The following is a 61,596-nucleotide window of genomic DNA, read 5'->3' on the forward strand; positions in this document are numbered from 1 at the left end:
GGGTGAATGCCATCTGGTCCCGGTGACTTGTTAATGTTGAGTTTATCAATTAATTCCAAAACCTCCTCTAGTGACACTTCAATCTGTGACAGTTCCTCAGATTTGTCACCTACAAAAGCCAGCTCAGGTTTGGGAATCTCCCTAACATCCTCAGCTGTGAAGACTGAAGCAAAGAATCCATTTAGTTTCTCCGCAATGACTTTATCGTCTTTAAGCACTCCTTTTGTATTTTGATCATCAAGGGGCCCCACTGGTTGTTTAGCAGGCTTCCTGCTTCTGATGTACTTAAAAAACATTTTGTTATTACCTTTTGGGCTTGGCTACACTTACAAGTTGCAGCGCTGGTGGAGGCTTTCCAACGCTGCAACAACACCCCGTCCACACTTGCAGGGCACAACCAGCGCTGCAACTCCCTGGTTGCAGCGCTGGCTGAAAACCCATCCCGGCAGGGGTATAAGGAGTGCAGCGCTGGTGATCCAGCGCTGCTCAGCAGGTGTGGACACTCACCAGCGCTTTACCTGTCCTCCAGGGAATAAGGAGTTATCCCAGAATTCCTGTTCAGCCACTCTGCACATCAGTTTGCACTCTACTGCTCTTGCCTCAGGTGACCCGCCCTTTAAATGCCCCGGGAAATTTAAAAATCTCCTTCCTGTTTGCTGCAGCCAGGTGTGGAGTGCAATCAGTTTTAATCAGTTACAGGTGACCATGCCTCCACGCGGCAAACGAGCCCCAGCATGGAGCACTGGTGAATTGCAGGACCTCATCAGTGTTTGGGGTGAGGCATCTGTTCAGGCACAGCTGCGCTCCGGCCGTAGGAATTACGATATCTTTGAGCAGATATCAAGGGCCATGCTGGATCGGGGCCATGATCGGGACGCAGTACAATGCAGGGTGAAAGTTAAAGAGCTGCGGAGTGCCTATTACAAAGCCCGAGAGGGTAATCGACGATCCGGAGCTGCTCCCACGACCTGCCGTTTTTACAGGGAGATGGATGAGATACTTGGGGGTGACCCCACTGCCAATCCCAGGATAACGATGGACACTTCTGAGCAGGCTGGGGGACAGGAGGAGGAGGCGGAGGAGGCGGCGGGGGTGGGAGAGGAAACCGCGAGTGAAGCTCCTGGGATGGGGGAAGAAACCGCAGATTCCCTGGAGGCATGCAGCCAGGAGCTCTTCTCAAGCCAGGAGGAAAGTACCCAATTGCAGCAGCCAGCAGTTGCAGAAGGACAAGCAGAGGAGCGTGTTACCGGTAAGCGGCTTTTATTTTCTGGGTGAAATGTTTCTGGAGAGGAGGGGGGGTTATGGATGCATGCATGCCAGCCTCTAGATGTGGAATAGCCCGTTGATGTGGTCTATCACGTCGCGGTAATCTGCTTCAGTTATCTCAGCAAAAGCTTCATCCAGAGCGTGGGCAATAAGCCTGCGCAGGTTTATAGGCAGAGCCACTGTGTCCCTTGTCCCAGTGACGGTGACGCGTCCGCGCCACTCTTCTGCCAGTGGTGGGGGGACCATTTCTGAACACAGGCACGCCGCATAGGGTCCCGGGCGGAATCCACATTGCTCTAAAAGAGCCCCCCACTGTTCCCTAGTGACTCGCAGTAGGGAAACATCTTCCAGGATTAAGTCCTGTGAAAAATGTTGGGAGACTCTTTAGTGAAGAGATAGGGAGATAAGATCACCCCTGCATCTGCATCCTCACTCAACCCCTCTAGCACTCCAGATTACCCGAAGCAACCAGCTCCCCTCTATCACCCAAGCCCCACTTCTCCCCATATAAGTAAGCACTCCTCACTCACCATTTCGTGGCTTCTGTTGTGTTATGCGTGTGGGGAAAAGAATGCTTAAATGAGAACTCACTCCCTCAGTGTAACAATTCATGTCTGGAGATAGTGGATACAATGCTGCCCGTGTTAAATGTTGTCATTTCTGTTTCTACAGTGACCTTGACTACTGGACTGCCCAGATGTTCAACATCACAGAGGCTTCAAAATTTGAGAAAAAATCCCCGAAAGAGCAAGGAGGACATGCTGAAAACTGTTCTTAATCACTCTGCTCGAGAGAGTAAACAATTGAAGGAGTGGCGAGAGACAGAAAGCAAGTTCCGCCACAGGGAAAGCAGGAACCGGCAGAGAAATGCAGTGGCCAAGAGGAAAAGCACGGAACGGCTGCTAAGCATCCTGGAGCGCCAAGCGGAGTCTATAGAGTCACTCGTTGCCATGCAAGCAGAGCACTACCGTGCTACTCCCCCACCCGCCCCGTCCTTTGTGCCTTGTGCCCCAATGTCAGCTCAAACCACCTTTCCCCAGCATCCAGGTTCTTACCACCACCAGCTGCCTCCAACACCTGTACGTTCCCCAACCAGCCCTGATACCTACCACCACCCTTACCCTCTGCATTCAACCCCCATCACCATGCAGTATATGAACCCTGAAGTGCAGGATTCATTAAACAGCAATCCAGACAGGGCATATGCAAACTTGTGACTGTACAGTTCACCAACCCACACCCCTGCCCTCTTGTGTTCATGAAATGTTGTGTGTCTGTCTGTCTGTCAAGGAAGTTTTTTTCTTTTCAATAAAACAATTCTTGGCTTTGAAAACAGTCTTTATTATAGCAGATAGTGAAAGATACCTTAGCCCAGTAAAGAAAGAGGCACTACAAATCATATTATTATTATGGATAATAGAATAACAGTGTAAGCAGTGCAATTCACTCCCATGCAAGGCAGCAAACATTACTGTTGGCTTTCAGCCTCAAATTCTTCCCTCAAGGCATCCCTAATCCTTGTAGCCCTGTGCTGGGCCTCTCTATTAGCCCTGCTCTCTGGCTGTGCATATTCAGCCTCCAGGACTTGAACCTCGGTGGTCCATGCCTCACTGAATGTTTCACCCTTCCCTTCACAAATATTATGGAGGGTACAGCAAGCGCTTATAACCGCGGGGATGCTGCTTTCCCCCAAGTCTAGCTTCCCATACAAACATCTCCAGCGAGCTTTTAAACGCCCAAAAGCACACTCCACAGTCATTCTGCACCGGCTCAGCCTGTAGTTGAACCGGTCCTTGCTCCTGTCAAGCTTCCCTGTATAGGGTTTCATGAGCCAAGGCAGTAACGGGTACGCGGGGTCTCCAAGGATCACAGTGGGCATTTCGACATCCCCTACTGTGATCTTCCTGTCTGGGAAAAAAGTCCCTGCCTGCATCTTCCTGAACAGGCCACTGTTCCGAAAGATGCGTGCATCATGCACCTTTCCAGGCCAGCCTGTGTAAATGTCAATGAAACGCCCGCGGTGATCCACAAGCGCCTGGAGAACCATGGAGAAATACCCCTTACGATTAACGTACTCTGATGCCAGGTGGGGGGGGGGCCAGAATAGGAATATGCGTCCCATCTATCGCCCCTCCACAGTTAGGGAAACCCATTTGTGCAAAGCCATCCACAATGTCCTGCACGCTCCCCAGAGTCACAGTCTTTCTTAGCAGGATGCGATTAATTGCCTTGCAAACTTGCATCAAAACGATTCCCACGGTCGACTTTCCCACACCAAACTGGTTCCCGACCGACCGGTAGCTGTCTGGAGTTGCCAGCTTCCAGATTGCAATAGCCACCCGCTTTTCCACCGTCAGGGCAGCTCTCAATCTTGTGTCCTTGCGCCGCAGAGTGGGGGCGAGCTCAGCACACAGTCCCATGAAAGTGGCTTTTCTCATACGAAAGTTCTGCAGCCACTGCTCGTCATCCCAGACTTCCATGACGATGTGATCCCACCACTCAGTGCTTGTTTCCGAGCCCAAAAGCGGCGTTCAACGGTGCTGAGCATTTCCGTGAATGCCACGAGCACTGTAGTGTCACACGGGCAGGCAAATCCATATTGATATCATCGTCGGACTCCTCACTGTCACTTTGGAGCTGAAGGAATAGCTCGACTGCCAAACGTGTTGTGCTGGTGACACTCATCAGCAGAGTCCTCAGCAGATCGGGCTCCATTTGCCACAGAAATCGCGATTCACACAGAGAGTAACAGAAAGACACTCACAATGGCGCCAAACGCTGCCGGAAAGAGTGAATGCTGGGATGTGAAGCGATGCACCACGGGGCGCTGGCAAACAGGAAGCGGAATGACCCGCACACTTCCTTCCCCTTCCCACAATACTCAGCGCCAAAACGGCGCCAAAACGGGACGAGGTGCTCTGTGGGATAGCTGCTCACAATGCACCTCTCAATACAGCGCTGGAAAGTGCTGCAAGTGTGGCCACACTGCAGCGCTGGTAGCTGTCAGTGTGGCCACACTCCAGCGCTGGCCCTACACAGCTGCATGACCAGCGCTGTAACTCCCAGCGCTGCAAATTGTAAGTGTAGCCAAGCCCTTAGAGTTTTTGGCTAGCCATTCTTCAAACTCCTCTTTGGCTTTTCTTATTACACTCTTGCACTTCAGTTGGCAGTGTTTGTGCTCCTTTCTATTTGCCTCACTAGGATTTGACTTCCACTTTTTAAAGGAAGTCTTTTTATCTCTCACTGCTTCTTTTACATGGTTGTTAAGCCACGGTGGCTCTTTTTTAGTTCTTTTACTGTTTTTCTTAATTTGGGGTATACATTGAAGTTGGGCCTCTATTATGGTGTCTTTAAAAAGGGCCCATGCAACTTGCAGGGATTTCACTTTAGTCACTGTACCTTTTAACTTTTGTCTAACTAACCCCCTCATTTTTGTATAGTTCCCCCTTTTGAAATTAAATGCCACAGTGTTGGGCAGTTGAGGTGTTCTTCCCACCACAGGGATGTTGAATGCTATTGTATTATGGTCACTATTTCCAAGCAGTCCTGCTATAGTTACCTCTTGGACCAGCTCCTGCGCTCCACTCAGGATTAAATCTAGAGTTGCCTCTCCCCTTGTGGGTTCCCGTACCAGCTGCTCCATGAAGCAGTCATTTAAAGTATCGAGAAATTTTATCTCTGCATTTCGTCCTGAAGTGAAATGTTCCCAGTCAATATGGGGATAATTGAAATCCCCCACTATTATTGGGTTCTTAATTTTGATACCCTCTCTAATTTCCCTTAGCATTTCATCATCACTATTACTGTCCTGGTCAGGTGGTCGATAATAGATCCCTAATGTTATATTTTTACTAGAGCATGAAATTTCTATCCATAGAGACTCTCTTAAGCGAATCCACATGTTCCATATTTTTACTTCATTTGAATCTACACTTTCTTTCACATATAGTGCCACTCCTCCCCTGCACGACCTGTTCTGTCCTTCCGATATATTTTGTACCCCGGAATGATTGTGTCCCATTGATTGGTCTCAGTCCACCAGGTTTCTGTGATGCCTATTATATCTATATCCTCCTTTATCACAAGGCACTCTAGTTCACCCATCTTATTATTTAGACTTCTGGCATTTGTGTACAAGCACTTTAAGAACTTGTCCCTGTTTATTAGCCTGCCTTTTTCTGATATGCCAGATTCTTTTTTATGTGACTGTTTATCATCTGATCCGGCCCTTACATTATACTTTTCAGTCCTCTGCTCCTGACTATAACCTGGAGATTCTCTCTCATCAGACTCTCCCCTAAGAAAAGTCTGTGTCCGATCCACATGCTCCTCTGCAGCAGTCAGCTTTCCCCCATCTCCTAGTTTAAAAAGTGCTCTACAACCTTTTTAATGTTTAGTGCCAGCAGTCTGGTTCCACTTTGGTTTAGGTGGAGCCCATCTCTCCTGTATAGGCTCCTCCCATCCCAGAAGTTTCCCCAGTTCCTAATGAACGTGAACCCCTCCTCTCTACACCATCGTCTCATCCACGCATTGAGACTCTGAAGCTCTGCCTGCCTACCCGGCCCTGCGCGTGGAACTGGGAGCATTTCTGAGAATGCCACCATAGAGGTCCTGGATTTCAGTCTCTTCCTCCCTAGCAGGCTAAATTTGGCTTCCAGGACATCTCTCCTACCCTTCCCTATGTCATTGGTACCTACATGTACCACGACCACCGGCTCCTCCCCAGCACTACACAAGTCTATCTAGATGCCTCGAGAGATCCGCAACCTTCGCACCAGGCAGGCAAGTCACCATATGGTTCTCCCGGTCATCACAAACCCAGCTATCTATGTTTCTAATGATCGAATCTCCCATTACTAACACCTGCCTTTTCCTAGAAACTGGAGTTCCCTCCCCTGGAGAGGCAACCTCAGTGCGAGAGGCAACCCCAGCACCATCTGGAAGGAGGATCCCGACTACGGGAAGGTTTCCCTCTGCCCCCATTGACTGCTCTACTTCCCTGGGCCCTTCTTCCTCCTCAACAGCACAGGAGCTGTCTGAGCGGAGGTGGGACAATTCTACAGTGTCCCGGAAAGCCTCATCAACATACCTCTCTGCCTCTATAGCTCCTCCAGTTCCGCCACCCTGGCCTCCAAAGCCCGTACATGGTCTCTGAGGGCCAGGAGCTCCTTGCACCGACTGCACACATACGCCACCCGCCCACAGGGCAGGTAATCATACATGCAACACTCAGCGCAATAAACTGGATAGCCCCCACTCTGCTGCTGGGCTTCTGCCTGCATTGTCTCCTAGTTAATGGAAGGGTGGTTTACAGAAGGGAGCCTTGAAAAGTGGTTCGGTTAATAGGTTTTAGGGGGACCACAGGGAAGGGGTTAGGGCTGGCGAGGGACTCCCGCTCCCTTCCCACTCTCCTTCTAAACTCCCTTGCGAAACTCCCTGTTAGCAGCCCCTGGTTGCTTGTGCGCGGCTTTATAAAGCCCTGGCCTGAGTGAATGCCCGGCCCACTGATTAAGGCTCAGACAATTACCAGAGGCTTCGAGCTTTCAAACCTGCCTCCAACTGCCAGCCAGAGCACACGGTCCCTCAAACAACCAAACAAACAAACAGACTGACAAACACAAGCTCAGCACATAGCAAGTAACCCCCAAACACAAACAAACACACACTAAAGACAGTCACTTACCCCACAGATGCTGTATTACCTCCTCCTTCACCTGGAGAACTCCCTTGCGAAACTCCCTGTTAGCAGCCCCTGTTCTAATGGAAGGGAGAGGGAGAGGGGACTCCATCAGCATTTTCCTGTCAGATCCCAGTTCCCCCTGGGCCAGGACTCTCTTTTTCCCCTCAGCCGCTTTGCGGGAGATGCTAGAGGATAGAAGCTAGAGCTAGATCCTTAATTTCCTCTGCTCCCAAGGGAGCCTGGAGAACAGGGATGTGGGCAGGGCCCTCCAGGAAGACTTGCTTCCCCAGCTGCTCCAGGATGACAGGAAGGAATGAACCTGGAGCATGAGCCCCTTAAAAGCCCAGTCACCACTTAACCAGGACAAGAAGAACTTGACTCAAGCCAAGCTCATTCCCTGCTCTGCCTCTGCCTCCCCAAGAGGAACACTCCTAACCCACAGCCCCTGCAGCAGCAGATCCTACAGCCAGTTGAAGCCAGCCCACCTATGCCTGGAGTCAGGAAGCTGGGGTCACAGGTCACTTAGGTCAAACTCAGGAAGGGTGATGGTGAATCTGAGCAGGGCCGTGCTGCTCCTAATGGCCCTGGCTCTCTCCTGTGACACCCTGGACACGATCCAGTAGTTAATTTGCTGTGGGGAAAGGAGGCAGCTCAGGATCAAAGGGCAGGTGTATGTATTGTGTTAATGAGACCCACCCCAAACCCAGGGGGCTGAGACATTGTGTGTGGGGTGGAATATCTGATTCATTGATTGCAGAGCTTTAGAAGGGGATTGTTGCTCCCAGGACGATGCTTCTATTCTGCAGATCACAACTTGTCATTGTCTCTCTAGATTGGGACAATACTCGGTGTTGGGGCTGGTCCCATCCTCCCTGAACTCCTGATTCCTGAACAGCTCACCAGGAAGGAGACAGACCCCTCCCCCTTCCTTGGCTCTCAAGTCCTTGGTTGGGTGAAGGGACTGAGTGTGAGCACAATCCCCCCAGGAATCTCAGGGTCTGTTGGAGAGAAGGGCTGATTCTCTGGGGTCCTTCTGTTTCTCTAGGAAGGAGCCTGTGGCTCTTCCCTGAGGACCATCTTCTGCATCTCACAGGAGGGGTTCAGACTCTCACTCCCCAAGCCAGCCAGGGTCCCTGTGGTTAGTGCTCAACAGAACCAGGCAAAGCTCTGGCTTGAAGTCCCAGCTCCTTCCTCTGACCTTCAAGGAGGAAGGGCCTGACACTGCATTGCACTCACTGCCCTGACCGAGGACAGGCCACTTGGGACCCAGCCAGGAGGATAGACTGGAAAATGGATCTAAGAGTTAAGGTAAAATTGCCCCTCGCCCCTCCTCATGGGGCTCACCTCCAAGATGCAGTGGAGCCTGTCGGAGTCTGGGGACTCCGCCAGCAGGTTCCCCAGCATGGTGTCCAGGAGGTCCGGCAAGATCCTATCCAGATCTCCAAAGCAAGGGAGAGCCATGGGTCAGAGTTAAGGAAAGTGGGGCTACACCTACCACTGGGTGGGAAGAGGGGTGTGGCGGGTTTTGTAGCTCATCAACCCCTTTGATTCAAGAGGGAGAAAGCGAGGTTAACCCCACCTCCCTACATCTACGTTGGTCTTACTACCTCCCCGGTAGTCAGGCTGTATGGCCCAATGGCCAGAGTCTCTCTACACCCTCTTCCCTCGGTCAGGTAGCACGGCCCAGCAGCCGGAGTTTCTATAGTGTGTTACTAAGGCAGTGTGGCCTAATGGCCAGAATCTCTCTAAATTCTTCTGCCCTTGGGGGATAGCGTGGCCCAGCGGCCAGAGTTCATCTACCTCCTTTGGGGTGAGAGAGGGGTGGGTGAACTACATCATCCCCCAAAAGGAGGGGGGTAGATACCCCCAGTAGGGGAGCCTGGGCCCACTCGCCTTCAAAGGGCTCCGACCCAGGACGCTGCCTTCATAATGGTGGGAGATACCATTCCTTTCCCTTCCCTGGGTCACTTCCTACCAGTCCTCCAAACGTAGCAGTTCTTGTGGCATCAGAGTCTTCAGGATCCTCAGCACCCGATGCTCCCTGGGATTCCCACAGCTGCCAGTCTCTGGGCCCGTTTCCTGGCTCCTCAGCTCCCTCCTTCCTTGCAACTGCTCCTGGGCTGGAGCTTCTGCAGGGCATCCTTCTTCCTGAGCTGCCAGCCCGAACTAAGCAGTTCTGCAGGCTTTTATGTTTGACTCCCGGTTGGAGCATGCCCAGCAGAGCCTCAGGGGCATGGCTTCCTCTGTCAGCAGGGAAGGGTTAACTCTCTCAGTCCCAGTGCGGGGCCAGTCCGCCCCGTCACAAGGGGTCTCTGGGAAGCACTGCTGAGACCTCCAAACACATATCCTGGCTTCTCTCATTCACATCCCACTGCAGGCAATTAAAAATGATTTGTGGCAGGTTGACAGCTGGCTCTTCAAACCATGACTTTAGCATGATCTACCTGGACTTGGGTGGTGTCCTTCTCCGTGCCCAGAGTGAAGATGGCATGCAGGGCAGCTCGAAGGAGGTGGGTCTCCAGTTCTGGCTCCAGGGCAGGTATCACGGTGCTGGCAAGGGAGAGGAGCCGTTATTAGACTGTGCAGTGCAGGGGTGGGACTGGCACCAATGCGGACGTGAAACTGCAGGGAGCTAGGCAGAGGCTGGCGAGAATGGAAACTGAGGCATCGAGCCAGAGAATGACAAGGCCGAGGTTTCCCAGACAGACAGTGGCAGGACAGGAATAGCGCCTGTTCCCTGGACCCTGCTGCCCTTCCTGTATCTGATCCTGGGAGTGAGCCTCTCCCCAAAGCCATTGCAATGTTACTGGAGTGAAAAGAACAGCACAGCAGGGAGAGAGGGAACCTTCCCATCACTTCTGCCAGAGGAGTCATCCTTGGGAAGTGACTTGGGAGCGGGAGGGACAGTGACTCCCAGCCCTGGGCCTGAGCAGCACCAGGGTTCGGGGAACCAGGCGGGAGGATCTTGGTACGTGAGGTTGCCCACAGAAATCAAGGAGTTAGCGAGGACGCCGCCGGGTGGAGAGTTATCAGGCAGCTCCTCAATGAGCTCCTGTGAAACCCAAAGGAAACAAAGGAGTCTGTAGATTCGGGCCTCACTGACTCCTCCCAGTGAGGAGATTACCCAGTCAGCACCCCACACAGCCAGCAGGAACCCCCCAGCTACCTCCCGCTTCTCCGATTCCTGCTCATTAGTGACGAATCTCAGAATTTATCTCGTTTCTTCTCCCCAATTTTCAGCTCCAGCAATCCCCACCCTCAGCTACCCATCCAGCACCAGCCATATCCCATCCACTGGCCTGGGGAGACCCCTGCCCATCCTATGTCTCTGTCCTCCCTCCAGCTGCCCATCACCGTGTCTCACTCACCACAATCCTCTCCATCACAGCCGCCTTGCAGCAGTGTGGGTCCAGCGTGTCCTGCCCTCTCTGTTGTGCAGCGAGACACGCGGGGTGGATGGTGTGCTGAAACATGAGATGCTGGGCCTCATCCTGCATCCACCAGGAGTGGGGTTAGGAGATGGAGAGCCAGTTAGCCAGGGAACTCCCTACCCCACCCACACCAGTTGCAGGACTCAGGCCTGAATGGGGATTAGTGGTGACCAACCCATTGTCCAAATCACTCACGACCCCCACACAAGCAGGGTCAGGAACTGGGACAGTGCCTGGGGGGAGGGGGAAAGAGACCCTGGCTGGTGTGTGACAAACACCCCCAGCTTGGGGGTCCCAGATCATGGAGGAGAAAGGTTCCCATTGGGGTGGAGGATCATTGGGGACAAGACCCTCTGCAGGGGGTCGTGATGCTGGGAAGGGGCAGGACAAACTCGGCTCCAGCACAGCTGGAGAACGTTTGTACCTTTTCTCAGCCCTGGAGCTACTCTCGGATGTTCTTGAGAGCAGCCTCCTTTGTGGCCATGTCCACCCATTCCTCCTCCTCCTCGTCCTCTGAGTCCCTGGCTGTCCCTGCACCAGGGAGAGAAAGGGACAGGGTGACGCCTGCTGCCACTCGGGGGAAGGACAGGGACATGGTGGGGCAATGTGCCCCCTTCCCACCCCTGGGACCTAGGGCAGATTGGGCCAAACACTCCCGCCACTCAATGATGCCTTCAGCCCCCGACTCCTTCAGAAGCCCATTGCAAAGACACCCCCTCACACACTGTCCTGGACTCCCTGGGAGGTGCCTGTCCCCCCAACCTGCAATTGGACCACCAAGGACCAAAGTGGAAGAACCTAGTGTCAGTGGGGTTCATGTGGCTCAGGCCAGTTCCTTGGGCTGTGGACTCGCTCCCATAGCACTGGTTGAGTGCCTGGGCCAGGGTGTTCACAGCCTCCTCCTCACCCCTCACCTGGAGCAAAGTAGCGGCGCCCATCGGCCTCGCTGCTGCCTGAGTCCCAGGCACTGCTGCTCTCCCATGAGGAGCAGGCCGAGCTGCTGGTGCTGGGATAGGGATCCTCCACCTCCTGCCCTGGGGAGGCTGGAAGGTCCTCAGTGACCGGGCAGGGCGATGCCTCCTGCTGGAATCAGGTCTGGGCTCCTGGGACCAGAGCTATGCACACAACAAGCCCCAGAGCCACCCTGTCCAGCTCCCCTCCTGGGCTGGGTCCTGCCTGCCCAGTTGCATCCTGGGCCAGCTCCATTTCGGCCTGGCTGGTTCCTCTCCCACCTCAGCCCCTGCGCCAGGAGCGGGTTTCCTCTTGCCAAAAGGCTGGGCACTTCCACCTCCTGGCCTGGCCGGGAGCTCCAGGGGAAGATGGCAGCTGCTTCCCTCAGGCTCTGGGGCCACCTTCAGAGCCTTCTTCCTGAACATCCTCAGGAGCCTGGACATCCTGGAACTGAGCAAGGAGCAGGCGTGAGTCTGGGATCAAGGCAGCCTCTCACTAACGGGCCTTTTTGTTCCCTCCCCATCCCTGCCCCAGCCAGAGCAGCTCCTCCTCCCCCCACAGGGGTGCAGGCAGTGCAAGCTACACACATGGGCAGGGGTTCATTGGATGATCTGCTCCCAACATTCCCCTTCATCATCCCTGGTGCTGCAATAACTGGGGAGTCTCATCCTTTTTGAGCACTGGGGTCAGTCACAAAGACCATTGGTCACTTTGGACAAGCAGCTCCCTCCTGCCATCCCAGGCCACACTCCCCGCTCCCAGGCTAGAGAAGGAACAGAACCCAGGAGTCTGGACTTCTCCTGGCAAACTATTCCCCACGTCAAAGTCCCTAGGCATAGCAAGCCCAGGGCCCCCTCGTTTCCCATTGACTTCCATGCTCGGCAGCTCACAGGGTCTGGCCCAGCTCAGAGACTCTCAGCCTGGCGAACAGTCTCTCACAAGGGAAGGGCTGGGATCCCCATTGTTGGGACATTTCTAAACACACCGGAGATGGCTCTGGAGAAGCCCCTCCCCGGTCTGAGAGTGAGGGGGTCCTGGGGACAGCTTTCAAATCGAATCTCCTTTGGAAGAGATTCTCTCCCCCTCTTTCTGCCTCTCCCCAGACAGACAGGGAAAGCCACTGAGGAACCCTAATGCCACTCACTTGCTCTAAGTGATGGAGCGATGGAGGGTGAATGTTCAGGGTTGCCAGCTGTCCCTTGCCCTCCTCCTCCCTCTCCAAGACTAAGGCAGGCTGGAGAGGGTGGTGACCTGAGGAATTACCCTGCCCAGCCAGTAGGCAGGGTGATGACACTGGGCGATCGACTGGCTGTGAAAGCAAGAGTCTGTCTTATTGCCAAGGGATGGGGAAACTGAGCCAGCAGCAGGGGGTGCAGAACACTGCCCTAGTGCGGGGGTGACAGTGCCTCCCAGCTCCTGACATCCCAGCACTTTGCACACCTCTTTGGAGCCTCCCAACCCCCTTGGGTAGTAGGGACTTGACCCCAACCATACTGATGAGAAACAGGCCTGGGGAGGGGAAACAACTGACTCAGTGCTGGGATAACTAAAAGTAAGAAATACAAAATGGAGTCTGTGACATGTGACTTCAGGATTCAATCCTTGTTTACCTTAGGGGCACTGACTCAGAACTAGCCCCAACTGGTTAGAACTGGATTTTCCCACCTTTGGACTCCAGACATTCCATCTGTTTTCCCGCCCAAATCCCTGAAGGGTCTATTACCTCAGATTTACCTCAGACTTGTTTGGCATTGCCATTTTGGAACAGTCCATTTTTTCCTGCCTTGACATCTAAAAGGACTGACTCCTGTGTGAATGAAGCTGCTTTCCATCTGAGCGGCAGCCTGTGCGCGGTACAGGTCTCATCGTGCATCCGACCATATCGACGAGAGTGACACCCATCCCGAAGACACCGGAGAAGACCTTCAACACCTACCTTATCCTGCTGCTCCATCTCCAGAGGGCTTCTCTTCCATGGAGATCACCATTCATCCATTGGACTCCTCAGAGTTCCTCCTTGACAGCTTTCCACTAGCCCGATAGTAGAGGTCCTGAGCATCGCCACCGCACACAACCCAGCACCTAGACGGAGTAGGAAGACATCTATTTTGTTATAGGGTATTTGTCCAAGGGAGGGATTTATCTGGGTCCGGGCTTCATGCCCCACTGAAGTCACTGTCACTATTGTTATTGTCATTGGTTCTAGTACAACCAGGCCCTCATGTCCGGTCCCCCTGCCTTTGAGAGGGAATGTGCATTTCCCTAGTTTGCTTGTGAGAATGTCCTATGGGACTGTGTCAAAAGCCTTATTAACACCAAGATAGATCACGTCTACTGTTTACCCACCTCCACTAGGCCCGTAACCCTTCAAAGGAGGAAATAGGATTGGTGTGGAAGGATTTGTTCTTGACAAATCCATGCTCACTAGTCCTAAGAACCAAATTATCCTGTAGGTGCTGACAAACTGATGGTTTAATAATGTGTTCCAGTATCTTTCCAGGTATGGAAGTGAGGCTAGCTAGTCTGTAAGTCCCAAGGTTCTCTTTGTTCCCCTTCTAAAGATAGGTCTTGTCTTTTAATGGATGGGAAGATGTTCTTTTTTGGGGATCTCAGACGAGAACTGGGGTTCAGCACCTGGTTTGTTAAGGCCATAAAAATGGAGGCAGGCACCTCTTCTCTCCTGCTGGCAAAGAACCCCAGGAACCTAAAAGAGTGGGACTCACATCCGTGAATGGACTTTTAAAAAGACAACCATTTCTTGTTTCCGCAGACTAGACATTTTAGCAAAGATTAGAATTTCCTGGTGCTAAACACTGTGAAACTCCTCTTTCTCCTTCACAAAGGGCTTTTATGCCCCTTATCTCACCCAGGCTCACAACTGCCCAGAGTTCGAGAATTGTTCCTGTTCCCGTTGGACAGATGGGGAGCCTGAGGTACAGAGAAGGGAAGTGACCTACCCAAGGGCCTACACGGCAAGGCGGTACCAGAGCCAGAAAGAGAAGCCACCATTCCTGACTTCTGTTCTAACAGACAACAAACCTCCCGGAGGCAGGAATCAAGATGGTAGGGAAATGTCATTGCAACCATTTCTGTCAGAAAATCCCATTCAGCCTAAACCACTTTGTTTCTTGAAATCATAACAAGTGGGATGAAAATTCTTTGCAAAAATATTTTGTTGCAAAACAAAAGCATCTCCTGTTTGTCACAGTGTGCTAAACTGTCTCATCGCACACAAAGAAGAGACACTTAGATCTCAAAAATTAGATAAGATGCTTCAGTCTGAGCTAAGTAGTTGCTGCTCTTAACCATTTCAAAATAATAAAATACAAATAAAATTGAATATTTCAGCTATTCTATTATGTCATAATCTGATCTGAATAAACATGATAGGACACCTCGTATTATGCACTGCTCCTAGTGACACTCTCCAATGGATCCCCATCCTCCACCCATGGGGAGGTAGGTAGGAGCGGATTGTTATCCCTACTTGAAAGAAGGAGCAGCTAACGCTGAGAAAGAATTGACTTGTCTTAGGTCATCACACAGCCAGTCAGTGGCAGAGTTGGGAATAGGACCCAAGAGTCCTGACTTTCAAACTAACCATCACGTCTTGAATTTCATCTATTGAATACAATTCTGCCACCTTAAACTAGTGTTTTCCATGCGTAGAATTCAGTTGGCACCAGATGCATTAGACTGAGCAGGTTCCAAACCTCTCGGAGGCTCTTACCTTCTAAACAGGGACGTCTGTTTTCTAGTAAAGTCAGTAAAAGGAAAGGAGAAAACTCGAAAGAGGTTCCTTCTCACGCTCATGTACGTGAACCCTAATACTCTCTAAGTCTTCAAAGAGAGACCTCGAGAAGGAGACTTGCTGAAGGAAATCCACAGGGGTCTCCAAGGTTTCCCTAGCCCTGTGCCCCTGTCCTGCCTGTCAGCATCTCTCTGTGAGGTGACCACCTCCCACCATCTTTGACCAATAGGCGGAGGTCCTGCAAAAGGCCTTTGTGATGTCACTGCCACATCCACTCCTCCCCTGAAGTGCTAATGTCCTGCCACTGGCCAGACACTTTCAAGGTTTGAGCTACTCCCTGTGGATCACCCCACTCAATCAGTGTTTACTCTAGGAAGCAAGCCAGCTACATAGTAAAACATCCCAATGCTACATTCAGTTTTTCCATAAGTAGTAGACTTTATGGCCAGAAGAAACCTTTAGAGCATCTATTCTAACCCCCTGCATATCACAGCCTTCCTGTATTGCACAATAGCTACTTTTGGGGCAAACACATTCCAGAAAGGCATCTAGTCTTCACTAAATAACATCAAGAGATGGAGAATCCAACACTTTCCCTTTTAGTGAGTGCAAGGGGGCTCCATTTCCCCTTCCACTAGCTCCCCATTTACAGTTTGCCAGAGCAGTACCTGCAGCAGGGAGCGTGCGGGAGTTCCTCGTGGCCTCAGAGGCACAGCCCCTGCTGTACCTTAGACACCCGGCAATGACATCCTTACACACCTTCCCGGAGCCTGCTGCACTTAACAATTTCAAAATAATAAAATACAAATAAAATAGAATACTTCAGCTATTCTATTATGTCATAATCTGATCTGAGTAAACAGGATAGGACACCTCATATTATGCACTGCTCCTAGTGACACTCTCCAATGGATTCCCATTCTCCACCCACCATGAGGTAGGTAGGAGAGGATTGTTATCCCTACTTGAAAGGGGGAGAAGCTAAGGCTGAGAAAGGAGAATTGACTTGTCTTAGGTCATCACACAGCTAGTCAGTGGCAGAGTTGGGAATAGGACCCAAGAGCCCTGACTTTCAAACTAACCATTGGCTCTTGAATTTCATACATTGAATTACCTGAACAAAGTGCTCTCAAATGAGCTCCAGACCAACAACAGTTCATGAACTGCTCAGAGACAATTAATGCAGAGAAGCAGCAAAATTCATCAACCATAGGAATGGTTATGACTTATTTACTTGGTCTTAAAAGAGAATAACAAGGACCTGAGTCTCCTTCCTATCAATAACCCCCTGCTCAGCCAATCAGGGTAGAGACTGAGGGGCAGAAGGCTGAGGGTTCTCATCGTGTGGATAAATGTAAAGTAATGCACATTGGAAAAAATAACCCCAACTATACATACAATATGATGGGGGCTAATTTAGCTACAATGAGTCAGGAAAAAGATCTTGGAGTCATCGTGGACAGTTCTCAGAAAATATCCACGCAGTGTGCAGAGGTGGTCAAAAAAGCAAACAGGATGTTAGGAATCATTGAAAAGGGGATAGAGAATAAGACTGAGAACATATTATTGCCCTTATATAAATCCACGGTACGCCCACATCTCGAATACTGTGTACAGATGTGGTCTCCTCATCTCAAAAAAGATATACTGGCACTAGAAAAGGTTCAGAAAAGGGCAACTAAAATGATTAGGGGTTTGGAGAGGGTCCCATATAAGGAAAGATTAAACAGGCTAGGACTCTTCAGCTTGGAAAAGAGGAGACTAAGGCGGGATATGATAGAGGTATGTAAAATCATGAGTGGTGTGGAGAAAGTGGATAAGGAAATGTTATTTACTTATTCCCATAATACAAGAACTAGGGGTCATCAAATGAAATTAATAGGCAGCAGGTTTAAAACAAATAAAAGGAAGTTCTTCTTCACGCAGCGCACAGTCAACTTGTGGAACTCCTTACCTGAGGAGGTCGTGAAGGCTAGGACTATAACAGTGTTTAAAAGAGAACTGGATAAATTCATGGTGGTTAAGTCCATAAATGGCTATTAGCCAGGATGGGTAAGGAATGGTGTCCCTAGCCTCTGTTTGTCAGAGGATGGAGATGGATGGCAGGAGAGAGATCACTTGATCATTGCCTGTTAGGTTCACTCCCGCTGGGGCACCTGGCATTGGCCACTGTCGGTACACAGATACTGGGCTAGATGGACCTTTTGTCTGACCCGGTATGGCCGTTCTTATGTTCTTATCAGAGAGCCCAAAGGATGGCCCGAGTCACCGGTGGGGATCACTGTCCGAGCACTATATCAGCCCCACATTTTTGGATGGACCTCCCACAATGGGAGATGCAGAGCACCCCCCGCAACACACACACACACCTCTCCGGGTGGTGGGAGGGGAACAGGGGAAAGGACAAAAGAAGTAAGAGATGAAGAGAAAGCTAGGAGGGATGGAGGAAAAGGTAAAACAAAAAGGACAAACCCTAATGGCCCCAATGATTCTATGGGATAAAATACCAGGTGGGGAATAAAATTCTGCCACCTTAAACGAGTTTTTTCCATGCATAGAATTCAGCTGGATCCAGATACATCAGACTGAGCAGGTTCCAAACCTCTCGGAGGCTCTTACCTTCTAAACGGAAACGTCTGTTTTCTAGTAAAGTCAGTAAAAGGAAAGGAGAAAACTCGAAAGAGGTTCCTCCTCACGCTCATGTACGTGAACCCTAATACTCTCTAAGTCTTCAAAGAGAGACCTCGAGAAGGAGACTTGCTGAAGGAAATCCACAGGGGTCTCCAAGGTTTCCCTAGCCCTGTGCCCCTGTCCTGCCTGTCAGCATCTCTCTGTGAGGTGACCACCTCCCCACCACCTTTGACCAATAGGCTGAGGTCCTGCAAAAGGCCTTTGTGATGTCATGGCCACACCCACCCCTCCCCTAAAGTGCTAATGTCCTGCCGCTGGCCAGACACTTTCAAGGTTTGAGCTACTCCCTGTGGATCACCCCACTCAATCAGTGTTCACTCCAGGAAGCAAGCCGTCTAGACAGTAAAACATCAGAGGCTGCTCCCAATGCTACACTCAGTTTTTCCAAAGTTCATAGACTTTATGGCCAGAAGAGACCTTTAGAGCATCTATTCTAATCCCCTGCATATCACAGGCTTCCTGTATAGCACAATAGCTACTTGTAATATGAATTGGTCTCTTTTCACCCTCCAGCCATTGGGTCTTGTTATGCCTTTCTCTGATAGATTAAAGGCCCCTTTGATACCCAATATTTTCTCTCCATTAAGGCACTTCAACACTTCAATGAAGTCACCTTTCAATCTTCTTTTGATACGCTAAACAGGTTGAGATCTTTCAATAGCTCACTAGAGGGCATTTTTCTCCAGCCCTTAGAACTTTTGGTGGCTCTACTGCCCCAGCTCCTGTTTCTCAACATCTTTTACAAATGTGGACACCCAAACCGGATGCCGTATTCCAATATCAGTCTCACTGATGCTGTGTTACCTCCCTATGCTACTCACGGCTCTGCTCGCACATCTAATGATGGCTTTAGCCCTGTTCATCGCAGCATCACACTGAGAGCTCATGTTGAGTGGCTTCTCCACTATGGTCCCTAAATCCTTTTCAGAGTCACTGCTTTCCTGGATACACTTCCCTATTCTGTAGGTGTGGCTGGCATGCCTTGTTGCTAGGTATAAGACCTTGCATTTGGCTCTGGTCAAACTTGTTTTCTTTGAATGGGTCCAACTTGCCGAATGAGCCAGATCGCTCTGTATCACTGCCCTCTCCTCATCAGTAATTACCACTCTGCCAGTATTTTGTCACCCACCAATCTTAGCAGCAGGGATTGTATGTTTTCTCCCAATCATCGATAAAAATTATTTTAAAAAATTAGTGCTTGAGAGTTTCTTCAGCCCCTTAGTACCCAGGACCTGCAGTGCTCCCCACAGCACAGTAAGAAAAGGCCATCCAGCCCTGCTGGTACATAGGGGAGAAGCACAGAACCAAGACACCTGTAGGAGCTGTGTTGTCCATAAGCTCTGAACAACATGTGGCGGTCAGCAGCTTACAAATGCACTACAGACCTGTAGTGTAGACAGGTCCCAGCTCTGTCAGTTTCCCACCCTGTAAAATGGGGAGAACAAAACCTTGATTAGCTCTATTTGATAGTTGGGGAAACCGAGGCACCCAGCAGTGAAGAGACTCGCTCATGGTCCCAAAGCCAGGAATAGAAAACAGCAGGTCTTCTGATAGCCCGTCTGGGACCTAGTCCCGATTATCTTGGCCTCGCTGCTCAAACTTTAATCACAGCATCCATATCTTTTCCTCCATGTCCCTTAACCCCACGTCACTGCAGAAAAAGATTTTCTGTTAGCCAACTGGCTCTAATGCCTGTGGATGTCATTCCGAAAGACGTGCTCTGGCTCAGTCCCATGTTATGGTTGGCTGAAGGAACCACTTGCTGACATTCTAGGGCCTGAGTCATACAGGAGGTGCGACTAGATGCACATAATGGTCCTTTCTGACCTTAACATCTAACAATCTCCACATTTTCTGCTGCTAGGAAGATAACTCTCTCATTCACTTTCAGTTGGAATAATTTAAACCTAGGCCAAAGGAGAGGGATAGCTCAGTGGTTTGAGCATTAACCTACTAAATGCAGGGTGTGAGTTTGATCCTTGAGGGGGCCATTTAGGGAACTGTGGGAAAAATCTGTCTGGGGATTGGTCCTGCTTTGAGCAGGGGGTTGGACTAGATGACCTTCTGAGGTCCCTTCCAACCCTAATCTTGTATGATTCTATGATTTCCTTTTCTGTTGTGTCTTCAGCACCTTTGAGAGCAAACAGTTACTGTTAGCCCACAGGTTTCCAGTTTCAGCCTGTCCCAGGGTGAGATGGCCAGGAAAGGGGTTGGAGCTCAACTGCGCCTAGCCCAGGTTATGCAGCTCCCTAGGGTGAAGGGAATAAGTGAGGGGGTCACGTGACAAGCAGCAGCATGTGACTGGGACCCAGGTCTGCTGAGAGATATAAGGGCAGCCTGTGCTCAGCCAGGAGAGGGACCCCCAGGGGAGCAGGCCCGGGAGGGGCTTGGATTGTCCTTTAAAGGTCAGGGACAAGCCGGGAAGGGGCCAGGCTGAGCACTTAGGACAAGGCTCTAGGAGGGAAAGACAGGGCAGTTGAGGTGATGGGGCAGATAGTCTAGTTGGTTTAGGCTCCCAGAGCCAGACCCCCAGAGGTGAAGGTGTTTGTCGGGGCTTATGTTGTTATACCAATATAATAAAAAACAGCAGGATCTTATTAAGAGAAATAAGGCAAAGATGCCACATTTATTGTAAATATAATAATAAAGCAAAAGATAAAAGCAAACAACGTTGTTTAACTACTTATTCCTATCACTACTTATTCCTTATATACACACACACACACACACACACATATATATATATATGTTCCGTATAGGGGTTATAGTTACCAGCCTAGAAGTTGCTCATGCCAAGTTACTGGCCAGGTATCTTGGTCATGAGGATGGAGCCAAGTCTGTGTCAGATGCACCTGATGCTCCTGGAGGTTGGCAGCAGAACCAGAGACTCAAAGTCCTCAGTTTTTAGAGTCCATTTTTATAGGAATTAATTCCTATGTTAGTCTATGGGAACCGTTTCATCCTGCTGTTGTTGGCTCACTCAGCAGATGGCACATTCCTGGTGGCTCCACACTGTCTAAAATGGCACATTCCTTCCAGGTGTTTGGGGTGGATCCCAGTTTACCCTCCGGGGGTTGTCTAGTGGTCCACTTGACACATTCTTCGGCCGATGGATCCTTTCTAAGCTGGCACCTCCCTAACCATTCACGTACATCAAACATTCATCAACATACATTCCATATATTAACCATATTTTAATTTACTGTCTCCACCACTTTTGGGGTGTGTGTTAATTCCTATGAGACTCCCGGCCCGGTAATCACAGAGGGCGGGGGTCTGTTTGTTTACATTGTATCAATTACAGCCTAAGGCTAGCATAGTGTTTACTTCAAGAACAAAGTTAATTAACTTGTTTGTAAGTTTTACATAGTAATAGAGTATCTTTCACAGGACAGATACAATCAGTGTTTTCTGCAGACAGGAGCTTACAAGTTTTAACATAAGAATTTAAAAGATTTTTGTACTTGGTGAACCTGGGAGGTCACTGTCACTTGGGGGAAATCACTGTTAGTACCTTCTTTAATATCTCTACAATGTCCTTCTTCCCCAGGGTAGATTTGATAGTGGAGAAGATTGATGCCATAATGGGGAAGTGAGTTATCCCCAAGGTCACCCAGTGAGTTTATTTCACGAATGCATACTCGGAAAGATCCAAGAGAAACATGGATCTTCTAGTCTCTTCTTTCTAGGAGTCCCCAGGGATAAGGTAACACCCCACCTTACCCTCCCCATTCTGATCACCACCAGGATGTGCTGGAGTTTGTCTGTGCTGGGCGTTGCTGTCAGCAGGATCTAGAGCCTGTTATCCATGTTGTCTGGGCAGGCCTTGCTCAGAGCCTGCCAGTGGAGGGAGACCATGAGTCAGGGTTATGGAATCTGGGGCTACACCTGCCAGGGTGACAGCTGGCTCTACAGTCCTTGCCCAGAGCAGCTCTCTGCAGAGGGCCTGCTGCACAGCAGGGTATGGAACAGCCAAGCTGCTAGGGATGGGAGCTGGGCTTCTGGGTAGAGTACAGGAACCAAAGCACAGCCTGAGGAAAGAAAGGACTGCCCACAGAGGGACAACGTAATGTCCCATGGAGGGAAGAGGCTCTCCCCGCCATTTCTTAACCTCATGGGCTGTTCTCATGCTCTTCCAACCCCACCTCTCAGTAGCTCCAGCTGTGCGAGGGAGCAGGAACCAGAGGCCATTCTACTGCTGGGACAGAGGTGGAGGTTGATCTTCTACCTGCATATAGGTATTGTCCTTTCTCGTGCCCACAGTGAATACACCATGCAAGGGAAGCTCTCAGGACATGCAATTCCAGCTCCAGAGCCAGGGGCAGTTTCAGCTTGCTGGAAGGAGACTGTGTATGAGACCTTGCAGTTGTGGGATGAGACGCACTAACATAGGCATGAAAGTTTGGGGAAATGGGAAAGGGGCCGGTGTTGGGCAAGGAAGACAGGGATTTGGGAAGCAAGATCTGAGGATCAAACACTGTCTAATTGTTGGTTAGGATTATCCCCACTTCAGAGAGGGGGAAAGTGAGGCACCACGTGGAAGCGGGATCTGGCCGATTGGGCTGAGGGTCTGAATAATCGCTAGAACAAAAATATAAAAGCCATTAAGTGTCAGAAGAAAATTCATCAGGGAATTGGAGAGTTTAAGTCTGGCCAGAAAATATGTAGTATATGGCATAAACCACTATGCGCACCTGTAATTTTGCTCACTGGCTCTGCCACAAACTCCACCCTCTAGCCATTGTGAACCAGGACCAGGAACACCATTCCACCGTCATAGTCACATGTACCTGTGCACCTGCAGACATAACAGCTAGCACATGCACTGGTGCTGACACTGTGACATGAGCTGGATGAACCACCCTGCTGGCCCCCTGTAAGCCGGGCGTTCTGGGCTACCGCCGCCGGCGGCGAGGGTGGGGTCCCCTGTCTCTGACTGGCTGGGGTCTGCGGCCCGCCCCTCAGGCAGGGGAGCGCCGGCAGGTGTCTATAGCATACCCCTCTAGCAGGGGAACGCTGGCAGGAGTTCGCAGCGCGCCCCTCAGGCAGGGGAACGCCGGCGGGAGTCTATAGCGTACCCCTCTAGCAGGGGAGCGCTGGCAAGAGTTCGCAGCGTGCCCCTCAGGCAGGGGAGCACCGGCAGGTGTCTATAGCATACCCCTCTAGCAGGGGAACGCTGGCAGGAGTTCGCAGCGCGCCCCTCAGGCAGGGGAGTGCCGGCAGGAGTCTATAGCGCACCCCTCTAGCAGGGGAACGCTGGCAGGAGTTCGCAGCGCGCCCCTCAGGCAGGGGAGTGCCAGCAGGAGTCTATAGCGCACCCCTCTAGCAGGGGAGCGCTGGCAGGAGTTCGCAGCGTGCCCCCCTGTTGCGTCGCAGTGCCTCTCAGGCGGGCACTGGACAGAACCCAGCAATCAATGTGATTGATAGTAAAGTCAAGTCCTTTATTTCTCTCTCCAGCATGCTCTTATATACAATTATAACAGGCAATCAAGCAGTTGCTAATTGGTTAATAAAATACACACAAGCACAGCTGTAACTTCATAGGATAATTATCATCCTGTACCTCAGGCAGGGGAGCGCCGTCAAGAGTCTATAGCGCGCACCTCTAGCAGGGGAACGCTGGCAGGAGTTCGCAGCGTGCCCCTCAGGCAGGGGAGCGCCAGCAGGAGTCTATAGCGCACCCCTCTAGCAGGGGAATGCTGGCAGGAGATCGGATACACGCACTTCAGGTTCGGCCGGATAGACCGCGGCTGGCAGTTCCAGCTCCTCCACCGGTTCCGGCTCCTCCTGTCCCTCGGAGCACTCGGCGCCAGGCAGTCCCGGGGAGTCCCATCCGCCCTCTGGCTCGGGCTTCCCTTGGTCCCGCGCCTCGCCGGAGTTGGCAGCCAGGTCGGAAGGGAGCAGCGTGGCGTCTGCGTCCGCCTCCCTCCGTTGTGCTGCCATGCCTGAGGAAAGGGCCCCGCCCTTTGTAGTTCCTGCTCCGCCCCTCCCGTCGCTGGGGTCGGAGCGAACGTGGCCTGACCCCGCCCCCTCCGGTTGTGAGCGCGGCGGTTTCCCCTCCGGCTCGGAGGGGAGCCACCTTGGCTCCCTACATACTCCACCCCTCAAATCCAGCTCCCGTTCCCCGGAGCTGGCATCCCCAGCCTCCCCGAGGCGGGACAGGAAATCCGCGTTGGCGTTATCGCGTCCCGCCCGGTGGCGGATCGAAAATGCGTAGGGTTGTAGTGTGAGGTACCACCGCTGAAGCCGGGGATTCATGTCCTTCATCTCATTGAGCCATTTCAGGGGGGCGTGATCCGTAATAAGCGTAAAGGGAGCTCCAAGGAGGTAATAGCGGAGGGCGTCCACTGCCCACTTAACCGCCAGGGCCTCTTTCTCCAGGACGGAGTAGTTTCGCTCTCTGGGGAACAGCTTCCGGCTAAGGTAAACCACCGGATGCTCCTCCCCGTCCACCTCCTGCGAGAGGACCGCCCCAAGCCCCACGTCGGAGGCATCGGTCTGCACGACAAAGTCGCGATGAAAGTCCGGGCTGAAAAGTACCGGCTCGCTACACAGCCGGGCTTGACCGCTTGAAAGGCCTTCTCACAGTCGGCCAACCAGCAGACTTGCCGGGGGCTATTCTTAGTCAAGAGATCGGTCAAAGGGGCCGTAAGGGTTGCAAAGTGGGGTACGAACCGTCGGTAGTAACCAGCTAAGCCCAAAAACTGCCGTACCTGTCTCTTCGTAGTCGGCGGCTGACATTCCTGGAGTGCTTGGACCTTCCCGACGAGGGGTCGTACCAGTCCTCGACCCAAGGTGTAGCCCAAGTAAGTGGTCTCCTCTCGTCCAATTTGGCATTTCTTGGGATTGGCTGTAAGCCCGGCGGCGCGAAGATCCCGGAGGACAGCTGCTACCTGGTTGAGATGATCCTCCCAGTTGCTGCCATAGATGACCACATCATCCAGGTAGGCCGCGGCGTAGGTAATATGTGGTTGCAGAACCCGATCCATCAACCGCTGGAAGATGGCCGGGGCCCCATGGAGACCGAACGGCATTCGGGTGAAGTGATAGAGTCCAGAAAGGGTGGCAAAGGCAGTCTTCTCCTTGGATCGCGGTTCCAAGGGGATCTGCCAGTAGCCTTTCGTAAGGTCTAAGGTGGTGATATAATGGGCTTCCCCAAGTCGATCCAGGAGCTCGTCTACGCGGGGCATGGGGTAAGCATCAAACTTTGAAAGGGCGTTGACCCTCCGAAAGTCAATGCAGAACCGCCGGCTCCCATCGGGCTTGGGGACAAGGACGACAGGGCTCCGCCACTCACTCTGGGAGCGCTCAATAACTCCTAGCTCCAACATTGCTTGGACTTCCTCTTCCACGGCCTCCCGCATTCGCCTAGGCAATGGCCGGGTCGTCCCCCGGACCACCACCCCGGGATCGGTCTGGATCACATGGTGGGCCAGGGTAGTCCGCCCGGGTTTTGTGGTGAAGGTCTTGGGGAACGCGTTTACTAAACAGGTAGCTTGTACCTGCTGCTCAGGGGTGAGTGTCTCTGCGAGCTGGGGCCCGCCGGTTTCAGACACCTCAGGGAGTCCCGGCCCCAGGTCCGGCTCGGGGGGGTACGGGGCAATGAGTAGCCCTTCCCGTTCCCTCCAGGGCTTCAACAAGTTTATGTGGTAAATCTGCTTTTGCTTCCGGCGGCCAGGTTGCCGGATTTCATAAGTGACTGGCCCCAGCCGGCGGAGCACCTCGTAGGGGCCCTGCCAGCGGGCAAAGAGTTTTGATTCCTCCGAGGGGAGTAGGAGGAGGACGCGATCCCCCGGTACGAACGTTCGGGCCTGCGCGCCCCGATTATAGTGCGCCTCCTGGGTTCTCTGGGCTGTGTTGAGGTTTTCCCAGGCCAGCTCACCCACCCGGGCGAGACGCCCCTGTAGTTGCAAGACATACTGCAGGAGGCCCTGCGTCGCAGACGGTGTGTGTTCCCACGTTTCCCTTAGGAGGTCCAACACGCCATGGGGTCGTTGCCCATAGAGGAGCTCGAATGGAGAGAATTTCGTGGAGGCCTGCGGAACTTCCCGAATTGCCAGTAACAAAGGGGGGAGTAATTGATCCCACCGACGGAGGTCCTGGGTGGGGAAGCGTCGCAGCATCCCCTTTAGGGTCCGGTTGAACCGCTCGACGAGTCCATCCATCTGGGGATGGTAGACCGAGGTCTGGAGTTTCTTGATCCCCAGCAGGGCACATACCTGACGGAACAGCTTAGACGTGAAGTTGGTTCCCTGGTCGGTGAGAACCTCCCGAGGGAGGCCCACCCTGGCAAAGATCTTCAGGAGCTCGGCCGCAATAGTGCGGGCAGTGATACTGCGTAAGGGGACGGCCTCGGGGAAGCGGGTGGCGTAGTCCATCACGACCAGAATATATTGATACCCCACCTGACTTTTGGGGAAGGGCCCGACCAGGTCCATCGCTACCCGTTCAAAGGGCACACCCACGACTGGTAAGGGGACCAAAGGGGCCTTCCGGACACCCGCGGAGGCAGCGTGTTGGCAGTCCGGGCAGGACGTACAGTAATCCTTCACCTCGCGGTGAATACCGGGCCAGAAGAACTTGGCCAGGACCCTAGCTGCGGTCTTCTCCGAGCCTAGATGGCCTGCGGCCGGGATGTCGTGGGCCAGCTTCAGGACGGCCCGCCGGTGAATGCGAGGAACCACGAGTTGGGTCCGGACCTCTTCGGTTCGAGGGTCTCGCTCCACACGGTAGAGGCGGTCGCGGCTGAGCTCGAACCTAGGCCATTGGGTAGTCCGGTGGGCGTCCACGACATCCCCCTCGACTCGGGCCAGCTGTTCGTAGGCAAACCGGAGGGTAGGGTCCTCCCGTTGATCCCGGCTAAAGTCAACGGTGTCGTCAGAGGGACCCCCTGTCCCCGGTCGGTCCGGGCCGGGGATGAGAAATGGGGCAGCGTCCGGATCGGCTGGGGTACTGGGGCCGATATCGGTGTCTGAGGACGCCCCCTCGAACGCCTCGGCTGGGGATAAGGATCGGAGCACTTCGACAAAACCCGGCCAGTCCCGGCCCAGAATAACCAGATAGGCCAGGGACGGGGCCACTGCCACGCTCAGTAACTGGGTTGCTCCGTTCAGCGTGAGCGGGACCTGAACCGTGGGGTACGGTCTTACGTCCCCATGGATGCACTGGATCCGAACCTCCCCCGTGCTCCGCTGGCCATCTGGAAGGAGCGCCTGGCGGACAAGCGTCTGTCCACAGCCTGAGTCAATTAGACCCACCACGTGGGTCCCGGCAACCTCCATGGGAGCCGTTACTTTGGCCGCGGAGGGCGGGCGGGCTCGACGCTCCCCAGCATACACGCGGCCAAAGTCACACTCCATCGCCGTACAGTCTCGTTGCAGGTGGCCGTTCTCGCCACACCGGACGCAGGGGCCTAGCTCCGGGCGCCCGGAACGGGTGGGGACGCCGGAGGGCCCGCAGGGTTGGCCAGGTCCGGGGGGTCGGACCCAGCGTCCGGAGCCGGTACACGGTGGCGTCTCGGGGTGTTGGGGAAAAGAGGTCCCGCCGCCCTCTGGCCGCCGGACACGGGGTAGTGTCCCAGGCTTGGAGCTGGGCCCCCTCTCCAGCCGCTGAGTGCCCGGTCCTGCCTGGGGGCTGCGGGCAGCCGGCCCTAGAGGGGCCTCGGCTTCTAGAAAGTCCTCCGTGAGGGTGATGGCCACGGGCAGTGTTTGAGGTCGGTGCCGCAACACCCACGCCCGTCTGGGCGTCGGGAGAATGTGTATGAATTGTTCAAGGACGATCTGTTCTGTCACGTCCGCCGCGGTTCTACGCTCGGGCTGTAGCCACCTGCTAGCTGCGTCCTTTAGTTCCTGGGTGATGGCCCGGGGCCGGGCGCCTGGAAGATAACGCTTTCCCCGAAACCGCCGTCGAAAGGTCTCGGGGGTAATGTCGAAAGCGTCCAAGATGGCGGCTTTCACTCGCGCATAAACCCGAGCCTCATCGTCGGGGAGGCCCCGGTAAGCCTTCTGCGCGGGCCCCGTCAAATAGGGGGCGAGGAGGGTCGCCCACTGGTCCGGTGCCCACCCGGCTACTGCCGCCACCCGCTCAAAGGTGACGAGATATGCCTCGGGGTCATCCTCGGGCGCCATCTTGGCCAGACGAACTGGTGGCGCAGGGGGGGCAGGTGAAGCGCCCCCCCCCGGTGGAACGCCCCCGGGGCTCGGCCACAGGGCGGCGAGTTGCTGGAAACATTGGGTCTGTTGCTCCCGATGCTGGACCCCCAAGGTTTGAAGTAGCTGCTGTTGGTGGGCCCCCAGCTGCTGTACGAGCTGCTGCTGCTGCTGGCTTTCGGCCAGGAATTTAATGAGGGCTTCTACCTCCATCTTCCACCGAGGGCGTCAACTGCGTCCTGGCCCTAATCCCTTCCGACAGGGATAGGTTCAAGGTCCCTGGTCAGGTGCCACTTGTAAGCCGGGCGTTCTGGGCTACCGCCGCCGGCGGCGAGGGTGGCTGGGGTCTCTGACTGGCTGGGGTCCGCGGCCCGTCCCTCAGGCAGGGGAGCGCCGGCAGGCGTCTATAGCGTACCCCTCTAGCAGGGGAACGCTGGCAGAAGTTCGCAGCACGCCCCTCAGGCAGGGGAACCCCGGCGGGAGTCTATAGCGTACCCCTCTAGCAGGGGAGCGCTGGCAGGAGATCGCAGCGCGCCCCTCAGGCAGGGGAGCGCCGCCAGGAGTCTATAGCGCCCCTCTAGCAGGGGAACGCTGGCAGGAGTTCGCAGCGCGCCCCTCAGGCAGGGGAGCGCCGTCAAGAGTCTATAGCGCCCCTCAGGCAGGGGAGCACCGGCAGGAGTCTATAGCGCGCCCCTCTAGCAGGGGAACGCTGGCAGGAGATCGGATACATGCACCTCAGGTTCGGCCGGATAGACCGCGGCTGGCAGTTCCAGCTCCTCCACCGGTTCCGGCTCCTCCGGTCCCTCGGAGCACTCGGCGCCAGGCAGTCCCGGGGAGTCCCATCCGCCCTCTGGCTCGGGCTTCCCTTGGTCCCGCGCCTCGCCGGAGTTGGCAGCCAGGTCGGAAGGGAGCAGCGTGGCGTCTGCGTCCGCCTCCCTCCGTTGTGCTGCCACGCCTGAGCAAAGGGCCCCGCCCTTTGTAGTTCCTGCTCCGCCCCTCCCGTCGCTGGGGTCGGAGCGAACGTGGCCTGACCCCGCCCCCTCCGGTTGTGAGCGCGGCGGTTTCCCCTCCGGCTCGGAGGGGAGCCACCTTGGCTCCCTACACCCCCATATCCTGCATTCTCTCTCTGAACAATCGGTCCTGCTCCCTGCTCTTCCTCTCTTCCTCCAGGAACCCCTGGAGCAGTCTCTCTTCATGGACCATGTCCCTTTCCTCCTTGGCTCTTTTGAAAGCAATGTGTTCCTTGTTCCTCCTTGCCCCTATCTCCAAAAGCTCCTGCATGGTCCTCCTCCTTCTGGCCCACTGCTGGCCACTTGTAGCACTCGCAGTCCCAGGCAGCAGGCTTGACCCAGCAGGTGTGGAAGTGTCTTCCAGTGGAATGAAACAGAGGGTATGTTCATTTATTGCCATGGTGGGAGGGAGAAAGAATCCCCCACTTTGCTTTCTGTCTGCCCACAAGGCCATGACTTCCAACTCTGTGGAATGCTTCGATATCACTCATAAAGTCTCATGTACACTCCATCTCACTTCTGCCCTTGGAGGATTCACACATGCACATCCTATGCAGGTGTGTGAGTAACACTGATTTGACTTTAAATCAATACCAAAGAAATTAAGAGGCTGGATCTGGCTGATGCGGGGTAGGCTGAAGTCATGTTTTGGGGACATTTACCAATAGTGACTCTGACTTTATTTCATGTTCCATGAAAAACTTCCAAACATCACCTTCCAGGAACAGAAGGAAACCAGGACCCAAAGTAACATACTTTTGGTTAGAATGCAGCGTTCTGCAAGCAGGAGAGTGGATTCTCACCAACCCTCCTCCTGAATCCAGCAACAGAAAAGCCTGGACAACACAGGGAAAATGAATGCCTGCTGCATCTAAAGTTGCCTTCCAAGGAGTTAAAGAGAAGCCAGGATAAAAAAGAGGATTCAAAATTCACATTGTCACTGCTGGATGAGATAATAATTCACTACCCAAAATATGCATCTGCAGCATTAGATCGGCGTAACCAAGATAACAAAAAGCTCTCCTTGGAAAATACACCCTCAGGCCTGCTAGGCCTGTTAGCTAATAAGAGGATGGAAAGCTACGTCTTCAAGGTTTTTTCCCCTCTGTCTGGACTTGTGATGGGGAATAAAAAACCCCACACTGGGGAACAAGGGGTTAAGGAGCTGCTCTGGCCTCAGCCAGCCCAGCTCCATCACATCTGCAGGGGGTGCACAGACTGGACGAGGACTTGTGGGCAGACCAGGCAAGAAGAAGGACCTCTGCATTGCAGGCCCTGAAGGAAAGCAGGATCATTCCCTCAGCAACTGCCTGAAGGTCCTTCTCCCATCTAGTGGCACTGAGACCACTTAGAGAGAGAGTTAAATGAGTCTGTTCTATAACCTTAACTAATAGCCAGATGGTGTTTAGCATATGCTGTAGAGCAGGCCTGCACAACTTGTAAAGCGGCGAGGGCCACATTACTCCAAAGAAAACAGCCGAGGGCCGAAACCTCCCGGCCCCGCAGAAACACCCCGCCCCAGGGCCGTCCAGCCCTGCAGAAACAAACTCTCCTTCCCCAGTGCCGCCCCACCAAAACAGCTGTGGGCCAAAAAGGAAGGTTGAGGGTGGGGAGGTGATACTTTATTTTAAATCAACCGGGGGCTCCCAGCTGAAGAGGTGGCTGGGAGCCCTCAGGGTCAAATTAAAGGGCTCAGGGCTCCGGCACCTGGGGGAACCTGGCAGGGCCAGCTCTAGGTTTTTGCTGCCCCAAGCAAAAAAAAATTTGGCTGCCCTCCGTCCCAACCCTGGGCTCCCCCCTGTACCCCCCTGCTGCCCCAATCCTGGGCTCTCCCCTCACTGACCCACACCCCCTGCTGCCCCAGTACTGGGCTTCCCCCTTTCCTCCCCATCAGTGCCCTCCCCACACCCTGCTGCTGCCCCAGCCCTGGGCTCCCTCCCACCAGTGCCTCCCCGCCACACACACCTCCTGCCTCCCCAGCCCTGGGTCACTGGTAACGCTCCCAGGGCAGGTCATTCAGCAGGAATTTTGGATGTGCACAAAACACAGACAGGATTGGTTCCCATATGGTTACAGAGCTGCAGTAAAGTGGAACAATTTTCAGCTTGTGTGATTGGAGGATATCTGGATGCATATTATAAGACTGTCCTCCATAAATGAGGAAAAGTTGAGGTGCCTTTATTATTCTTTTGTTCCACTCTTTCTTTCTATGGGGAATTTGCCAATGCAATATCACTGTCTTCCTTTTAAACAAACAAAAAGGCAATGGCTGTTGAAAATAGCCATTCCAGTGCTAATAAGCATTTCTTGCTCAATTTTATCCTGCTTTTTCTACAGCAAGTTACAGTGGATCAGTATATTTGATTTGGGAGAAATGAAGTAACAGCTGCCCAGACTGAGCTTGAGCACTCCTGAATTTTGAGGTGTTCAAATCTGGAAGGCAGGTGCTGGGGGAGGGGCCCTGTGGGCCTCACGGGGGAGCATGGCAGCAATGTGTCTGGAGCTGCATGGAGCCAGACACGCTGGTCTGAGTGGCACGGTAAGGGGGCTGGGGGTTGGAGAAGGGGTAGGGGGTTCCAGGGGGCAGTCAAAGGAGAGGGAGCAGGGGTGGTTGGATGGGGCAGAGGTTCAGGGGGGCAGTCAGGGGACAGGCAGCAGTAGGATAGGCATGGGAGTCCCAGGGGTTTATCAGGGGACAGGTAGGGAGTGGGGTCCTGGGGGAAAGTTGGGGGGGTCTCAGGAGGAGGTAGTTGGGGACAAGGAGAAGGGAGGCTTAGATAGGGGCTGGGGTCCCAAGGGGCAGTTGGGGCAGGGGTCTTGGGAGGGGGCAATCGGAGGACAAGGAGCAGCGGCATTTAGATAGGGGGTGGGGTCCTGGGGGGCAGTTAGGGGCAGGAGTCCCGGGAGAGGGGTATCAGGGGACAAGGACCAGCTGTGTTAGATAGGGGGTGGGGATCCTAGGGGGCAGTTGGATTAGGGGTCCGGGGAGGGGGCAAACAGCGGTCGCGTGCCAGGATTCAAACGGCTCTGGGCTGCCTGCAGCCGCGAGGAGCCCTGAGCCCTTTAAATCCCAGCCGCGGCTGGGAATCTCTGCGGGCAGCCCAGAGCCCTCTGATTCCCGGCCGCAGCTGAGATTTAAAGGGCTCTGCATTCCCCGTGGCTGCAGGCAGCCCAGAGCCTTTTGATTCCCGGCTGCGGCTGGGATTTAAAGGGCTCTAGGCTCCCCGCCGCTGCGGGCAGCCCAGAGCCCTCTGACTCCCAGCCCCGGCTGAGATTTAAAGGGCTCTGGGCTCCCCGCGGTTGCCGGCAGCCCAGAGCTCTTTGCTTCCCGGCCGCGGCCGGGATTCCAAGGGCTCTGGGGTGCCCGCAGAGCGCCGTGTGCGGGGGATTTAGAATCCCCTCGCGGGCCGCACAGTGAGGGTCCGGGGGCCGCATGTTGTGCATGCCTGCTGTAGAGGCTTATCCACTATGCTCTAGAAGTCCCAGGTTTGATCCTGCTCACTGACAACTGGGGTCTGTCAGTGTTACCAGTGGGGGGTTGTGATGTTATTGACATGAACCATTACCGTATAGATCCTTGTTGCAACCAAGGTCCTATAGTTGCACCAAAGCTTGTACAAAAGAGGTCAAGTTAGGTGTCTATGAAAAGGTTGCAATTTGCTGGTTATGATTATGCTGCCCATATGTGTGTATCATTTTTGCATTTGAAGTTATGAGTATTGGTTATGTATTAGAATCAAACATACTGAGATACAAAGTAGCATTAGTGGAGCACTTGGTCAGCTTCTTGAGAAAGGAATTTTCAGCTTACGTGCCCAAACAAGAAACATTTAACTGACAATGGACCTTGGGAGACTCCAATCCACATATGAGAAACCTTCCTGGGAACGTTCATGGTAGCATGTGAGCATTGGCTGCTCTACCTGTAAAGAACTGAGTCCTGCATGGACATGTGACTCCAAATTCCACCTCACCTGCTGTGATTTTCCACAGTAAGAACAAAGGGGTCCTTCCACATGGCAGAGGATATAAAAGGCCCTGGAAACCCCTCCATTTTGTCTTCAATCCTGCTTCTTACCTCCGGAGGAACTTTGCTACAAACTGAAGCTCTGCACTATGGACTGACTGACCCATCCAAATCTGTGGAAGTACTCCAGAGACTTGATTTGTGCCTTTAGTTTATTCCATCACTGCTGAACCAAGAACTTTGCCATTGCTGTATGTAATTGATTCTTTTAACAATGTTTACTCTCATCTATATTTCTTTCTTTTTATGAATAAACCTTTAGATTTTACATTCAAAAGGATTAGCAACATGATTTGTAGGTGAGATCTACTTGTCTATTGACCTGGGTCTGGGGCTTGGTCCTTTGGGATCGGGAGAATCTTTTTCTTTTACTGGAGTATTAGAATCATAGAATATCAGGGTTGGAAGGAACCTCAGGAGGTCAGCTAGTCCAACCTCCTGCTCAAAGCAGGACCAATCCCCAACTAAATCATCCCAGCCAGGGCTTTGTCAAGCCTGACCTTAAAAACCTCTAAGGAAGGAGATTCCACCACCTCCCTAGGTAACCCATTCCAGTGCTTCACCACCCTTCTAGTGAAAAAGTTTTTCCTAATATCCAACCTAAACCTCCCCCTCTGCAACTTGAGACCATTACTCTTTGTTCTGTCATCTGCTCCCACTGACAACAGTCTAGCTCCATCCTCTTTGGAACCCCCTTTCAGGTAGTTGAAAGCAGCTATCAAATCCCCCCTCATTCTTCTCTTCTGCTACTAAACAATCCTAGTTCCCTCAGCCTTTCCTCATTAGTCATGTGCTCCAGCCCCCTAATCATTTTTGTTGCCCTTTGCTGGACTCTCTTCAATTTTTCCACATCCTTCTTGTAGTGTGGGGCCCAAAACTGGACACAGTACTCCAGATGAGGCCTCACCAATGTCAAATAGAGGGGAATGATCACGTCCCTCAATCTGCTGGCAATGCCCCTACTTATACAGCCCAAAATGGCGTTAGCCTTCTTGACAACAAGGGCACACTGTCAACTCATATCCAGCTTCTCGTCCACTGTAACCCTTACGTCCTTTTCTGTATTGGGATTGGTTTTCATAACCATTCATCCCCATAAGGAGTGGTGCTGATGGTGATACAAGGGAACTGGGGTACCTGAGGGAATTGTTTGTATGACTTCTGGTTAGCCAGTGGGGTAAAATCAAAGTCCTTTCTGTTTGGCTGGTTTGGCGTGCCTTAATAGTAAGGACACCCAGCCTTGGGCTGTGACTGCCCTGCTCCAAGCAATTTGTCCTGAATTGATACTCTCAGTAGTGTCTCACCAGAGGCCGCATCTTTACAGGGGTCATCCAGGATTTCCACTGAGAAGTCTCTGAAGCTCAGGACGTGCTTCCTCAGCTAGGGGAACAATGTAACTAACCCACACACCTTCTGGGTGTGGTGGTGTGTCCCTCTAGTGGCACCGAGACCACTTTGAGAGAAAGATAAAACAAGTCTGCTCTATAGTCTTAGCTAACAGACAGTTGGCTTTTAGCTCATGCTGTAGAGGCTCATGCACTAAGCTACAGAGGTCCCCGGTTCAATCCCGACAACCAGGGTCTGTCAGCATTACAGAGGCAGCTGCTACCCCAAGAGGGAGAGAGCTGCCATGCCACGCCCAGCTGTGAAGAGGTGCCAAGCAGTGAGCTGACAACCTTCAGAGCCTCCTGTGATAAACTGTGAACTTTGGACAATAACTGGCTGGTAGGAAGTGTCACACCCTTGTGTTGCCCTCAGAGTGGCCTGGGTGAGAGCCCAGTGGGAGGCCCTGGGCTCCTCCACCACATGTCGAAGGGCCGAAACCCTGACCACTAGGCAACATCCCCAGGAGCGAAGGCCATCACAAGGCATCCATCTTTGAAAGTTTGCAGAGGATGGAGGGACAGAAAGGGGAGAGAGGATGAGGGTGGCTGTTGCAGGGGTGGCGGGAGAGACATTGAGAGAGGGTGGGGGGGAGCCCTATGGGAATCTCCTGTTTATTGTCATCAACCCAATTATCAGACCATTGCTTAAAATGTTCCCTGATGTTGTAATTGATTGGATCTAGATTTTTAAAACGGTTACCACATTTACAGACAGAGAAACGTCAGCGAGTTGAGCGGAAGGCCATTGCAAGCTCAGCTAATCATGCAATGTGGCTTATGCCCCATCTAACAAGCTCCTTAAACAACAGCTCCCAATTTTCATTCACATTGTTCCGTTTAATTGGTTTGCTCCAAAACACTTTCACTAATCATTTTGGTCAGCCCTGGAAATTTAGCCCTTTCAGTGCATCAAATATAAATACTGCTGGTTGGGACTGCCCTCTATTGGTCATAAGAGCAACCATACTGATCAGACCATCCAGCCCAGAATCCTATCCTCTCACAGTGGTCAATTCCAGGTGCCCCAGAGGGAATGAACAGAACAGGTAATCATCAAGCGATCCATCCCTTGTCGCCCATTTCCAGCTTCTGGCAAACAGAAGCTAGGGACACTTCAAAAGCATGGTTTTATATCCCTGCCCATCCTGGCTAATAGCCAATGATGGACCTATCCTCCATGAACTTATCTACTTCTTTGCTGAACTCTGTTATAGTCTTGGTCTTCACAACATACTCTAGCAAAGAGTTTCCCCAGGTTGACTGTGTTGTGTTACAAAATACTTCCTTTTTTGTTTCAAACCTGCTGCCTATTCATTTCATGTTGTGACCCCTTCTTGTAATGCAAGAACTAGGAGTAAATAACACTTCCTTATTTACTTTCTCCATACCTGTCATCATTTTACAGACCTCTATCATATCCCCCCTTAGTCACCTCTTTTCCAAGCTGAAGACTCCACCCAGTCTTATTAATCTCACCTCAGACAGAAGCTGTTCCATATCCCTCATCATTTTGGTTGCCCTTTTCTGTACCTTTTTCAATTCCAGTATCTCTTTTTGAGACCAGCTCCAGTATTCAAGATGTGGACATACCATGGATTTATAGAGAGGCAATATTACAGTTCTGTCTTCTTATCTATCCGGTAAGGTGATTTTGGTACATGGTCATATTCTGTTATGAATGTTGCTGCAATTCAAAATGGAGTTTAGAAATTCAAGATGGCGCATATGATAGGAAGGGTTTGAACTCCATTAGGGTACCCTTTCTTCATGGCATTTTCCCACCAAAACTCTGTTTTCCTCACGGAACCTGAGGGACAGAGAACTGTCTGGAACCGGTTGGGAGCAGGGCCTGTCAGAGTGTGCCTCAGGAATGCGCGCCTCAGAAAGCGTATACGGGACTGTTAGTGGTGACGCAAGGGCCGTCCACCATCAAGCCAGCCACGGCCAGGTTCTTTGTGCGGCATTATGTAACCCAGTCAGCCATACTGCTAAACCACTGCAGAGAATTTTATAGGTTATCAAGGGCCCCAGCAGAGTACGCGTACCAACAGGACATTAATTTTACACTTGTTACATCAAGTCACGGGTATTTTAAGTGTGGGCACCGGTGACCCTAAAAATAGTGTTTTACCCTGTTATGTTGTATTTGTTGCCTGTTTAATATAATTGTTGTGTTAAATATATTTTTATGCGTTGTGTTATTTTTTGGAAGTTTTTAAGTATTTGGCAAGTAAGTGGGGATTTCTCTGTAGTTAGAATTTTCCACCCAAGCTGCCCTGGTGACCCTGCCAGGAAGGAGCGAGGGTGGTGGAGGCACTGCCAAATAATTTTATAACAAAAAAGAAAAAAAGATTCACCCTGTTGAGTGGGTGGCGGGATCCAAAAAAACTCAGACCTGTTCATCAGAACCTGTAAGCAAATTGCCATTAAAGAAGGTAATCAGGTGGAGAGGGGCGCTACAAGTAAAGGCACCGGTGGGTTCCACTCAGTCAGTGTGATCCGCAGATGGGGCCCTTGATGACCTATAAAATTCTCTGCAGTGGTTTAGCAGTGTGGCTGACTGGGTTCAGTACAGCCCAAAGGACCCACAAGTGGGAGGAGGTGGTAAATCCCTCCACAGGTGTAATAAACAGTAGGTTATAAAATCCTCAAACCCGCACTCCCTGGCTTGAGGACACAGTTCAGGGAGTAGAGGGTCCCCAAAACAAATTCCCTGACTAACTAACTAAAGATAGTGCACTTACGAACTCCATAAATGATCTTTAGGGTTAAGGATGACGCTGGACTCCTCAGTCACTGCAGAGTGGCTGCTGTCTGCTGAACAGGGATCCTCCTCAGGCAGGGATCAGGCTGCATTGGTCCCAGGATTTCCCCTCACCACAAAGGGGCGCAGGGCTCAAGGCGTAGGTTATACAACTACACTAACATCCAAACTGTTGCCTCCTCGCCCAGCCTCCAGTCACAGACTCCGCAGGCAGCAGCCCTGGACTAGCAGCGCTGACCATGTGGGGACTGGTCTCACCAGGGGAGCTGGAGGCGAACCCAGCCTGGCTGGGGAAATTTCTCAGCAAACGTAACAATTGGGAATCATCCGTGGGGAAGAAAAACCCAGCTGAGGGATCTGCGGTCAGGTCCCTAGAGGCCAGTTCTCAGGGGGAACCCTGCTTGCAGGCCTGGGACTCACCAGCCCCCCTCACAGCCAGTCCTGTCCTTGCCCTAGATGGCTCTAGCCTCTCCTCAAAATGGCTTCTCCCCTCTCCTCAACTCCCTGGGAGGGGCATCTCACTCCCTATTGGTTGCTGGGCAGACTGAGTTTGCCTTGGCTCCTCCTCCCTGAGCTGCCAGCAGACAGAGCTCCAGGAATCTATGTAATCTCTTTGGGAGTTACAATTAGATCAAGACTTCGGCTGCTAACATCTGTCAAGGACTCTGGTGGATTACTGGAGTCAGGTAAGTATCAAAGGATCAGTGAAGACTGTGCTATCTGCTCAGATCTGTTGATCTCCTGAGATGGACCATCCGTTGCCGGTGTCCTCCATCTGCAGCTAGAAGAGAGACAGTAATTATTTTCCAGGCATTTATTAGTTTAGCCAAGGGACCGTTTAAGGGCCTGGGCATTATAACCCTTGCTGGAATTTATTCATGGGTATTTGTAGTGTTCCCCATAGTGAATCTTCCCCCAGTTGTATCTATCCCTTAATAAATCTTCTTTCTATTTAAGGTTATATTCTCTCTCCTTTATTTCAATGCAACTCGGGCAGGAGGCACACAGATTTCTAATTCTCCCAGCTGATAGATGCTGGTAGGAGTCGAACCTCTTGTATCTTATTATTCCACACAGAGATTTTGGGGTAACAATCCCTTTCCCTTTCCTAATGATTTCCCAACATTTTGTTTGCTTTTTTGACTGCCGATGCACATTGAGTGGATGTTTTCAGAGAACTATCCACAATGACTCCAAGATCTCTTTCTTAAGTTGTAAGAGCTAATTTAGACACCATCATTTTTGATGTAGAGTTGGGATCATGTTTCTCAATGTGCATTACTTTGCATTTATCAACATTGAATTTCATCTGCCATTTTCTTGCCCAGTCACCCAGTTTGGGGAGATCCCTTTGCCACACTTTGCAGTCTCTTTTGGACTTAACTAACTTGAGTTGGTTTACTTGTGGCACCTTAGAGACTAACAGATTTATTTGGGCATAAGCTTTCGTGGCCTAAAACCCACTTCATGGGATGTGGATTTTAGCCCACGAAAGCTTATGCCCAAATACATTTGTTAGTCTCTAAGGTGCCACAAGGACTCCACATTCTTTTTGCTGATACAGCTTAACATGGCTACCACTCTGAAACTCGAGCTGGTTTGTATCATCTGCAAATGTTGCCACCTCACTGTTTATCCCTTTTCCAGATCACTTAGGAGTATGTTGAACAGTACTGGTCCCAGTACAGAGCCCTGGGTGACACCACTATTTACCTCTCTCCATTCTGAAAACTGACCATTTAGTCAGACCCTTTCTTTCTTGCCTTTTAACCAGTTACCTATCCCAGAGAGGACCTTCCATCTTATCCCATTTTACTTCTGAGCTTTTGGTGAGGGAACTTGTCAAAGGCTTTCTGAAAATCTAAGTACACTATATCCACTGGATCACCTTCATCCACATGCTTGTTGACTCCCTCAAAGAATTCTAGTAGATTTGTGAGGCATGATTTCCCTTTACAAAAACCATGTTCCCTCTTCCCCAACAAATTGTGTTTATATATGTGTCTAATAATTCTGCTCTTTACTATCATTTCAACCAATTTGCCTGGTACTGAAGTTAGCCTTAGTGGCCTGTAATTGCCAGGAGCATCTCTGGAGCCTTTTGAAAACATTAGTGTCATATTAGCTATATGCCAGTCATCTGGTACGGAAGCTGATTTAAAGGATAGGTTACATACCACAGTTAGTTAATAGTACTGCAATTTCACATTTGAGTTTCTTCAGAAACTCATGCATCCGACGAAGTGGGTATTCACCCACGAAAGCTCATGCTCCAAAACTTCTGTTAGTCTATAAGGTGCCACAGGTCTCTTTGCTGCTTTTACAGATTCAGACTAACACAGCTGCCCCTCTGATATTTGACATCTGGTCCTGGTGACTTACTGCTGTTTAATTTATCAATTTGTTCCAAAACCTCTTTACTGGTCCTTACTGAATACAGTCAAGTCATGATCAGTGGCCCCAGAGCAACCACGAACATCCAGTCCAGTGATCAGTTCATCTTTATCCACCACAAGGAGGCCCACAATAGAGTCACCCCTAGTTGAGTACAAAACTTTGCATTAGAAAAGTATCTATAATTTTTCAAAATCTCCAAGGATGATTTACTCCTGGCTAAGGGAGACCTCCCCCGTCTGTCTCCTGGTAGGATGTCCCCAGTGCTAACCTAATTTCTTCGCACAAGTCACAGACAAGTGCAAAAGGAGAAACGTTTCCTGCTCTCTGGTTTGGACTCTGTGAACTGTGCCAGCCCCCCACCAGTTCATCTGCAGGGCTGTGTTAGTTAGCAGGTTGATCCTTATCCATTCGAGGTCCTGGGGTTCTCAATAACCAAGAATGTAAAACCGGTAATGGTGTATCTAATGCGGGGATTCTCAAACTTCATTGCACTCCAACTCCCTTCTGACAACAAAAATTACTAAACGACCCCAGGAGGGGAGACTGAAGCCTGAGCCCTCCCGAGCCCACCGCTCCAGGTGTGGGGGGAAAGCCAAAGCCCAAGTCCCACCACCCTGTGTGGGGAGGCCAAAATTGAAGCCCAAGGGCTTCAGCCCCAGACGTGGGGCCTGCAACCTGAGTGGTGCAGCTTCTTGACAACACAGTGCAAAGTGCTCTGTTTGTAGAGATGCATAACACCCTGCAGTGATTTCTCTGAGAAGATTCCCCAGAGCAGCTGGGGAGGCAGGACCTTATTCCTTACCTTTCATGATAGGGCTGTGTGAGAGCTTGTAGAGAGCCAGAGGCAGCTTTCTAGAAGGTTAATTCAGAAATTCCTTATGGAACCTAGGGGCTGCGGCCTACGGCAGGAAGGAGCCAGGTGGTTGTTGGAATGACTCTAGGAGGAATGCTATGGGATGGCTTTCTGATCATCTCTTCACTCTGCTTCTTCCCACACCCACCTTTGGGGTAAGTCCATCACCTCCTCCTTAGTGTGTATGGGTTGGAAACCAGATATGGCATAGAGAGGTTGCCCACTCAGCCCATGCACAGGAGGATCCATTGCAGCTCAAGTCCTCCTGAGGAATGCATGACACTGAACCTGAACTCTATGACTGCATTAGTCACCAACAGGTGAGTGTTGGAAGAGAGGACACATACATAAGCTCTGGGATCTGGAGAGAGGTCTCTGGAGCCTCAGGATGTGCAGGTTTGTGGCTCCTACCTAGTCCAAAGTAACCTGCCATGCTCCCCGACAAGAGCCATATTAACAGGAAACACTGCGAGTGACCCCCATGCCTCTATTTCCTTGGCCACATGTATTGTGTCTTTTTTCTGGTGGTTAGTCTAGAAAAAGAGACAAGAGCTCACTACTGCTACCACCTCAGGGATTTGTTGGGTTGAGATCATGTTGATAGAAGCATACAATAGCGACAGAATCTGGGATGTCAAGCCCTTAAAGTGACCTCTTACCTTTATAGACCTGCCCTGTCATCATACCAGGCTATTTTAAAGTTGAGTGTGATAGTAAAGAGACTCATTTTCAATCCTTCACCACACAAGACAAAGCCCGCAGTATTCATCATTAACTATTTATTTCTACGCTCCTGGCTCCCAAACTGCTTTTCCTCCTTACTGCCACCAGCCACCTTCGTGTTCTCCCTCTTCTCTCCCCAGCTCTGCTCACTTGCTTGCAACAGCGCAGCGGATGGTCCAGCTTTACTCTTTCACTTCCATTCTTCTTCACTTCTGTGGATGGCTACATTTGCCATTGAGCAGCCTGATGGAAATACCGGAGTCTTCTCTCTAGGCACGCAGGCCCAGCAGCTAAAGCCAAAGCCCCCTGAGAGCAGTGGGAGATTAGCCTGGTGTGTCAGGAGTGGAGCCTTGGCCCATGGAGACCCCAGGCACTGCAGCTGCTGCCACCTACATGGTGAATCCTCCAACCCATCGCCAAACAGCTCTTCCACATTCTGCAAACTGGCTTCACTGGCTGACTCTCTAGGAGAATAGAAACCCTTTGTTAGAGCCGGAGAGTCTCTTCCATGCAGCTTTCTTTCCATGGCTCCCAGAGGGTCACAGTGAAACACCTGCAAGTCTCTAGGAGTCTCTCAAGGAGTTTCCTGCTCAATTACTTGGCACCCACTAGCAATGGTCTCTGGCAGTGCCATTGCAAAGGGGAGCTTAGCAGATGGTCCCTTCTATGGCTTCCTGAGGGGGAGGGAGGTTGGTCTTGTCATTTAAGGCCTAGCTGTCACAGTCAGGGCTCCTGGGTTCTCTGGCTTTGGAAGTGGGTGGAGTCTAGTGATCGGAGCTGGACTGGTATCAGTACCATGCTTCCTTCCTGCCTCTGGCAGTGATGTTGTGTGTGACCTTGCAGCCAGTTGCTTTCCATCCCTGTGCGCCAGTTAACAGAGATAATACTGACCCCCTCAGAGGGGCTGGTAGGGGTCACTACCATAATGGAGTGAGTTGTGCTCTTGGCAGCGAAGGGCCCAGATTCAGTCCCCATGGATGCCCAAGGTATCTGTATGTGGCCATTGTTTGACTTACCTACCATTACAGATTGTTTATCCCGGTCCTAGTCATGTGTGGTGCATCTTCTCCTGGCCCTCTCTCCCACACAAAAACATGGCCCACCAAGAACAATCTATCAGCTCCCATCTGGTGTTCAGCTCCAAGATGGATGGTGAGCCCTAGTCGGACCATAGAAAGACAAGGTGGTGTTCTTTGTTGGAAACTGCTGGAGCTTCAGCCTTTGCTCCCACCTCCACCCACATGCTAAGGGCTTCAAAAGTGGTCCCTGATCCCAGGTAAACAAAGTAGCTGAGCTGAGGCCAGGGTGGGTGGAATTACTACTGGGACTGATCCTAAGAGAAGAGGAGATTTCTCCTCTGCTCTAGAGAGATTCCCATAGGAAAAGCAGCTCGGGTGGTGGGGCGGGGGGACAATACAAGCACTACCCCTCAGCCCTTGAATAGCAGGCAATCAGGACTTTGGGAGCCAAGGTACTGGTGTCTCTTGCTGGAGAGCAAAAAAGAGCATTGGAGAAATTGTACAAAATTCAATGTCACGGCTGGGTCAAGGGCAGCCAGACCTACTGGTCAGAGCCAGAGTCCACACTCACATGACAGCAGCAAAGAGTCCTGTGGCACCTTATAGACTAACAGACATTTTGGAGCATGAGCTTTCGTGGGTGAATACCCACTTCTTCGGATGCATGTCAGTTGAGAATCAGCTGGGTCAGGATACTGGAAGATCAGAAGCACAAGAGAAACTTGCAATCAAACCCACAAATCAGATGCCAGGGAATCAAGCCAGGGGAGCAGCAGCAGAAAGAGGCAGCACACGATCCAGAACAGGGAGCAGCCCTGGTGTTCAGTCAGCTTCCTTTTCCTGCTGCTGCCTTAAGCAGGGCCAGAGGGCCAATAAGCTTCTCTGGGACTCCTCCACTAGAACCTCAGGAGCGGAGCCTCAGACTGGGGCTGAACTTCATGGGTCCTAGGTAAGCAATTTTCAGCAGGCTTCCAGGTGGAGGGTTGGAGTGTAGCTGCTTCCATGAACTCTACAGCCCTGGGTTGAAGGCCTCTGGGTCATGACAGTGAGTGATCTCTCCCCATTCAAACCTCCTGCAGAAAACATTATCCAGGATCCTGGACACATCCTCTGAGAATAAAATGAGGATGTCATGATGAGAAATAGGTCTCTGTACCAGGGCTGGGATCCAAGGATAGCGAAAGCTCCCCCAACCAGAATATGTAGCAGGCGCCCCCTGTTTGTTGTAAGGGCCCCAAGTGGCACAAAGAGTCAACAGTTCTTACCTCCAGGAGATGCATGGGATCTTCCATCTGAGCCTCAATGAGACCCATGTTGCTTGGTCTGACAGGAGGAGATCACTTGTCCCCACTGCTCCCTGAGCTGGGCTGACTGCAGGATACATCTCTGTGAGAGGCTGGGACAGAGCCTGAAAGACAGATGTGATGATCAGGGTTCTGTCACCCCAGGGGGAGAACAGAGGGTCTGAACCGCAAAGAATAAGCAATTGACTCAACTGATTCAATGCAGAATTATTGTGCCAGACAGGTACATCATAAGTTCCTCTCATGGATTGGTAACTGGTTAAAAGATAGGAAACAGAGGGTAGGAATAAATGGTCAGTTTTCAGAATGGAGAGAGGTAAATGGTGGTGTCCCCCTGGGGTCTGAACTGAGACCAGTGTCATTCAACATATTCATAAATGATTTGGAAAAAGGGGTAAACAGTGAGGTGCCAAAATTTTCAGATGATAAAAAAAAACCAAACTACTCAAGGTAGTTAAATCCCAAGCAGATTGCAAAGAGCTACAAAAGGATCTCACCAAACTGGGTGACTGGGCAACAAAATGGCAATGTTCAGAATTCAGTGTTTATAAATGCAAAGAAATGCACATTGGAAAATACAATCCCAACTCTATATATAAAACTATGGGATCTAAATTAGCTGTTACCACTCAAGAAAGGGATCTGGAGGGGTTTGGAAGAGTTGCCAAATGAGGAGAGATTAAGACGACTGGGACTTTCCAGCTTAGAAAAGAGACGACTAAGGGGGGGACATGATAGAGGTCTTTAAAATCATGACTGGTGTGGAGAAAGTAAATAAGGAAGTGTTATTTACTCCTTCGCATCGTTCAAGAACTGGGGTCACCAAATGAAATTAATAGGCAGCAGGTTGAAAACTAAAAATAGGAAGTAGTTTTTCACACAACGCACAGTCAGCCTGTGGAACTCCTTGCCAGAGGATGTTGTGAAGACCAAGACTATAACAGGGTTCAACAAAGAAGTAGGTAAACTCACAGAGGATAGGTACATCAATGGCTATTAGCCAGGATGGGTAAGGATGCTGTCTCTAGCCTCTGTTTGCCAGAAGCTGGGAATGGATGACAGGGAATGGACCACTTGATCATTACCTGTTCTGTTCATTTCTTCTGGGGCATTTCTTCTGGCATTGGCCACTGCCAGAAGACAGGATATGGGGCTACATGGACCTTGGGTCTGACCCAGTATGGCCCTTCTTATGTTTGGAAAGCTGACAACACTCTGGTGATGAATATCCTTGCGTGATGTAGGTCTGAGTGGGGTATAATGAGTTCTGTACATGTACTGGAAATACGCCCCCTGAAATATGTTGAGGGGTCAGACTTAATAAACCAGTTTAGCTTAGAGATAGAGAAGAAGTTCCCGTTTGTTTCATGTGCATAGAGCCATAGCTAAATAGTCAAGGCAGGAGGGGAGAAGAGAGTGTACCAGGGCAAATGCAGGGGGAGGACCCGGTCAAGTTCCCAGCTCTCTCCCAGGTTTATGGGTGAGAGCTAGGACAGGCCTCTGCTGGATAAAGAACAACGCCCTGTGCTCCTTACAATCCTGTGTGTTCGTGGGAGAGAAGGGATGAATCCCTCCTTGAGAGTCTCAGCAGCTTCCTAGGAAGGAGCCAGTGCTCTTCTCTGAGGGCCTTCTCCTGGACCTCACCGGGTCTGATGCTCTCACTCCGCAAGCCTGCCTGGGGCCTTGGAGTTAGTGCTCAATAGGACCAGGCGGAGCCCTGTTCATAGATTCTAGGACTGGAAGGGACCTCGAGAGGTCATCGAGTCCAGTTCCCTGCCCTAATGGCAGGACCAAATACTCTCTAGACCATCCCTGATAGACATTTATCTAACCTACTCTTAAATATCTCCAGAGATGGAGATTCCACAACCTCTCTAGGCAATTTATTCCAGTGTTTAACCACCCTGACAGTTAGGAACTTTTTCCTAATGTCCAACCTAAACCTCCTTTGCTTCTTGTTCTATCCTTAGAGGCTAAGATGAACAAGTTTTCTCCCTCCTCCTGATGACACCCTTTTAGATACCTGAAAACTGCTATCATGTCCCCTCTCAGTCTTCTCTTTTCCAAACTAAACAAACCCAAGTCTTTCAGCCTTCTTCATAGGTCATTTTCTCAAGACCTTTAATCATTCTTGTGGCTCTTCTCTGGACCCTCTCCAATTTCACCACAGCTTTCTTGAAATGCTATGCCCAGAACTGGACACAATACTCCAGTTGAGGCCTAACCAGCGCAGAGTAGAGCGGAAGAATGACTTCTCATGTCTTGTTCATAACACATCTGTTAATGCATCCCAGAATCACGTTTGCTTTTTTTGCAACAGCATCACACTGTTGACTCATATTTAGCTTGTGGTCCACCATAACCTCTAGATCCCTTTCTGCCGTACTCGTTCTTAGACAGTCTCTTCCCATTTTGTATGTGTGAAACTGATTTTTCCTTCCTAAATGGAGCACTTTGCATTTGTCTTTGTTAAACTTCATCCTGTTTACCTCAGACCATTTCTCCAATTTGTCCAGCTCATTTTGAATTTTGACCCTATCCTCCAAAGCAGTTGCAATCCCTCCCAGTTTGGTATCATCTGCAAACTTAATAAGCATACTTTGTATGCCAGTGTCTAAGTCGTTGATGAAGATATTGAACACAGCCGGTCCCAAAACACCCCTGCGGAATCCCACTTGTTATACCTTTCCAGCAGGATTGGGAACCATTAATAACTACTCTCTAAGTACGGTTATCCAGCTAGTTATGCACCCACCTTATAGTAGCACCATCTAAATTTTATTTGCCTAGTTTATCGATAAGAATATAATGCGAGACAGTATCAAATGCCTTACTAAAGTCTAGGTATACCACATCCACCACTTCTCCCTTATCCACAAGACTCGTTATCCTATCAAAGAAAGCTATCAGATTGGTTTGACACGATTTGTTCTTTACAAATCCATGCTGGCTATTCCCTATGATCTTACCACCTTCCAAGTGTTTGCAGATGATTTCCTTAATTACTTGCTCCATTATCTTCCCTGGCACAGAAGTTAAACTAACTGGAAGGGGCGGTTCCAGGCACCAGCACGCCAAGCACGTGCCTGGGGCGGCAAGCCACAGGGGGCACTCTGCCGGTTGCCGCGAGGGTGGCAGGCAGGTTGCCTTCGGCGGCATGCCTGCGGAGGGTCCGCTGGTCCCGCGGCTTCAGCAGACGTCCCGCAGGCATGCCGCCGAATCCGCAGAACCGGGGACCTCCCACAGGCAAGCTGCCAAAAACAGCCTGCCTGCCGTGTTTGGGGCAGCAAAATACCTAGAGCCGCCCCTGCTAACTGGTTTGTAGTTTCCTGGGTTGTTTTTATTTCCCTTTTTATAGATTGGCACTATATTTGCCCTTTTCCGGTCTTCTGGAATCTCTCCCGTCTCCCATGATTTCCAAAGATAATAGCTAGAGGCTCAGATACCTCCTCTATGAGCTCCTTGAGTATTCTAGGATGCATTTAATCAGGCCCTGGTGACTTGCAGACATCTAACTTTTCTAAGTGATTTTTAACTTGTTCTTTTTTTATTTATCTTCTAAACCTACCCCCTTTTCCATTAGCATTCACTATGTTAGGCATTCCTTCAGACTTTTCTCAGTGAAAACCGAAACAAATAAGTCATTAAGCATCTCTGCCATTTCCAAGTTTCCTGTTACTGTTTCTCCCTCCTCAATGAGCAGTGGGCCTACCCTGTCCTTAGTCTTCCTCTTGCTTCTAATGTATTGATAAAAAAATTCTTGTTTCCCTTTATTCTCATAGCTAGTTTGAGCTCATTTTGTGCCATTGCCTTTTTAATCTTGCCCCTGCATTCCTGTGTTGTTTGCCTATATTCATCCTTTGTAGTCTGTCCTAGTTTCCATTTTTATATGACTTTTTATTTTCTAGATCATGCAAGATCTCGTTGTTAAGCCAAGGTGGTTTTTGACACATTTTCTATCTTTCCAGCCCAGCGGAATAGCTTGCTTTTGGGCCCTTAATAGTGTCCCTTTGAAAAACTGCCAACTCTCCTCAGTTGTTTTTCCCTTCAGTCTCGATTCCCATGGGACCTTACCTATCAGCTCTCTGAGCTTACCAAAATCCGCCTTCCTGAAATCCATTATCTCTATTTTGCTGTACTCCCTTCTACCCTTCCTTAGAATTGCAAACTCTATGATTTCATGATCACTTTCACCGAAGCTGCCTTCTACTTTCAAATTCTCAATGAGTTCCTCCCTATTTGTTAAAAATCAAGTCTAGAACAGCTTCCCGCCTAGTAGCTTTTTCAACCTTCTGAAATAAAAAGTTGTCTGCAATGCAGTCCAAGAACTTATTGGATAGTCTGTGCCCTGCGGTGTTATTTTCCCAACATATATCTGGATAGTTGAAGTCCCCCATCACCACCAAATCTGGGGCTTTGGATGATTTTGTTAGTTGTTTAAAAAAAGCCTCATCCACCTCTTCCACCTGGTTAGGTGGTCTGTAGTAGACTCCTAGCACGACATCACCCTTGTTTTTACCCCTTTTAGCCTAACCCTTGCTGTTGTCAAGCACCAGCGCCTTCCCTCTATCCCTGAAGGTGGAAGTGCCCCAACACTGCCCTGCACTGACGGCTCTCAAGTAGCAGGACACAGTGGAAACGTGGATCATCCTGTCTCTCATTTCCAGGCCTCCCCAGGGCTAAGGTAAAATTCCTGCTGCCCCTGACCATTATGCTCACCTCCAAGATGTGCTGGAGATTGCTGTCAGCAAGCTCTTCGGCATGGCATCCATGGCTCTGGGCAGGCCATCTTCAGAGCCTGTCAGTGGAGGGAGACCATGGGTCAGGGTTATGGAATCTGGGGCTGCACCTACCAGGATAACAGCTGGCTCTGCAGTACTTGCCCAGAGCCGTTCTCTGCAGTGGGCCTAGTACACAGCACTTAGGGAAGAGCCAAGCTGCTAGGGATGGGAGCTGGGCTTCCTGGCAGAGTCCAGGAACCAAAGCACAGCATCTGCAAGGAAGGGATTCCTCACAGAGGGCCCTGAACCCAATACCTAGGTCTGCTCCTTTCTCTTTGCTGCAGTTTTCCCTGGGCACTTCCTACCTCTCTTCTCAAGTTCCCTCTAGGCTTTCCTTGCTGCTCTGAACTACCTACCTCGTTCTCATTCCTGTTGATACCCCAGCTGGGCTGTATCACCACTGAAATCTGGCTCTTTATAGGAAGGTACATAGTGCCTCTCAATTAAAGCTCATTCTGTAATCACCATGGCTAAGCCCCAGGCTGTGCAGCCCAGGGGAAAGCACCCTGGTACAGGCCTGCTCTGCCCACTCCTACTGTTACTGGGCTGGGGTCCTTGCTCCCCATTTCAGACCTGGTTTCCAGAGGGGCTGAGTACACACAGGCCCCACTGCCTGGAAATGGAGAGTGCTTGTTATGGTAACTCTGACATTCAGGCCCTTCATCGTTCAGAGGCTGACAGGTGTGGTGAGGGGGCTGGAGAAACCCCACTGCTGAGTGGAAGGAGGTCAAAGCGTTGGGATTCTGGGAGCTGAAGGGTTCGTTTGCCCTGCTGTGGGAAGTGGACCTGGAGAATAGAGATGCCACAACTACCTGATGCTCTCTTCATGCCCGAGGGGCTGGAGCCTCCCAGCGGAAATGTTCATAGGAGTCCATGTTCGAGGACATCTCTGGGGAGCCCCTTCCTAGAAACAAAACCAGGGTGGAACAATGATGGAGACATCTCTGTCCCAGAGCTGGGAGCCAGGGACAGGGGAAACTCTCAGTCAGGCTATGCATCGGGGATCCCATTTCTCCCCCAAGAGACCTACATGCCCCAAGCAGTAAATGGCTCTTACCTCCAGGAGGGAGTGGGGTCTTCCATCTAGCCTCTCTGAGACCCACCATTGCTTGCTTTGATGGGACGAGGTGATGTGTCCCCACTGCTCCCTGAGGTGGCTCATCTGCAGGCTGCGCCAGTCTGGGAGGCTGTGCCAGATCCCAGGGCCTGGAAGACAGCCGGAAAGGCGGCTCCTATTCATTTCACACCAAGAGACTCTATAGAAGAGTCAAGGGAAGTATAAAGGGCAGGACGTGAAGCTAACCCTGAGCCTCTGTCCCACCACCACCTCCTCAAAAGTGGAGCTTTCCGAGCTTCAGTGGGGATAGGGGCTGTGGCTAATGGCCTTTCTGCACCATATGGGGCAGGGAGAGCACTGCCTGGGAGCAGAGGGGATGGGATGCGGTAGACTAAAAAAGGGGGGAAGGGAATGGGTGTGAGGTAAAACACTCCTGCCCCAAATGAAGGACTTTAGGGGGTAGAGGGTGTCCCTGCCAGCAGGTATGGGATCTTGGGGGACAATTACTGCACTGGTGGGGTGCAAAATAAACTTTATTAAGAAAATGCAAAAACAGGTAAAATTCAATAGTGAGGAGTATGGGGTTTGTTAAGGTAGACAATTGGGGAGGGGTTTCTTTTGGTGAACAGTAAGGGGGTTTCAATAGTGGGGTACAATACAGTAGGATACAATACAGTGGGTAACCAATTAACACAGAAATATAAATGTAACAGGTAGCTAACAATTTTCTATGTACAGGGTGTGTCACAGCAGCATATAACCAACTAACCGTTATGGATAAAATATGTTAAATAGGAAACAATTCTAGGTAAAAATGTGTCACAGTGGTGTAAATGTACAATGTGAGGTGTATCAGAGAGAAAAAAGGGTAACCAATGGGGTTTTATGCTAGATTGGGATGGGGGAAAGAGGGGCATGTGGTGGAGCAGCAAAGAGACTAACAAGTCAGAGAGACACAGAGAAAGCCTGGGGGGGGGCTGACAGTGAGAACACAGACTTCATCACAATTATACAGAATACAGCAAAATCTTATCTATGATCTAACTTAACCAAGACTACACAAATTAGCAAATAACAAAACACAATGCAACAATTCTCCAAGCCTAACTTACAGAGTACAATGCTAAACCTAACTTAACCACAGCTATGCAAAATGAAATTACAATTTATCTAGACTAAAGGCTAAACCTAACCTAATGGGTGCACCTTATACTAGGGGTAGTTCTCCAAGGGTGTGGCTGCAGCAGTGGGGCAGCTGCAAGCAGGCTTATTTCTAGCAGTAAAGGTGCTGCAGAGTTAAAAGCAGATTACAGATACAGACCAAGGAGTTAGCTTGGGTCTGCCTGCTGGGGAAAGAAAGCCAGCAGCTAAGACAGGGGGAGTCTGCAAGAGAGAGTTCTTACCAATCCCCAGGACAGCAGCAAAGGCAGAAGCAGGCACAGCAGTTTCAGCATCAGAGGACTCAATTTGCTCACAATAATCAGGAGATCTCCAGGCAAAATTTGTTGTTCATGGGAGGGGAGTTTAAAAATGGGGGTATGCTCAAAAATAAAACGAGAGCGGAGAAAAGACCCCCCAGAACCCCTGGCTGATCAGACCAGGCAGCAATGCAGGAATCTTTCTAAGGTCTGATCAGAAAATGTCTGGTTATAAAGGCAAACTTAGGCAGTTTCCCACCAGTAACTTTGATTGGTTCCCCTTCTTACAGGGAGGAGAGAAAGCAGGGAAAAAACTGCAGGTAGGCATAGAACATGTCTGGGCAAGTTTTAAGCCACAGGCATGACCTACACAGGCATGACCTCATATGCACCCTACACCGAGCCCAGGTCTAAACAAAGGAGCCAAAAGCCCGCCCCCCCCTCTTCCGAGCAGAGCAATGGCTCCAGTTAGTCTGCACAAGTCATTTCCATGAACAGCAGGGCCAGGCTGTGACTTTTGTCAGCCCAAGGCCGGGAGGGGCAGACACACAGAACAAGCAGAAAGGAGAGAGGGAAAAAAAGTGCAGCAGGGGGACAGCTGTAACAGACAGAGGGAAGGACCCTGCTCCACAGAGAGGAGAGAGAGTTTTAGTCAGTGCCAGGGGCTTCATTTCCCCTTCCACTAGCTCCCCATTTACAGTGAGCCAGAGCAGTACCTGCAGCAGGGAGCGGGTGGAAGTTTCTGGTGGCCTCAGAGGCACAGCCCCTGCAGTGCCTCGGGCACCTGGGGCAAGTGCCAGATGATGCGGACCTGGTGCATTACTTTGGTCCTCCTGCTACAAGGGAACAAGAACCTGTCAGAGACTCAAATGCTCCGAGGAATCAGGGGTAATTAAGGGCACCAGGAACCAGCAGCATTAAGGGCACCAGGAACCAGCAGCATTTCCACCCAGCACCTGCCCACTTCTGAGGGATGGATTCACCTCCTGACCCCGAGAATGGAGTCTTCTTTTCCTTTCTAGTGACCTCCAGTGCCAACCCCCCTCTTAGGGTGAGCTCCTGCCACCTTCCCCTCAGTGCCCTTGACAGCTGTTCCACCTCCAAAGCATAGCTCAAGTTCTCAGAACCCTCTCCTCCACCCCCACCCAGGTTGGGCAGGAAAGGGGCTCTAGCAGGGGGAACAGGAGGGATTCTGGCAGCAGTGAAGTGGGTTGCAAGGAGGTTGAGCTCTTGCCCCAAGTCATCCCACACACTAATGCTGAAGCCACAGGATGGCAACCCTGGTGAATGGGGCAGATCAGCAGCCCCTGCTGACTGAATCCTCCCTCCCCTTCTCTCTAGGTGGTGGCTTGGTTGATATGGACACTAGGCCACTGGGAACTGGGTGAGGCCATGTGGGACAGGAGAGGTTCGCAGAGGGCTCACTTAGGGGACTCGTCTGCTCTTTCCAAGAGCGAAAGCACCGTGCCCTAAGAACATAAGTCTGTGAGGAGGTAATGCTTCTCATTAATTAGCCTTGCTAAAGAGCTGCATTGGAGCTGGTCTGGGGACAAGCTGGTTTCCTCCTGCTCCTGGAGGTGAATTCATCTCCCTTCCCAGTAGCACCTGCTCTCACTATCATTCCCCACGAGACAGGAGGCCTTTAGAGCATCTATTCTAACCCCCTGCATATCACAGGCTTCCTGTATAGCACAATAGTTACTTTTGGGGCAAGACCCTATGCAGATCCTGCAAAGCAAGGGAGAGCCATGGGTCAGAGTGAGGGAAAGTGAGGCTACATCTGCCAGAGGATGGGAAGAGGGGTCTCTGGGAAGCACTGGTGGGACCCCCAAACACATATCCTGGCCTCTCTCATTCATATCCCACTGCAGGCAATTAGCCAGGATTCATGGCAGGATGACAGCTGGCTCTTCAATCCATGACTTTAGCATGATCTACCTGGACTTGGGTGGTGTCCTTCTGAGTGCCCAGGGTAAAGACAGCAGCTCGAAGGAGGTGGGTCTCTAGCTCTGGCTCAAGGGCAGGTGTCAGGGAGCTGGCAAGAGAGAGGAGCTGGCATAGGACTGTGCAGCGCAGGGGTGGGACTGGCACCAACACAGTCGCGAAACTGCAGGGAACTAGGCAGAGGCTGGCGAGAATGGAAACTGAGGCACCGAGCCAGGGAATGACAAGGCCAAGGTTTCTCAGACAGACAGTGGCAGGACAGGAATAGCACCTGTTCCCTGGACCCTGCTGCCCCTCTTCTATCTGATCCTGGAAGTGAGCCTCTCCCCAAAGCCATTGCAATGTTACTGGAGCGAAAAGAACAACCCAGCCAGGAGAGAGGGAACCTTCCCACCACCTCTGACACAGGAGCCACCCTTGGGAGGTGACCTGGGAGCGGGAGGGGCAGTGACTCCCAGCCCTGGGCCTGAGCAGCACCAGGTTTAAGGGAACCGGGCAGGAGGGTCGCGGTACCTGAGGTTGCTCACAGTAATCAGGGAATTAGCGAGGACGCTGCCGGGTGGAGAGTTATCAGGCAGCTCCTCTATGAGCTCCTGTGAGACCCAAAAGAGACAAAGGGGCGTGTGAGATTCGGGCATCACTGACACTTCCCAGTGAGGAGATTACCCAGCCAGCACCCCACACAGCCAGCAGGATCCCTGCACCTGCCTCCCGCTCCTCCAATTCTTCCCTACTAGTGACCAAGCTCAGAATCTATCTCGTTTCTTCTCCCCAATCTTCAGCCCCAGCAATCCCTGCCCCCAGCTGCCCCTCCAGCACCTTAAAATTCTGCCACCTTAAACTAGTGTTTTCCATACCTAGAATTCAGCTGGCACCAGATGCATCAGACTGAGCAGCTTCCAAACCTCTCGGAGGCTCTTACCTTCTAAACAGGGGCGTCCGTTTTCTAGTAAAGTCAGTAAAAGGAAAGGAGAAAACTCAAAAGAGGTTCCTCCTCGCGCTCACGTACGTGAACCCTAATTCTCTCTAAGTCCTCAAAGAGAGACCTCGAGAAGGAGACTTGTTGAAGCAGAGCCACAGGGGTCTCCGAGGTGTCCCTAGCCCTGTGCCCCTGTCCTGCCTGGTGGATGTCAACATCTCTGTGAGGTCACCATCTCCCCACCACCTTTGACCAATAGGTGGAGGTCCTGCAAAAGGCCTTTGTGATGTCACGGCCACACCCACCCCTCCCCTGAAGTGCTAATGTCCTGCCGCTGGCCAGACACTTTCAAGGTTTGAGCTACTCCCTGTGGATCACCCCACTCAATCAGTGTTCACTCCAGGAAGCAAGCCGGCTAGGCAGTAAAACACCAGAGGCTGCTCCCAATGCTACACTCAGTTTTTCCAATGTTCGTAGACTTTATGGCCAGAAGAGACCTTTAGACCATCTATTCTAACTCCCCGCACATCACAGGCTTCCTGTATAGCACAATAGCTACTTTTGGGGCAAACACATTCCAGAAAGGCATCTAGTCTTCAATAAATGACATCAAGAGATGGAGAATCCACCACTTTCCCTTTTAGTGAGTGCCAGGGGGCTCTATTTCCCCTTCCACTAGCTCCCCATTTACAGTGAGCCAGAGCAGTACCTGCAGCAGGGAGAGGAGGAGGTGGGCCAGGGAGGGGGCTCTAGCGGGGGGGCAGGAGGGATTCTGGTAGCAGTGAAGTGGGTTGCAAGGAGGTTGAGATCTTGCCCCAAGTCATCCCACACACTAATGCTGAAGCCACAGGATGGCAGCCCTGGGGAATGGGGCAGATCAGCAGCCCCTGCTGACTGAATCCTCCCCTTCTCTCTAGGTGGTGGCTTGGTTGACATGGACACTAGGCCACTGGGAACTGGGTGAGGCCCTGTGGGACAGGAGAGGCTCGCAGAGGGCACTTAGGGGATTGGTCTGCTCTTTCCAAGAGCGAAAGCACCGTGCCCTAAGAACATAAGTCTGTGAGGAGGTAATGCTTCTCATTAATTAGCCTTGCTAAAAAGCTGCATTGGAGCTGGTCTGGGGACAAGCTGGTTTCCTCCTGCTCATGGAGGTGAATTCATCTCCCTTCCCAGTAGCATCTGCTCTCGCTCTCATTCCTCACCAGACTCCTTCCTGCCAGGCCAGCGAATGGCGATAGGATGGCAATGAGGCCTGGGTCCCTCCCCAATCTCCCGAGTCTAATGCAGCTGCTTACCTTGTCCGCCATCAGCTGCTGGGCTTCCCCCAGGAGGCTGTAGGTGAGGAGCAGCCCAGCCTGGCTGACACGCAGCAGGGGGTCGTGGATGGCCAGCACTGCCCTCCGTCCGGAGGAAAAATCTTCTCTGCCTCTCCAAGAAGAACTTGCCAAAGACCTAAAACAAACAGGATGTGAGGCATTAGCAGATTGCCCAAGACCGACGAAGCGGGTATTCACCCACGAAAGCTCATGCTGCAAAATGTCTGTTAGTCTATAAGGTGCCACAGGATTCTTTGCTGCTTTTACATCTCCATCTAATGGCGACTGCAGGGGACCCAGCCACCCCCACTCCCTGAGCTGTCTCATGCCCTGGCAGAATGTCCTTACCTCCCCTACCCTGGCTGTGTTCCTGTAGCCCAGGAGCCTGCTGTCCCAGCACCACAGCTCTTCGGCCTCCTGGATGGTCAGCCCTGGGAAACAGACTGCCAAATGCATTTGGCATTCTGGTTGCAGTGCCTGTGTCCTTCCAATCCCATTGGTTGCTGCACAGTGAGCAGAGTCCTCGCTGCGTGCCTGGCCCAACAGAATTGCAGGGGAGGGGTGTAGAACAGAGAAAGAGACAGAGAGACACTCATCCTCCAGCCTTGGTCAGTCTGAGAGAAATTGGCTGGGGTCCCAGTCACACTCTTCTATTGGGTGCCATTTCCCAGCTGGGTTCCTTACCCTCCGGTGCAGCAGCAGCTGGCAGAGCCAGTAAACCCCCTCCCTGGCCTTCCGGCTGAGGTCCTTGCCTGGGTCACTGATGAACAGAGCCAGCTGTGCCACATGGTGACCAAGCCTGGGGAATTCTGCTGAGTTCTAAAGGAAGGGAGAGGGAGATGGGACTCCATCAGCGTTTTCCTGTCAGCTCCTAGTTCCTCCTGGGCCAGGACTCTCTTTTTCCCCTCAGCCGCTCTGCAGGAGACGCTAGAGGATAGAAGCTAGAGCTAGATCCTTAATTTCCTCTGCCCCCAAGGGAGCCTGGAGAACAGGGATGTGGGCAGGGCCCTCCAGGAAGACTTGCTTCCCCAGCTGCTCCAGGATGACAGGAAGGCATGAACCTGGAGCATGGTCCCCTTAAAAGCCCAGTCACCACTTAACCAGGACAAGAAGAACTTGACTCAAGCCAAGCTCATTCCCTGCTCTGCCTCTGCCTCCCCAAGAGGAACACTCCTAACCCACAGCCCCTGCAGCAGCAGATCCTACAGCCAGTTGGAGCCAGCCCGCCTACACCTGGTGTCAGGAAGCTGGGGTCACAGGTCACTTAGGTCAAACTCAGGAAGGGTGATGGTGAATCTGAGCAGGGCCGTGCTGCTCCTAATGGCCCTGGCTCTCTCCTGCGACACCCGGGACACGATCCAGTAGTTAATGTGCCGTGGGGAAAGGAGGCAGCTCAGGATCAATGGGCAGGTGCACTTGTTGTGCAAATGACACACACCCTTCCCCAACCTTCAGGGGGCTGAGACAGTGTGCGCAGGGTGGAATATCTGATTCATTGATTGCAGAGCTTTAGAAGGGGATTGTTGCCCTGAGGACGATGCTTCCATTCTGCAGGTCACAACTTGTCATTGTCTCTCTAGAGTGGAACAGTGTTCGGTGTTGGGGCTGGTCCCATTCTCCCTGAACTCCTGATTCCTGAACAGCTCACCAGGAAGGAGACAGACCCCTCCCGCCTCCCTGGCTCTCAAGTCCTTGGTTGGGTGAAGGGACTGAGTGTGAGCACAATCCCCCCAGGAATCTCAGGGCCCATCAGAGAGAAGGGCTGATTCTCTAGGAAGGAGCCTGTGGCTCTTCTCTGAGGACCATTTTCTGCATCTCACAGGAGGGTTCAGACTCTCACTCCCCAAGCCAGCCAGGGGCCCTGAGGTTAGTGCGCAACAGAACCAGGCAGAGCTCTGGCTTGAAGTCCCAGCTTCTTTCTCCGTCCTTCAAGGAGGAAGGGCCTGACACTGCATTGCATTCACTGCCCTGACCAAGGACGGGCCACTGGGGACCCAGCTAGGAGGACAGGCTGGAAAATGGATCTAAGAGTGTGACGTTATTGATATAAACTGGGACCATATAGAACATGGTTTGCAACCAAGGTCCCGTAGTGGCACCAAATCTTATGTAAAGGGGGTCATATAAGGTGTCTAAGACCAGGTTATGGGTTGCTGGTTATGATTATGCTGTCTGTATCATTTTGTAGTTGAAGTTATGAGTATTGGCTGTATACTGTCTGTATTTCAAATTTGTGCTATATTTCTGGGAAAAATCCCAGACAAGTTGGTGTTAGCTCTGCCTAGCCTGCTTGATGGCCCATTAAGGACCATCAGCTACACAACTGACCCATTGAGAGGCGGCAGATACGTCTTGTAACTCAGCAGGATGTGCATGAACTTGCCCATGTGACTGCAGACTCCATTTTGCTGTAATTTTCCCACAGTAAGAACAAAGAAATGTTCTTACACCTGGAAGAGCCTATATAAGGCTGATGCCTCATCTCCACTTGTCTTCAATCCTGCTTCTTACCTCTGGAGGGACTTTGCTACAAGCTGAAGCTCTACACAAGGGACTGATGACCCATCCCAGCTGGGGATGTACTCCAGAGACTTGATTTGAACCTGCAGTTTATTCCATCACTGCTACAAGCCTGAAATAAGAACTTTGCTATTACTGTATGTAATTGATTCCATTTAACCAATTCTAGCTCTCATCTCTACCTTTTTCCCTTTATGAATAAACCTTTAGATTTTAGATTCTAAAGGATTGGCAACAGCGTGATTTGTGGGTAAGATCTAATGTGTATATTGACCTGGGTCTGGGGCTTGATTCTTTAGGATCGAGAGAACCTTTTTCTTTTATTGGGGTGTTGGTTTTCATAACCATTCATCCCCAGAACGAGTGGCACTGGTGGTGATACTGGGAGACCGGAGTGTCTAAGGAAATTGCTTGTGTGACTTGTGGTTAGCCAGTGCGGTGAAACTGAGGTCATTTTTGTCTGGCTGGTTTGGTTTGCCTTAGAGGTGGAAAAACCCCAGCCTTGTGCTGTGACTGCCCTGTTTGAGCAATTGGTCCTGAATTGGCGCTCTCAGTTGGGTCCCGCCAGAACCGCATCGTCACAGTAGCGTAGTCGTGCTTGGATCCACAGAACCAGGTCAATTAAGCTTTGGGTCAGAACCCCACGCTATCCAAATTTGAAATTTGGAATTGAGAATTTGTTTGGTTAAAGATCAGTGACCATGAGACAGAAATCATCAGCAAAAGCAATGAAATTGCAAGCCCTGATGGACAGCCTGCAGTTTGAACATGAGCAAAAACTGGCAGAAATTCGAATGAAAGAGAAGCAAGCCTTGGCCCAGCTGGAGGAAGAAGCTGCTGAGAGAGAGAGAAAGAAGCTGCTGAGAGAGAGAGAAAGAAGCTGCTGAGAGAGAGAAGAAAAAGCATGTAAGGAGCTGCTGGCTGCTGAGGAGAATACTCTGCAGATGCAACAAGAAACTTCTAGACTCCAGCTCCAAGTCAAAAAAGCAAGGGAAGAACAGCAGAAATTGTATCCTCTTGAAAGTCCAGTTTATAACAATGTTGGTATGTTGTATAACTCTGAGCAGTTGTCTGGGGATAACCAAATGTATCCCAACAATACCACCTTTTATGTCAATGCTGTTACTGTGTGTTCAGTAGAGGGTGGCCCCATAAATTGTGCCAGTGCTCTGTATGGGAGTGGTAATGAAAAATTCATAGTGTGTGTAAAAGTCAATGGTAAAAGCTGTTTAGGGCAAATTATGGCTTCTAACATCACTCTTGTTAAAGCAGATCTGATCAAAGAGGAAGATTATTTACCAAATCAGAGTGTGAATGTTGTAGTCCTCTGAGTTTGCTGTGCGTGTGCCTTTAGCCAGAATCCACCTCGAATGGAATGGGGCTCAGCATGAAGTTATAGTTGGCGTCAGGAAGTTATTGCCTAAGGATCTTTTAACTGGGGAAAATGTTAAAGCTTTGTTCAGTCCAGGTAGTCAGTCACAGGACAGAAATTATCTTAAACCTGTGTCTATTGTGGGCAGTGATTTGCCTGAGGTGGGTTGCTCCAAAGGTTTGTCTGTGCCAGAAAGCAGTGTGTCTGTGAATGGAGTTTCTGAATGTCTGTCTCATATCTCAGAAGTGAATCTGGAGTTAGACCAAGAGCAGAAAGATCTCATTGGTAAGGAAAATGTTTCTCAGGAGCAGATTAAAGTAGATGGTCAGGTTAAAGACCTAACTAAGGAAGGAAAGGGTAAATTTTTGATGGGTTATGGATTGTTGGCTAGTGCAGCTTGTAAAAGTGAACCTGAAATAGGTAACTGTGATTTGCTGGAAGTAGCTCAGCGTAGTGAAAAAAGCAGCAGCTTATCTGTTGGGAGTGGCAATGTGCCTGGTAAGGAAAGTTTGGAGGAGCCTAGGCAGCCTTGTGAGCTGATGGCTTTGTCTAGTCAGCAGTGTGGGAAGAGAAGAATAGTGGAAGATGAGTGTCCCTATCTCTTACCTGTTTCCTGTGTGAAGAAACGTGACAGTGAAGGAAATGTTCCTGTGTCTGTCAGGGGTATTGACTTGCCTATGGAGGAAGCTACCTCGGTCTCCAAGCAGTTGTCTGTGAACAGCCCTGTGTGCTGGGACAAGGGAAATGAGATCCCAAGCTGTATGTCTGGTAAAGAAGAAGGTGTCTCCGGCTTTTCTTTGTCTGTGGAGCAGACAGAAGGTGCCTTTCAGCCTGTGATGGTTGAGAATAGTGCAGTTGTCTCAGAGTTAATTGTAAATACAGCTAAAGCCCAGGAAGGGAATGGTCCTAAGTTTGTGTCTGCTGGGGAGAATGGCACTGTGACTAGGCTGCATCCAGTTAGTGTCTTAGCAAAATCCCAGAAACCAGACAATTCTGGTGCTTGTAGTTTGCCAGTTGCTAATGTGTGGTTGGAAAAGGGTGTAGCAACTCTGTCTGATCAGGGTGATACCCTAGTCAGGGCACAAGGAGAGCAGAAAGGTGGTTTAATTGTGTTGCCTACTGACAGTTTGACAACTTGTAGCAAGAAGGAAAAGATTCCTAAACTTGTTCCAGGCCAGGGAAAGGAGATTCTAGATAACAGGTTAGAAGCAAAGTCTATAAGTTTGCCTAAAAGGGGATTGTGTAGAGATCTGCCTGATGGGCCTGGGGTGATTCTGAATGTAAGTGAGACCCAGAAAGAGTCTGTGGTTGCTCAGGAAAGTGTTCCTTTAGAGCAAACCTTAGGTAAAGAGGGTAAGGGCAAATTTCTGAGAGGGGTGAATTACTGCTTATAAAAGCTCATAGGGAAGGAAATCCTCATGGTAATCTGTGCAAGCAGTTTACTGCAACTGAAGGGTGTAAAAGTGATTTAATCAAGGAAGTTTCAGTTCCTAACAGCCAGAAATTTTCTGCTGTAAATGGATCCACTGATTTTCCTTTTGAAGGATCCAGTGTGGGTAGCTTTAAAAAGGTCTCAGGTGGAGTATCTATTGGGTTATCCGGGAGAGAGGGCGGGCGGAAGCCCGCCCCATGCTAACGGATCCCCCCCCCCCCAGCCTAAGGGGAGGATCCACAGGGCCACGGAAACCCACTAATTGCGGGGGACAACTAATAAAAGAACAGGGACAGGAGTGAGGTCAAAGGGTCATAAGGAGGGAGCCAGACGGGGACACCGAGCAGAGAACCCCGGACAGCGCCCACTGCTCCTCGAAGGCGTCAAGGGAGCCAGCGGACGCCGCCCAGAGGAACTCCGCCCGGAGACGTGAGCGGACGAGGGACCGGAAACAAGCCCCACAGTCGCAGGAGTCTCCGTCGGCCAACCTCCTCTCCCTGGTCGCGTGGGTGGCCTTTTTAGCCAGGGCGAGGAGGAGGTTGACCAGGAGGTCCCGCGACTTTGTGGGGCCACGGATAGGGAGGGAGTAGAAGCTGTTAAGAAAGTTGAGCAGCCTATAACCACGGGGCTGTGTGTGGCCAGCTTGTTGGGAAAACAATGGTGTTGGGACAGGAATGTCTCCATGCTGATTCTGTGAGTAAGCAGTCTGTGCTTCAGGATCTAAGGACAGATTTGGTTGTTGGTGTTTCAGAGCTAAACGGTTTTATGTCTGAACTCTTGAGGATGCTGGGAAGAGCAAACAAACTCTCACCCTCAGACCCTTTGGATTTGTGTGGTATCTCTGTAAGACTTGGAATTGGTAGCAGCTAAGAAGTTAAAAGTTGGTGTTTGTGTTAATGCAAATTACCTGGCTGGCAGGGAGAAGAAAGACTTGCTAATAGCTGTTAGCACAGAGAGCCCACCCCATCAGCCAGTGAGTTTGGTTAAGCAAGAGAAATCAGGGTTTGATCTTGCAGGACAAGGAGAAAAGAGGAAACTGAATTTTGCAAAGGGAAGCCACAGGTTAACCCTAAAATGCCCAAACTCCAATGGTATTAATCCAAAGGTGTGGCATGACAAACATGATTGTAAATGGACACTTGCAATGAATTTGTTGTTATTGCTAATGGTGATTTTTGTAACTAATGTGTTGCTATTACCAAGAACTGTAAGAATGTACAATGTGCCCAACCTTTTGGAAACTCCCTTGAACATGTTGAAAGCAATGCATGAGAACACACTAGATGTTAAAAGGCCTTGCTATACTAGTGTTTCACAGTTAATGCCTGTAAACAGTATTGCAACTTTTACAGGGGAAAAGACATTCCAGACCTGATGTGCAGTAGGAAAGGGGAAACTGAGGCACACTACCATGTGGCTTTCATGGTTAAATGCCAG

At 51.2% G+C, this 61,596-nt stretch overlaps 1 protein-coding gene and 3 long non-coding RNA genes across 7 annotated transcripts; all 4 read right to left on the minus strand.

Moving 5' to 3' along the window:
- Nucleotides 1-8,290: 8,290 nt before the first annotated feature.
- LOC123363562 lies at nt 8,291-10,883 on the minus strand. 2 transcript variants are annotated; one of them, XR_006576809.1, is made up of 4 exons: nt 10,802-10,883; nt 10,315-10,437; nt 8,922-9,496; nt 8,291-8,385 (listed from the first exon to the last, which is right to left on the minus strand). It is a non-coding gene; the product is annotated as an uncharacterized LOC123363562 (long non-coding RNA). The 2 variants fall into 2 exon arrangements; XR_006576808.1 differs by having other exon boundaries at nt 8,297-9,496.
- A 12,145-nt stretch (nt 10,884-23,028) lies between these two features.
- LOC123363556 lies at nt 23,029-27,913 on the minus strand. Its single transcript, XM_045004673.1, has 2 exons — nt 23,334-27,913; nt 23,029-23,050 (listed from the first exon to the last, which is right to left on the minus strand). The coding sequence occupies exon 1, from the start codon at nt 27,895-27,897 to the stop codon at nt 24,052-24,054; it is 3,846 nt and encodes a 1,281-aa protein (XP_044860608.1). The 5' UTR covers nt 27,898-27,913; the 3' UTR covers nt 23,029-23,050; nt 23,334-24,051.
- Nucleotides 27,914-41,150: 13,237 nt separating this feature from the next.
- LOC123363559 lies at nt 41,151-51,486 on the minus strand. 3 transcript variants are annotated; one of them, XR_006576804.1, is made up of 9 exons: nt 51,373-51,486; nt 49,239-49,387; nt 48,994-49,085; nt 48,120-48,198; nt 43,593-43,655; nt 43,362-43,504; nt 42,668-43,206; nt 42,098-42,236; nt 41,151-41,541 (listed from the first exon to the last, which is right to left on the minus strand). It is a non-coding gene; the product is annotated as an uncharacterized LOC123363559 (long non-coding RNA). The 3 variants fall into 3 exon arrangements; XR_006576802.1 differs by lacking the exon at nt 43,593-43,655; XR_006576803.1 differs by lacking the exon at nt 43,593-43,655 and having other exon boundaries at nt 42,094-42,236.
- Nucleotides 51,487-52,594: 1,108 nt separating this feature from the next.
- LOC123363560 lies at nt 52,595-57,406 on the minus strand. Its single transcript, XR_006576805.1, has 6 exons — nt 57,347-57,406; nt 55,520-55,654; nt 55,184-55,266; nt 54,815-54,971; nt 53,458-53,546; nt 52,595-52,691 (listed from the first exon to the last, which is right to left on the minus strand). It is a non-coding gene; the product is annotated as an uncharacterized LOC123363560 (long non-coding RNA).
- Between the last annotated feature and the right edge of the window lie 4,190 nt (nt 57,407-61,596).

Source organism: Mauremys mutica, chromosome 2, assembly GCF_020497125.1.
Source record: "Mauremys mutica isolate MM-2020 ecotype Southern chromosome 2, ASM2049712v1, whole genome shotgun sequence".
Lineage (NCBI taxonomy): Eukaryota > Metazoa > Chordata > Testudines > Geoemydidae > Mauremys > Mauremys mutica.

Bases quoted from the DNA above. Each gene is read 5' to 3' on its own strand.
- LOC123363556 (XM_045004673.1), bottom strand. From the start codon at position 27,897: ATGGCGCCCGAGGATGACCCCGAGGCATATCTCGTCACCTTTGAGCGG.